The 72,089-nt window shown below is 40.0% G+C and overlaps 1 protein-coding gene and 1 long non-coding RNA gene across 2 annotated transcripts in view; one reads left to right on the top strand and one right to left on the bottom strand.

The window, feature by feature from the left end:
* The window catches only part of LOC104667895, a 2,871-nt gene extending 2,457 nt beyond the window's left edge, over window positions 1–414 (top strand). Inside the window, exon 2 of the long non-coding RNA XR_748732.1 lies at window positions 1–414. This exon is cut by the window's left edge and continues 209 nt beyond it. This is a non-coding gene — a long non-coding RNA (uncharacterized LOC104667895).
* Window positions 415–14,099: 13,685 nt separating this feature from the next.
* On the bottom strand, window positions 14,100–34,229 carry LOC104667894 (zinc finger protein 726). The gene is made up of 4 exons (XM_030943024.1): window positions 34,109–34,229; window positions 33,532–33,627; window positions 15,046–16,602; window positions 14,100–14,318 (listed from the first exon to the last, which is right to left on the bottom strand). Exons 1-4 carry the CDS (start codon window positions 34,140–34,142, stop codon window positions 14,137–14,139), a joined length of 1,869 nt encoding a protein of 622 aa, XP_030798884.1. The 5' UTR covers window positions 34,143–34,229; the 3' UTR covers window positions 14,100–14,136.
* Window positions 34,230–72,089: the final 37,860 nt, after the last annotated feature.

Raw genomic sequence — 72,089 nt, 5'->3', positions numbered from 1 at the left:
CATGAGACTAATTCCTTGACCCTGAAAATAGGACAAGGAACAGAATGTGTGATAAGGAGTGCTAAACACAGCCTCCTAAGAATGTGCTTTGAGTGCTTTTAGATGTAATAAGGCCATATGTGCCTCATGACCCGACCCCAAATAGCCACATGGTGGATGTTTCTTGTTTGTGTAAATTGTAGTTCAACTAGCCTTCTCAATGAATACTTGGCAGATGAATCTTAAAGCAGCACTCTCTTGGAGGAGCTGCTCGCCTCCCTGTTCAGCTGTAATTGTCTGAATACTTATTTCTTGGCATTCACTGCAGAGCAAGCTGCAGCATGGCTGCCGGCATTGATTCATGCAAGCTTCCAGCTTGCTTATCTTTGTCTGCAGCTCAATTTTACAGGCTGCTCTTTGTTAAAAAAAAAAAAAAGTAATAATAATTTGTGGACTTCTTTTTATTGAAAAGAAAACTTTATCAAGGACTGTTTTGCTCTATCTGCCTAAATAATTTCTTTTCAACTCCTGTAACAATAATAGTTAATATCATAGGAAACATTTGTAATGTATTTTCATGTATGAATAAGCAAGATAGCAAACTCTTAGTAGTGGCTGTTTTTTATTTATTTATACAAATGTGTTGGGTACAAGTGTAATTTAGTTCCATGCATAGATTGCAGAGTGATAAAATCAGGACTTTTAGGGTATCCATCACTCAGATAATGTACATTATAACTATCAAGTAATTTGTCATCATACACCCCCTACTACCTTCTCACCCTTTTACATCAGGAGTGCTGGCCCTCAATGAACAACACAACATAAATTGTTTTCTGAGACTTACATTTAAAAATCAACCTAAGAGAAAAGATGATTCCAAAGCCAATACAACGTTGGTTATATATATATATATACACACACACACACATATATACACACACGCACATATATATATATGCTTATACTCAAGAAACTTATACAGTCTTTCCTATGCACAAACCCAAAAGTAAAGCCAAATGGCTCCATGCAATAAACATCATGGTAATAATGTAAAAAAAAAAAAGCTTTCTCCAATGAATGTAAATTCAGAAATAAAATGAAGGAACTGTTCCTCTAGATGTATGGAAATCAACATAAAGACTCACAAAGACACAGAAAACACAGAAAAGCAAGGTTTATGACACTTTCAAAGAAACACAATAATTCTCCAGTATTCTAAGAAAAAAAATTCATTGAAATGACTTTAAAAGACCTTAAAAAGGCTTCAGACATAAAAAACAATTTCAGCCTTTTTTTTTTTTTTTTTTTTTTTTTAGATGGAGTCCCACTCTGTTGCCCAGGCTGGAGTATAGTGGTGTAATCTCTGCTCACTGCAACCTCTGCCTCCTGGGTTCAAGAAATCCTCCTGCCTCAGTCTCATGAGTAGCCAGGATTAAAGGCACCTGCTACCACGCCCAGCTAATTTTTGTATTTTTAGTAGCAACGGGGTTTCAACATGTTGACCAGAGTGGTCTTGAACTACTGACCTCAGCTGATCTACCTACCTTGGCCTCCCAAAGTGCTGAGATTACAGGTGTGAGCCACTGTGCCCAGCCCAAATTTTCAGACCTTTAAAGATGTTTTTATTTTTTTGCAGTGCAAGATTTAATAGAGTGAAAACAGAGCTTCTATAAAATGGGAGGGGACCCAAAGGGGGTTGCCATTGCCTGCTTGAATGCCTGGGTTTATATCCCGATCATTGTCCCTCCCGCTGTGCTCTCAGGTGATAGATGATTGGCTATTTCTTTACCTCCAGTTTTTGCCTAATTAGCATTTTAGTGAGCTCTCTTTACTACCTGATTGGTCGAGCGTGAGCTAAGTTGCAAGTCCCGTCTTTAAAGGTGGATGTGGCCACCTTCCCAGCTAGGCTTAGCGATTCTTAGTCGGCCTAGGAAATCCAGCTAGTCCTGTCTCTCAATCCCCACTCTCAACAGGAAAACCCAAGTGCTGTTGGGGAGGTTGGCCAATGACCACTGTAACTGCTTCCTGCTGAATTGGGGCATAGTAGGGGTTGTGCAGTTGAGATTTCCTTGGGAGCGGTGCCTTTGATGTCATTAACATTGGAGCATGGCCTAGCAGGCCGGTCCAGGGGTCCATGGTAGATCTTAGTCATGGACCGTATCTGGGGCTCCATTTGAAGAATGATTTGTAGCTTTACAGCTTCAATTCTGGAAGACACAAATTTAACAAGGATGTTAAAGATACAGAGATTGAAATGTATGGCCTGCAGTGTAGGGGATTATTTCTTTGGCACACTTTGCAGGCCCTGACTATCTACTTGATAATTTTGAAAAGGCCTGGTCCAGTAAATAATAATTTGGCCATCTGATGGGTGCTATCAATGCCTAAGGGAAAGGTTTGGTGAAGGGTTTTAAGTAATTTCCATTGGTTAGCTGCAGGCAAAATTATTTTTCCTTCTTTGGTAGCTAGCAATCCTGAGGGGAGGAAACTATGTCCTCGTGAGATTCCCCATTCTATTTCTTCTGCTGAGTACTGGGGCTTGGTTTCCCAGAGGGGATTACCCCGCACTAGGGGTCCTTCTATAAGCATTTCTAATGGAGGGTCCTGCCTTGCGGCTCTTTTTGCTTCAATATCTGCTTGGTGGTTCCCTTCTATTTCCCTTTCCTTTTTGATGATCCCAGCAGTGTAAGACTGCCACCAAAGAGGTTTTTATAAAAAATCTACTCAGACAAAAATAAGGAGAAAAGAATAAAAAAGAATAAACAAAGACTGTGAGATGTTTGTGACTATATAAAGTGACTAAACTTAAAAATTATCATTATTTCTGAGGAATAAAACACATCAAAAAGTTTAGAACATCTATTTAAGAAAATAATTGATGAAAACTTCCCAACTTTACCAATAGAATTAGACATACATATACAGGAAGCTCAGCAATCACCAGCAAAATACATTGCAAAACAGACTTCATCATGACACATGATGAATATCTAAAGTGAAAGTGAAAGAAGTAATTATGAAATAAAGAAAACCACATCAGACAAAAAGCAGACTTCTCAGCAGAAACTTTATTCATCAGGAGAGAATGGGATGGCACTTTTAGAGTGTTGCAAGAAAAGAAAAGTGCCAGCCAAAAATTTATATCAAGCTAGATTAACCTTCACAAATGAAGAATATAAAGTCTTATCCTGACAGATAAATGCTGGGGAAACCAATTACCACTAGACTGGGCCTACAAAAGATGTTCAAGGGATTTCTAGTATAAAAATAAAGTTTGATATTCACCATCATTAAAACATATAAAAGTATAAAACTAACAGGTCTTATAAAACAAAAGAGAAAAGAAATAAATCAAATTACAACATGACAGAACTTTATTAAACCACAAAGGTAGATAAAAAGAAAAAAATATAATTAACATTATGACAGTAACAAAACCTTACATATTAATATTAACCTTGAATATAAATCAATGAAATCCTTCATTGAAATGTACAGATTTATGAAATGAATAAGAAAAAATGATCCAACTATATGTTGCCTATAAGAATCTCACCTTACTTGTAAGACACATGTAGATTAAAAGTAAAGGGTGGAAGATAGTAATACAAATTAGAAACCAAAAGCAAACTGCAATATCTATACTTACATCAAGTAAAACAGACTTTAAATAAAAAGCAGTAACAAAAAGGATAAAGAAGGTCATCATCCAATAATACAGAAATCATTTCAGCAAAAGCATATAAGAATTCTAAATATCTATGCACCCAACATCAAAGCACCCAGATTTTAAAGGAAATATTATTAAACCTATAGAAAGAGATAGACAGTAATATAATAATAGCAGAAAAATTTAACATTCTACTCACAGCATTAGAGAGACCATTGAGATAGAAAAGTTGGCAAATCAACAAAGTACCCCCAGAACAAAATTATATCAACTACCTAGACCACAGAATAAAACTATAAATCAATATCAATAGAAATTTCAGAAACTATAAATTTACAAAGAATTTAAACAACATACTCATAAACAGTCACTGTGTAAATGAAGTAATTAACATGGACGGCCAGGGGTGGTAACTCACACCTGTAATCCCAGCACTTTGGGAGGCTGAGGCAGGTGGATCACCTGAGGTCAGGAGCTTAAGACTAGCCTGGGCAACATGGCAAATCCCATCTCTACAAAAAATTCAAAAAAATAGCTAGATGTGGTGGTGAGCACCAATGGTCCTAGCTACTCGGGAGGCTAAGATAAAAAGATTGCTTGAGCCTGGAAGGCAGAGGTTGCAGTGAGCCAAAATTGAGCCACTACACTTCAGCCTGGGTGACAGAGTAAAACCCATCTCAAAAAGAAAATTAAGATGAAAATTAAAAATTTGTGGGAAAAAAAGATGGAAATAGAAACACAATATAATAAAATGTGAGATGCAGTAAATATAGTACTAAGAGAGCAGTTTATAGCCTAAATGCCTGCACCAAAAAAGTAGAAAGCTTACATATTAAGGACCTGGCATCACACTTCAAGGAACTAGAATATTAATAACAAAACAAATTCCAAGTTAGAAGAAGAAAAATATAACAAAACTCAGAACAGAACCAAATGAAATAAAGACCAAAACAATAAAAATGATCAACAGAATAAAGAGTTGGTTTTTCAAAAAGACAAAATTGATAAATTGCTAGCTAGATTCATCACAAACAGAAGACAGTTCTAAATAAACAAAATCAGAAATGAAAGAATAGACATTACAATGGATACAACAGTAATACAAAAGATCACTAGAAATGATTATAAACAACTAGATACTCACAAACCTGAAAACTTAGAATAAATAAATTTATAGAAACATACAACCTCCCAAGATAGAGCCAGAAAGAAACAGAGTACCTGAACAAACTATTAATGAGTGGCATGATTGAGTCAGTAATTAAAAATGTCTTGACAAAGAAAAGCTTAGGACTAGAAAAATGCATAGCCTAATTCTACCAAATGTACAAAAAGTAATAATCCTCTTGAAACTCTTCCCAAAAATTGAGGATAATGAAATTCTTCCTAAGTCACTCTGAGGTCAGTATTACCCTGATACCAACATTAGGCAAGGACACAACAAAGAAAACTATTATTGTATTATTATTTATTATATTATTATTAAAAATAGACAAATGGGACTTTAAAAAGTTTTGGCACAGCAAAAAAAATAATCAACAGTCTAAACAGGCAACCTACAGAATAAATGAACATATTTGCAAACTATGTGCCAAAATGAAACTAATATTCAGAATTTACAAGTAATTCGAACAACTCAAAAATATCATAATAATAAAGAATCCCATTGAAAAAATGGGCAAATAACATTACTAAGCATTTTTTAATAAAGACATGCAAATAGCCAACACACATATGACAAAAATGCTCAATCTCAACTATAAATAGAGCTAGCATTTGATTTAAAAGTCTCACCATTGGGTATCTACTCAAAGAAAAATAGTTTATTATAAGAAAATGATGCCTATACTTGAATATTTACTGCATGCTCACAATAGCAAACCATATATACAAGAAAAGCTTAATATTCAAAATATATAGGAAATTCAAAGCAAAGACAAGTATAATAACAATAAAAATCCAACTGAAAAATGGTCAAAAGACTCAAAAAATATTTTGCCAGCAAATATTACACATGACCAATAGGTATATAAAAAAAAAATGGTTAATATCACCTACCAACAGGCATTTGCAAATGAAAACAATGATGACCTATCACTTGAACTGTGTTAGGATTGCTAATATCAAAAACAGAAAATAGGCCGGGCGCGGTGGCTCAAGCCTGTAATCCCAGCACTTTGGGAGGCCGAGACGGGCGGATCACGAGGTCAGGAGATCGAGACCATCCTGACTAATACAGTGAAACCCCGTCTCTACTAAAAAATACAAAAAACTAGCCGGGCGTGGCGGCGGGCGCCTGTAGTCCCAGCTACTCGGGGGGTTGAGGCAGGAGAATGGCGTAAACCCGGGAGGCGGAGCTTGCAGTGAGCTGAGATCCGGTCACTGCACTCCAGCCTGGGCGACAGAGCGGGACTCCGTCTCAAAAAAAAAAAAAAAAAAAAAAAAAAAAAAAACAGAAAATAGAGAAAGAAGTAACATCTGTCATTGTTGTTCCTGAGATTTCTGAAACAAATCTTAATATCACCACTGCTCTCACACATTTCAGACATGACGGGAAAACTTAAGAAATAACCTAACATGCAGTTCCTCAAAAATACTCAGATATATTTTTATATTCCCCCAAAGCAATGGAAGAGCAGGTATACCATGCAATACCTTATAAGCCATAAAGAGGAGTTTAGTTCTCAAGGTACCCTCAAAGGAAAACCACTAAATAGGAAGTAGAGTCCTTAGAAAGAATTTAAGGATACGGGACAAAAATGCTCCTACTTGAGAGCTAGAGAAAAAAAAATGGCTTTTTAGGAAATCTTTGCATTGAAGCAGAGCATCCCATACCACATTTTAAGGTCCGGCATTCTTTTTGACCTTTGAACCTCTCGTCTGTGTTATCTGCTTCATTCATGCTTACCTACCTGAGTTTTAGACTACTGTCTCATGTCTCTTCACATTCTAGGGCTCTTTTATTTGCTCAAGGCAGGAGATCAGACCAGAGTCAGAGACAGCAAGGCCTGTTTTGTTAGAAAAAAGTAACATGACTTGCTGGCATTCTCTAGTACCATGTTCAGTAGAGAAAATACTATGAAAGATTCTAGATATTTAATTCCAAAATATAGTTTTCTGATAGAACCTTTAGAATATTTAGAACATATTTTACATTTCTGGGTCCGTAGCTCCACTATCCAATACTAGTGAATTTAAAATTGGTCCTGGATATTAGTTTTTAATATTTGGGCAACAATATTTATTGCCATTGAATTTCTAGAGATGGGGGTGAAACCCCATCTCTACTAAATATACAAAAATTAGCTGGCCGTGGCAGTGCACGTTTGTAGTCCTAGCTACTCAGAAGGCTGAGGCAAGAGAATCACTTGAACCTGGGAGGCAGAGGTTGCAGTGAGCCAAGATCAAGCCACTGCGCTTCACCCTGGGTGACAGAGCGAGAATCGATTCCCCTCCCCAACCAAAAATAACACCAAACTATCCAGGCAACAAAGAACATGATGAATGTAATTGCACCTCACATTTCAATACTAACACTAAATGGAAATGGCCTATATGCTCCACTTAAAAGACAGAACTGCAGAATAGATAAGAACTCACCAACTATCTGCTGTCTTCAGGAAACTCACTTAACACAAGGACTCAAATAACGTATAGGGATGGAAAAAGGCATTTCATGCAAATGGACACCAAAAGCAAGCAGGGATAGCTATTCTTATATCATACAAAACAAATTTTAAAGCAACAGTGGTTAAAAGAGACAAAGAGGGACACTATATAATCATAAGTGGCCTGATCCAACAGGGAAACATCACAATCCTAAACATATACGCACCTAACACTGGAGCTCCAAAATTTGTAAAACAATTACTAATAGACCTAATAAATAAGATAGACAGCAACACCATAAGAGTGAGGGACTTCAATACTCCCAGTGACAGCACTAGACAGGTCATTAAGACAGAAAGTAAACAAAGAAACAATGGATTTAAGTCTACCCTGGAACACATGAAGTTAACAGATATATACAAAACATTTAATCCAACAACTGAAGAACACACATTCTATTCAACAGCGCATAGAAGTGTTTCCAAGATAGATCATATGATAGGCCATAAAACGAGCCTCAATAAATTTAAGAAAATTGAAATTACATCAAGCACTCTCTCAGAGCACAGTGGAATAAAACTGGAAATCAATTCCCAAAGGAACTTTCAAAACCGTGCAAATACATGGAAATTAACCTGCTCCTGAATGAGCATTGGGTCAAAAACAAAATCAATATGGAACATAAAAATTTTTCAAACTGAATGAAAATAATGACACAACCGATCAAAACCTCTGGGATACAGCTAAGGTGGTAAGAGGAAAGTTCATATCCCCAAATGCCTACATCAAAAAGTCTGAAAGAGAACAAACAGACAATCTAAGGTCACATCTCAAGGAACAAGAACAAACCAAACTCAGCAGAAAAAACGAAATAACCGTGATCAGAACAGAACTAATTGAAACTGAAAGAAAAAAATAAAAAAGGTAAATGAAACAAAGAGCTGCTCCTTAGAAAAGATAAATAAAATTGATAGGCCATTAGCAAGATTAACCAAGAAAAGAGGAGAGAAAATCCAAATAACCTCACTGAGAAATGAAACAGGAGATATTATAACTGACACCACTGAAAGGCAAAAAAATTATTCAAGGTTACTATGAACACCTTTACACATATAAACTAGAAAACTTAGAAGAAATGGATAAATTCCTGGAAAAATGCAACCCTCCTAGCTTAAATGAGGAAGAATTAGATACCCTGAATAGACCAATAACAAAGAGTGAGATTAAAATGGTAATTTAAAAATCACCAAGAAAAAAGTCCAGGGCTAGACAGATTCACAGAATTCTACCAGATAGTCAAAGAATTGGTACCAATCCTTTTGACACTGTTCCACAAGATAGGGAAAGAAGGAACCCTCCCTAATTCATTCTGTAAAGCCAGCATCACCCTAATACCAAAACCAGGAAAAGACAAAACCAGAAAAGAAAACTACAGATTAATATCCTTGATAAACATTGATGCTAAAATTCTTAACAAAATACTAGCTAACCAAATCCAACAACATGTCAAAAAGATAATCCACCATAATCAAGTTTGTTGCACACCAGGGATGCAGGGATGGTTTGACACACACAAGTCAACAAATGTGATACACCACATAAATAGAATTCAAAACGAATTTATATGACTATTTCAATAGATGCAGAGAAAGCATTTGACAAAATCCAGCATCGTTTTATGATTAAAACTGTCAGCAAAGTTGGCATACAGGGGACACAACTTAATGTAATAAAATCTATCTATGACAAACCCACAGTCAAAATAATAGTGAATGGGGAAAAGCTGAAAGCATTCCCTCTGAGAACAGAAAAAAGAAAGGATGCCCACTCTCAACACTCCTCTTCAACACAGTTCTGGAGTCCTATCCAGAGAAATAAGACAAAAAATAAACGGCATCCAAATAAGTAAACAGGAAGTCAAACTGTACCTGTTTGCTGATGATAAGATCATTTACCTTGAAAACCCTGAGGACTCCTCCAGAAAGCTCCTCAAACTCATAAAAGAAGTCAGCAGTTTCTGGATACAAGACTAATGTAAAAAAATCAGTAGCTCTTTTATTCACCAACAGCAAGCAAATGGAGAAATAATCAAGAACTCAACCCCTTTTACAATAGCTGAACAAAAATAAAATACTTAGGAACATACCTAATGAAGGAGTCGAAAGAACTCTACAAGGAAAACTATAAAACACTGCTGAAAGATATCATAGATGACACAAACAAATAGAAACACATCCCATGCTCATGGATGGGTAGAATCAAATTTGTGAAAATGACCATACTGCCAAAAGCAATCACAAATTCAACAGAATCCTCATCAAAATACTACCATCAGTCTTCACAGAGTTAGAAAAAACAATTCTAAAATTCATATAGAGCCCACATAGCCAAAGCAAGACCAAGCAAAAAGAACAAATCTGGAGGCACCACACTACCTGATTTCAAACTATAAGGCTGTAGTCACCAAAACAGCATGGTACTGGTATAGAAACAGGAACATAGACCAAAGGAAGAGAGAACCCAGAAATAAACCCAAATGTTTACAGCCAACTGATCTTCAACAAAGCAAACAAAAATATAATGTGGGGAAAGGACACCCTTTTCAACAAATGGTGCTGGGATAATTGGCTAGTCACATGTAGGAGAATGAAACTGGATATTCATTTCTCACCTTATACCAAAAATCAACTCAAGATGAATTAAGGCCTTAAACCTAAGACCTGAAACTATAACAATTTGCAAGATAGCATTGGAAAAACCCTTCTAGGCATTAGCTAGGCAAAAATTTCATGACCAAAAACCCAAAAGCAAATGCAGTAAAAACAAAGACAAATAGCTGGGACCTAATTAAACTAAAGAGATTTTGCATGGCAAATGAAACAGTCAGCAGAGTAAACAGAGAACTCACTGAGTGGGAGAAAATCTTCACAATCTATACATCTGCCAAAGGACTAATATCCAGAATCTACAGTGAACTCAAACGAATCAGTCAGAAAAGAAGGCCCAAAAAGTGGGCCAAAGACATGAATAGACAATTCTCAAAAGAAGATATACAAAGGGCTAACAAACATTTAAAAAGTTCAACATCACTAATGATAAGGGAAATGCAAATGAAAACTACAATGCCATACCACCTCATTCCTGCAAGAATGGACATAATCAAAATATCAAAAAACTGTAGATGTTGGCTTGGATGCAGCAATCAGGGAACACTTCTACACTGCTAGTGGAAAGGTAAACTAGTACAGCTGCTACGGAAAAAAGTGTGGAGATTCCTTAAAGAACTAAAAGTAGAACTACCATTTGATCCAGCAATCCCACCACTGGGTAACTACCCACAGGAAAAGAAGTCCTTATTTGAAACATAGACCAATGGAAGAGAGAACCCAGAAATAAACCCAAATACTGACTACTTGAAAAAGATACTTGAACATCCATATTTCTAGCAGCACAATTCACAATTTCAGACTCGTGGAACCAACCAAAATGCCCATCAATCAATGAGTAGATAAAGAAACTATGACAGGTACATATATGTTGGAAAACTACTCAGCCACAAAAAGAAATTAACAGCATTTGCAATGACCTGGATGATATTGTTGATTATTATCCTAAGTGAATTAACTGAGGAATGGAAAATCAAACATATGTTCTTGCTGATATGTGGGAGGTAAGCTATGAGGATGCAAAGGCATAAGAATGATAAAATAGACTTTGGAGACTTGGGGGGAAGAGTAGGAAGGGAGAGGGACAAAAGACAACATATATGGTGCAGTGTATACTGCTCAGGTGATGGGTCCATCAGGGTCTCACAAATCACCACTAAAGAACTTACTCATCTAACCAAATACCACCTGTACCCCAATAAATAATGGCACAGTGAAATTAAAAAAAAATTATTATTATACTCACAGACCAGCTCACATAATGAATATTCCATAAACTATTACACAGGCTGGGCACGGTGGCTCACACCTGTAATCCCAGCATTTTGGGAGGCCGAGGTGGGTGGATCACCTAAGGTCAGAAGTTCGAGACCAGCCTGACCAACACAGTGAAACCCTGCCTCTACTAAAAATACAAAAATTAGCTGGGTGTATTGGCGGGCACCTGTAATCCCAGCTACCTAGGAGGCTGAGGCAGGGGAACTGCTTGAACCCGAAAAGCAGAGGTTGCAATGAGCCAAGATCACACCATTGCACTCCAGTCTGGGCAACAGAGCAAGACTTCATCTAAAAAAAAAAAAAAAAAAAAAAGAAAGAAAAGGAAAAAGAAAAAAACTACTAAACAAACAAAAAATTATGGGTCTAACATGAGTAACAGTCAAGTTAAAACAGATATTTTGCATGGGGAGATTCTGAAGCATAAACCAAAAAGTCATACGGTAATAAATTTAATACAAAGCAGAGAGCATAGATTTACGTTCAGTATTTTTGAGAATTTTTGTTTTTTTTCTAGTAAATTAGACACCTTCTTAAAATGATTTATTTTGTTCCAATATTACTTTTTTTTTGGTTAAAAATAGTTTCAAACATACACTAACACAAACACACTACATAATTTATTTACACCTAAGATTTATCTTTAGACTAATAGATCTGTATATTTAATTCCATGTAAATCAATACTAAGAGCTCGTATGTGCTTGCAGCCAGAGGTCACATGTTCAAATAAAAATATATTAAAATTTTAAAAAATATTTATTCAGGACACAGAAATGTATGGATTTTACTTGGGTTTGTATATAATTTTCATTATGACCATAAAAATGACCCTGTAGTCAATAACAACTTAATTGTACATTTAAAAATAACTAAAACTGAAGAACTGAATTGCTTGTAATACAAGAATAAATGCTAGAGGTAATGGATATCTCATTTCCTCTGATGTGATTATTACATATCACATGTCTGTATCAAAATATGCCATATATGGCATAAACATATACACATATTACATATCCACAAAAATTAAGAAAAATAAATTTGAATGTAAAAATAAGAATAAAATTTAACCTATAGGAACAATATTCTTTAACTTATTGGCCATTTAAAGCCACTGGCAAAAAGATTACTAGAGATCTCAGTCCATTATCTTACCAAATAGTGTATTATTACCATCTTTTACCTACACCACTGAATAAGGTGGAATAGGTTAAAGTTAGTGGCATAATGCTTCAATGAATTCACGATAGTATTTAACATGTTAAAAATGCTGACTCAGGTCGGACGCGGTGGCTCAAGCCTGTAATCCCAGCACTTTGGGAGGCCGAGACGGGCGGATCACGAGGTCAGGAGATCGAGACCATCCTGGCTAACACAGTGAAACCCCGTCTCTACTGAAAAATACAAAAAAAACTAGCCGGGCGAGGTGGCGGGCGCCTGTAGTCCCAGCTACTCGGGAGGCTGAGGCAGGAGAATGGCGTAAACCCGGGAGGCGGAGGTTGCAGTGAGCTGAGATCCGGCCACTGCACTCCAGCCTGGGCGACAGAGCGAGACTCCGTCTCAAAAAAAAAAAAAAAAAATGCTGACTTAAAAAGTTAAGTTCACACATAATTTATAATTTTTAAATATAATGTATATTATTCCATAAAAGTACAATATTACTAACTTAATGTTAACTAAATAAGAATGCTTTTCTTTCATAATGATGCAGAAAAATATTACTCTGAACACCTACCTCATGCATAACTCAATATTATGTTAACCCAAAGAGCCTCTTTACTTAAATTTTCATCATGTATCTTATATTTTAAGGTCCTTACATCTTTCCATAGAAAAGGTAATAATGCCTACCTAATAAAAAAGATCATATCTTTTATGTAGCAACAATTAGTCACATGTTTTCACATGTGAATACACTAGGAATGGTGAAACAGCATGAAGTAATTTAAGAGTTTAACTCCATTATTATTCGCTTTTTTAAAATTCTGTATTTTCAAAAAAAAAGTATACTTTGAATGTAATTATAACTCCAAAAAATATTCTACTTCTTTTAAAGTTATACACAATTAACGTTTACACGAACTTTAGTTTGTATTATTTCCTATACTCACACTCTGATTTAGTGTAATGTCTAAAGTTTGAGTGCCCTAGATATTTCTACTGTGAATTATTCCCTGATATTTACATAGACTTAATTTTGGATTGAACTTCTTTCATATTTAATGCATCTGCAAAAATATATTTTAGCATGAACTCTTTGGTGTTCTATAATTTGTAGTTTTTGAAAAAATGTTTTTCCAAATTCAGCATATTTGCAGGGTTTTCTTCAATATAAACTCCCTGATACTGAGCAAAATTTTAATAACTGCCTCAGGGTTTTCCTCTAGTATAAAATGTGTACAATAAGCTCTGTGATACAAGTAAAGGTATATTACAACCCTCTTCATATTTGTAATGCTTTTTCAAAATAAATACTCTTCTGCACTTTAAAGACATATGTTCTTATCTTTTGATGGTAATTAGACTTTTAATGCTTTTATTTAGTATGAACTCTGATTTTGAGTAAGATGTGAGCAGGTATTAATGGTTTTTTTACTTTGTCTATATTCGTACATTTGTTTTCAAATATAAATGCCTTCCGGTGCAATAAGCTGTAAGCATTGTTTAGAAGCTTGGCCACATTGTTCACAGTGGTAGTTTTTTCCAGTATGAATTATCTTACCCACAATCAATTGCTGACAATCATTTAAAGTCTTTGTCACATTCTTCACATTTCTAGGATTTGTCAGGAGCATGATTTTCTTTGTTTAGAAAAGTTTGAGGTGCTGTCAAAAGCATTGGCACATCTTTCAGATCTGCAGAGTTTGTCTTCAGTATGAATAATCTTGTATCTATTAAGAATTGAGGACTTTTTTAGGCTTTCCATATTATTCACACTTGTAAGATTTCTCTCCAACATGGGTTATCTGTAGTAAGATGTAAGGATTGGTTAAAGGCTTTGCCAATTTTTTCCCATTTGTAGGGTTGCTGTCCAACATGAATTTTCTTATGTTTAGTTAGGGCTGAGGGCCAGAAAAACACTTTGCCACATTCTTCACATTTGTAGGGTTTTACTCCAGTATGAAATTACCTTATGTTTAATAAAGGTTGAAGATAGGTTAAAAGATTTCCCACATTTCTTCAGATTTGCAGGGTTTCTCTCCAGTTTGAATTCTCTTATGGTTACTCAGGATTGAAGACTGCTAAAAGGCTTTGCCACATTTTTCACATTTCTAGGGTTTCTCTTCAGTATGAATTATGTTTAGTAAGAGTTGAGGAACATTTAAAGGCTTTGCCACAGTCTTCACATTTGCAAGGTTTCTCTCCAATTTGCATCCTCTTAAGTCTATTTAGGGGTGAGGACTATATGCTTTGCCACATTCTTCACATCTGTAGGGTTTATTTACAGTATGAATTATCTTATGTGCAGTAAGATTTGAGAATCGATTAAAAGCTTTCCCACATTCTTCACATTTGTAAGGTTCCTCTCCAGTGTGAATTATCTAATGTTTATCAAGATTTGAGGATTAAAAGCTTTTTCACATTCTTCACATTTGTAGGGTTTCTCTCCAGTGTGCATCCTCTTATGTTTAGCGTTAAGGACCATATACATGCTTTGCCACATTCTTCACATTTGTAAGGTTTCTCTCTAGTATGAATTATCTCATGTTCAGTAAGGGTTGAGAAACTTACAAATGCTTTCCCACATTCTTTACCCTTTTTAAGATTTCTCTCAAGTATGAATTCTCTTATGCTTAAAAAGGGTTGAGGACCAGATAAATGATTTGCCACATTCGTCACACTTGTAAGGTTTCTCTCCAGTATGAATTATCTTATGCGTAGCAAGATTTGAGGATCGATTAAATGCTTTGCCACATTCTTCACACTTGTAAGGTTTCTCTCCGGTATGAATTATCTTATGTGTACTAAGATTTGAGGATTGACTGAAAGCTTTGCCACATTCTTCACATTTGTAGGGTTTCTCTCCAGTGTGAATCCTCTTATGTTTAGATAGGGTGGAGGACAGTATGAAAGCTTTGCCACATTCTTCACATTTGTAGGGTTTCTCTCCAGTATGAATTATCTTATGTGCAGTAAGGGTTGAGGATTGGCTAAAAGCTTTGCCACATTCTTCACATGTGTAGGGTTTCTCTCCAGTGTGCATTCTCTTATGTGTATTTAGGGCTGAGGATCGGCTAAATGCTTTACCACATTCTTCACATTTGTAGGCTTTCTCTCTAGTATGAATTTTCTTATGTTCAGTAAGGTTTGAGGACCATATAAATGCTTTGCCACATTCTTCACACTTGTAAGGCTTCTCTCCAGTATGAATTATCTTATGTTTAGTAAGATTTGAGGATCGATGAAAAGCTTTGCCACATTCTTCACATTTGTAGGGTTTCTCTCCAGTGTGAATTCTTTTATGTTTAGTTAGGGTTGAGGGCCATATAAATGCTTTACCACATTCTTCACATTTGTAGGGTTTCTCTCCAGCATGAATTATCCTATGTGTAGTAAGGTGTCCAAACTGGCTAAAAGCTTTGGGACATTCTTCACATTTGTAGGGTTTCTCTCCCGTGTGCAGCCTCTTATGTCTAGTTAGGGTTGAGGACCATACAAATGCTTTGCCACATTCTTCACATTTGTAGGGTTTCTCTCCAATGTGCATCCTTTTATGTATGGTTAAGGCTGAGGGTTGGCTAAATGCTTTGCCACATTCTTCACATTTGCAGGGTTTCTCTCCAGTGTGTATCCTCTTATGTATGGTTAGCATTGAGGATTGGCTAAATGCTTTGCCACATTCTTCACACTTGTAAGGTTTCTCTCCAGTATGAGTTATCTTACGTGTAGCATAATTTGAGGATCGATTAAAAGCTCTGCCATATTCTTCACATTTGTAGGGCTTTTCTTCAGTATGAGTTTTCTTATGATTAGGAAGGGTTGAGGACCAATTAAAGGTTTTTCCACATTCTTTACATTTGTATGACTTCTCTGTAGTATAAATGCTTTTATGGTGGGTTTTGTGTGAACGCATGCAAAATGATTTGACACAATTTTTACATTTGTAAGGTTTCTTTCTAGTATGTCTTATCTTGTATCTGTTTAAATTTATAAATTTATAAAAGACTTTCAAATATTTACCACATTGAGATACTTTGCCCTGGGTAGTTGTGAAACACTGGTTAAGTCCATTATAGCCTTCTTTGTGTACCTTATACTCATCCACACTTTTACAACCTTTTCTTAACTGTAAGTTCTCAGGTCCACATTTTTCAAATCTTCTTAGTATTACTTTTTGAAAAGAATCTTCCATGCCCTGCTCTGGCCAAATATCTTGAGCAAAATGAGGACATATACCTGGAAAAAGAAATTAAAATAATTTACTCCACTTACTATACTGACATAAATATAGTTTAAAAATTTTTACCTATAAAATTATACAACCTACACAAACAAGATGGTTTTGCAAAAATACCACAGACCCTAATTCTTTCACAGACATTTAAATGTAAGAAAAACATACAAACCAAAATACATCTGTGGGAAATTTATAAATCAGTTAAGTGTGTGCAGTGTTCCAGATGAGCACAATGCAAAAAACCACATAGAAGAAAAAGAAAAGTCTAAATTTACCCAACACAGCTTTTCCTGTTTCCTACTATAACATAGTGTCTTTAAAAGTAAATCGCAAACTCTTGATTTCTGTTTTGAAAGAAAGGTAAGATACTGGCACATTCATTGTCATTTCTGGCTTTTAGGGGCTTTTCCTGACACTGTTTTCTGTCTCTCATGACATAAAGTGCTGACAGAAACGGTGGTATACTTTGGAATGAGAGTTTGAGTCTGCTGAGATCAAAGAAAAATGTTCCAGCAGCAGCCAGACTGCAGTACCACAGAAAAGGAACAAGTGTAGCAAGTGATTACTGACTCCTACAAAGTAACATGAATAAACTCTAACTAAAAACTAAACACAAAATTTCAGGCAACACAAGTCCTAAGAATATGTCTGAAAAACTCCCAAAATCATGAGCCAAGATAATTGTTTTCAGACTATGCCAGGAGCTACATTATAAAAATTTTGACAGGTAGTTTTTTTAATGTAAAAAACTGAAAGCTTACAATATATACAAAATAGGGCAGTATCATCCCACCAAAAATATCATAAAATTTTCTGAAACATAAAAATTTATCTAAGATTTATACATTAATTTTAAGAATTGTTAATAAATTGAACACTGATTAAAACAAGAATAGACACAAGTATGGAAAATCAGAAAAATGAGGACGAGAACAAAAATATTTAACATTTCAAAAAAAAAAAAAAAGAAACTGTGGATGTAAAAAATACAAAAGGAAACTAAAAGATCCTAAAAGTTAGAAAAAAATGATGTAAAAATAAAGGAGCTCTGTTGAGGTTTTGGCTAGGGGGCGGTGGCTCACGCCTGTAATCCCAACACTTTGGTAGGCCAAGGCAGGCAGATCATGAGGTCAGGAGATCGAGACCATCCTGGCTAACATGGTGAAACCCCATCTCTACTAAAACAATACAAAAAAATTAGCCGGGCGTGGTGGTGGGTGCCTGTAGTCCCAGCTACTCGGGAGGCTGAGGCACGAAAATGGCGTGAACCTGGGAGGCTGAGCTTGTACTGAGCCAAGAACGCTCCACTGCCACTGCACTCCAGCCTGGGCAACACAGCCAGACTCTGTCTCAAACAAAAAAACAAAGAAAAGAAACAAACAAAAAAAAAGAAGCTCAACAAATATATATGCAAATACACAAAAGTAGAATTTCTTAGCATTATCCTAGTGGTGCAGAAAACATTTTTAATTATTCTCTGAAATTTCAAAGATAAAAGCAGAGAAATCATTATAAACATCTGTTAATGAATATACAACATAAAAGATATAAATAGCAACATAAATGACAAGTTTTAGAGATGATGTAATAAAAAAGAATTTTTTTATACAGCTTAAGTTTTTTTTTTTTTGCCAGATTAAAATATATTATTGTATTTTTTACAGGTTATATGTAATCACCAATGTACCACAAATACACAAAACAGGCTGGGTATAATTGCTCATGCCTGTAATCCCAGCACTTTGGGAGGTCGAGGTGGGTGGATCATGAGGTCAAGAGATCGAGACCACCTTGGCCAACATGGTGAAATCCCATCTATACTAAAAAAGGAAAAATTGGTCGGGTGCGGTGGCTCAAGCCTGTAATCCCAGCACTTTGGGAGGCCGAGGCAGGCGGATCACAAGGTCAGGAGATCGAGACCATCCTGGCTAACACGGTGAAACCCTGTCTCTACTAAAAAGTACAAAAAACTAGCCGGGCGAGGTGGCGGGCGCCTGTAGTCCCAGCTACTCGGGAGGCTGAGGCAGGAGAATGGTGTGAACCTGGGAAGTGGAGCTTTCAGTGAGCTGAGATCCGGCCACTGCACTCCAGCTTGGGCAACAGAGCGAGACTCAGTCTCAAAAAAAAAAAAAAAAGGAAAAATTAGCCGGGCATAGTGGCACATGCCTGTATTCCCAGCTACTCAGGAGGCTGAGGCAGAAGAATCACTTCAACCTGGGAGGCAAAGATTGTAGTAAGTCGAGATACACACTATACTCCAGCCTGGGTGAGAGAGTGAGACTCCGTCTCAAAAAAAAAAAAAAAAAAAAAAAAAAAAAAAAAAAAAAAAAAAAAAAAAAAAAAAAATTGTATGCAACTTAAGTTCATTTATTTTTTTGCCAGATTAATTTTGTATCTTTTAGAGGTTATATGTAATGCCCAAGGTACCACAAAAATATTTCTATAAATACACAAAAAAGGCTGGGTGTAGTGTCTCACACGTGTAATTATAGCACTTTGGGAGGCTGAGGTGGGTGGATCACCCAAGGTCAGGAGTTCAAGACTAGCCTGATCAACATGGAGAAACGCCGTCTCTACTAAAAATACCAAATTAGCCAGGTGTGGTGGCACATGCCTGTAATACTAGCTACTCGGGAGGCTGAGGCAAAAGAATCACTTGAATCCGGGAGGTGGAGGTTGTGGTGAGCTGAGATCATGCCACTGCACTCCATCTTGGACAACAAGAGTGAAACTCCACCTCAAAAAAAAAAAAAAAAAAAGAAAAAAAAGAGAAAAGAAAACAATGAAAGCATATAAATACAATCTTCAAAAAGACACAACAATGGAAGAAGAATAAATGAGAGACACAGACGCAAAAATCAAATAAAATGCTTAATAAAGTAACAGTGTTTCTTTCAGAAAATGATTTAAATATATAGAAAATTAACTTTTAAATTGAGACATACTTTCAATAAATAGATCAAAACATTTTAAAAAGCCAAGATACAATTTGCCTTTTTACAAGAGTCAGCTGAGATCTAATTTTAAGGCTGGGTGCGGTTGCTCACGTCTGTAATCCCAGCACTTCGGGAGGTTGAGAAAGATGGATGACAAGGTCAAGGGTTCAAGACCAGCCTGGCCAACATGGTGAAAGCCTGTCTCTATTAAAAATACAAAAATTAGCAGGGTGTGGTGGCGGGCACCTGAAATCTTAGTTATTCGAAAGGCTAAAGCAGAAAAATCACTTGAAACCAGAAGGCGGAGTCTGCAGTAAGCGGAGATTACGCCACTGCACTCCTGCCTGGGTAAAAGAGTGAAACTCTGTTTCAAAAAAACAAAATAAATAGAATAAATCTAATGATTAAAATAGATTGGAAGTGGCAGGATGGAAGTAGACATTCCATGCAAACATTAATCAAATGAGAGCAGAAACAGTCAAAATAATCATACACAAGCTACATCTTAAGTCAAAAAGCATAATATTTTATAAAATATACTTGACATCGAAACTCCAAAGAAACAAAGAAGGACATCAAAAAACAATAGATTAATTCACTGGAAATTTATGAGAAATCTGTGTGTGTGTGTGTGTGTGTGTGTGTGTGTGTGCACGCGCGTGTGTGTGTGTCTCACATTAGGGTTCCAAATATGTAACGCAAATTAGTAGAAAGGAAGAAACACAAAGAAAGCAATATAATTAGATGAAGATATTTTAATAATACACTTTCTGTAACAAAAACTAAAACAAGAAAGAATGTTAACAAGGGAACAGACTACTTAAAGGTTGTATAAAACAATTATTCCAAACAAAGCTATGGAGAACACTCCTTAACAACATCAGAATACACACCCTTCTCAATAGCTCATGTTTTCCTTGATAGACCACATCTTAGGCCAAAAAGGAAATCCTACCAAAATTTTTATTTTTATTTATTTATTTATTTTGAGGTGGAGTTTTGCTCTTGTTGCCCAGGCTGGAGTGCAATGGCATGATCTAGGCTCACCACAACCTCTGCCTCCCAGGTTCAAGCTATTCTCCTGCCTCAGCCTCCCGAGTAGCTGGGATTATAGGCATGTGCAACCACGCCTGGCTAATTTTGTATTTTTAGTAGAGACAGGGTTTCTCCATGTTGGTCAGGCTGTCTCAAACTGCCAACCTCAGGTGATCCACCTGCTTCGGCCTCCCAAAGTGCTGTGATTACAGGTGTGAGCCATGGCACCCAGCCTTCAAAATTTTAAAAGTAAAATTTTATGAACTACTTTCTATGACCAAAATGGAATGAGTGTACAACGACAAGAGAAAAAAACTGAAAAATTTACAAATACACAGAAATTAAACAACACACTACTGAGTGTGCTCTTATGCAGAGATTGAAATGGTTAAATTGTGAAGAGGTCCATCCTGCTCAATGCAATCTACATATTTAACGCAATGTTTTCCAAATTCCTCATTGCATTTTTGAAGAAACAGAAACAGCAACCCCAAAAGTATATAGAAGCTCAAGAGATAATAAAGTACCCAGGAAACTTAAAAACAAAATGCTGGAGGCATTAAAGTTCTTAATTCAAAACACACTACAAAGCTACAGAATTAAAACAATTTGGTATGAGCATAAAGGTAAATAAGTAGACTATAAACTAGAATGCAGCATGCATATAAACTTTTACATAGATTATCATATAAGCAGTCATTTATATACTCCTAATTATAGCAGCATTTTTACTGTAAGCTAATAGATGAAAGCAATGCAAATTTCTTTCACTAAATAATTCAGTAGAAAATATAAAAATTCTGAGGCCAGGCACAGCAGCTCATGCCTGTAATCCCAGCTCTTTGTGAGGCTGAGGCAAGCGGATCACCTGAGATCAGGAGATCGAGACCAGCCTGACTAACATGGAGAAATGTCATCTCTACTAAAAATACAAAATTAGCAAGGTGTGGAGGCACATGCCTGTAATCCCACGTACTTGGAGGGCTGAGGCGGTAGAATCGCTTGAACCTAGGATGCAGAGGTTGCGGTGAGCCGAGATCGTGCCATTGCACTCACTCCAGCCTGGGCAACAAGAGTGAAACTCTGTCTAAAAAAAAAAGAAAAAACAAATTCTAGAATATAACTCAGTATTCAAAAAGCAGGAAATATTCTACGAACTATAAATATAAATCTTAATGGCATTATGCAAAATGAAATGAGCCAGCCACAAAAAGACAGAGATTGTATGAGATATATGAAGGAGTTACACTCTTAGAAACAAAGAACAGAGTGGTTTTTGCAAAGTGCCATAAAACAGAAAAAATTGGGGCCAGGCATGGTGGCTCACATCTGTAATCTCAGCACTTTGGGAGGCCGAGGCAGGTGTATCACCTAAGGTCAGGGGTTTGAAACCAGCCTGGCCAACATGGCAAAACCCCAGGTGTACTAAAAATGTAAAAATTAGCCAGGCATGGCGGTGGACACCTGTAATCCCAGCTACTCAGAACGCTGAGGCACTAAAATTGCTTGAACATGGGAGGTGGAGGTTGCAGTGAGCTGAGATCGCACCACTGCACTCCAGCAAGGGTGACAGAGCAAGACTCCATCTCAAAAAAAGAAAAAAAGAAAGAAAAATTGGTAGTTGTTTAATATGTATGAAGATTTAGCTTTGCAAGAGAAAAACATTTTAGTAATATGTTGCATGACAGTCAAAGTAACTAATATGACTAAACTGAATATTTAAAATATTTTGTGGTAAATTTTGTTGTGTTTTTTGGACAAGTAAAAATAAACAATAATACCTAAAAGAGATACAGAATTATGATTGTTTTAAATTATATTCAAATCCAAGTGTTTCTACCTCACAAAAATTATATAGATTCACAAATAAATAGGATGTAGAAATTACAAGAATTGTATGACTTCTCATCTACACAGGATTAGAAAAACATTCACAACAAACTCACACAACAAATACACATGTTATTAAAAAATATATAAGGATAACATTTATACAGGCAAACAAACAGAGATAATTCTATTAGAAAAAGACATATGGCCAATTCATATATGATTTTGCTCCACAAAGTCTTACATTGTATAAAGTTAAATATTGGCATGCATAATTATAATATATACTAAAAAATCAAAACACAATTAATGGATGTGTGATGGCGTACCCTAAAATATGTAACATAAAAATATAAAATTCCAAAACAAAATTAAAACATGGAATGTAAAAGTTATTAGATACCATCAACTGTATTAATATATTAACTAAGAAAATCTCAGAAGAAGAATATGGAAAAAAAATAACACAGAGATTACTTGAAGATAAAAAAAGGTGAGAACTTCCCAAATTTTGATGTAATAAAAGGAAAAAAATATTTCTAACCAATAGTATTTGATTTAAAGTTATTTCTCTTTAAAAGATGAAAATAAAAAAAATCCAAAATAAAAGATGAGGGTGTTCATCACCAGTAGCACAGTTCTACCAAAAAAAAATGGTACATGGTGGCCAGACACCGTGGCTCATGCCAGTAATTTTACAGTTTTAGGAGGCCAAGGCTGTCAGAACACTAGAGGCCAGGAGTTTCAGGTCAGCCTGAGTAATACAGTGAGACTCTACATATAACAATAAGAATTGTTAAAATGAGTCAATTTTGGCCGGGCGCGGTGGCTCAAGCCTGTAATCCCAGCACTTTGGGAGGCCGAGACGGGCAGATCACGAGGTCAGGAGATCGAGACCATCCTGGCTAACACGGTGAAACCCCGTCTCTACTAAAAATACAAAAACTAGCCGGGCGAGGTGGCGGCGCCTGTAGTCCCAGCTACTCGGGAGGCTGAGGCAGGAGAATGGCGTGAACCCAGGAGGCGAAGCTTGCAGTGAGCTGAGATCTGGCCACTGCACTCCAGCCTGGGTGACAGAGCGAGACTCCACCTCAAAAAAAAAAAAAAAAAAAAAAAAAAGTCAATTTGGTTTAAAAATAAAACACTACTGGACAGCATCATAAAACCATATATAACATAAAGCTCTCTATTAAATGTAAATATACAGACAAATATAGAAATTTTTACTATCATAAAGACGATGCATATAACTCTTAAAGCTATTCTGTAAAATATTTAAAACAAAATAAAAACCTGCATAAATGTTAATAAATACACAATATGAAATAATTTTTAATATTAATGACAAACTGAAAAATATAGAGGTATAATCTTTATATTCAATTGAAGTTGTCATGAGAGAAATATATTATTTTAATTTTAAGATGTTTCATGTAAATTCCATTTTTAAAGATGATATGGTTTGGCCATATCCCAACCCAAGACACATCTTTAATTCCCACATGTTGTGGGAGGGATGTGGTGGAAGGTAATTGAATCATGGGGGCAGGTCTTTTCTGTGCTGGTCTCATGATAGTGAATAAGTTTCATGAAATCTGAAGGCTTTATAAGACAGAGTTTTCCTGCACAAGCTCTCTCTCGTCTGCCACCAGATGAGACATGCCTTTCACCTTCCACCATGATTGTGAAGTCTCCCCAGTCAGACAAAACTGTAAGTCCAACAAACCTCTTTGTTTTCTAAATTGCCCAATCTCAGGTATGTCTTTATCAACAGCATAAAAACTGACTAATACACAAGATGATTATGAAGATAATATTTATAGAAACTATGCAAAATGAGATGTAAAAAACAATTGAAGCACATCACTACACAATTAAAATGAAATTTAAGGCAATAAACCAACATATAAAAAACTACCACTGAGGAACACACAAAACAGTAACAATAAAAGTAGTAACTTCATTTTTAATAAATAATTTTAAATATAAATTAATTAAACTACTTAATAGAAACAAATGTAATCTCAGGACTTTGGGAGGTTAAGGTGGGCTGATCACTGGGTCTCAGAAATTTGAGACCAGCCTCGGCAATGTGGCCAAACTCCGTCTCAACCATAAATACAAAAAACCCAGCTGAGTGTGATGCTACACACTTGTAACCCAGCTACCTGAGAGGCTGAAACGAGAGAATCTTCTGAGGTTGAGGCTGCTGTAAGCCATGATCACAACACTGCAAACCAGCCTGGCTGACAGAGTGGGACCTATCTCAAAAATAAATGAATAAACAAGTAAATAAAAGAAATTATAAAAAGAAAAAATAAAATGCTTTAGTGGCTTAAGAAAAAGCAAACAATATGCCACCTACAAGGGACTCATTTTAGCATTGAGTCAAATAGGCTGAAAATTACATAGTGAAAAAAAAACCTGTATTTTATGAAAATAGTAACTACAATTAGGTATTAGACATGTTTTAAGTCAAGTGCTAACGTGAGACAAACATTGATAGTATATATTGGTAATATGGGTTGATTTATCACAAATATGTAACTATTATTTCTATCTATCTATCTATCTATCTATCTATCTATCTATCTATCTATCTATCTATGTATATCAGGGTTCCAAAATATATAAAGCAAATATTGACAAAAGTAAAGCAAGAAATACATAGCAAAATAATAATTGTAGACATCAAGACCCCATTTTCCATAATAGAAAATTCACATTAAACAAAAAATAAGAAAACAGAAAACCTAGACAACGTTATAGACTGTATCAATTATTTTGCATATAGATGAATATCGGAGAGTGGATAACTTATAAAGAAATAATATTTATTTGGCTCACAATTTAGCAGACTGTAGAAAAAGTGTGTGCCAGCATCTGCTTCTGGTGAGAATGTCACAAAGCTTAGAGTCATGGTTGAAGATGAAGAGTAACCGTACATATTACATGATGAGAGACAGAGCAAGTATGAGATGAAGGAGCCAGGTTCTTCTAATAAACCTGCTTTCATTTGAATTAATGGAGTGTAAACATTTTGATTACTGAGAGGATGGTGCCAAGCTATTTATGAGGACTTTGCCCCCATGACCCAAATACCTCCCACCAGGTCTCACATCCAACATTAAAAATTACATTTAATCATAAGGTTTGGAGGACATGAACATCAAAACCATATTATAGACCAATTAGGTTTAACAGATGAGTACAAAACTTTCCAGTCAAAAGCAAGAGAATACATGATATTCTTATTTGCACCTGGTGTATTATGTTAGGACACATAGTAAGTTTTATTAAATTTAAGAATGCCAGCTTGGTGGTGTAGCTCATGCCTATAATCCCAACACTTAGAGAGACCAAGCTGGGAGGATTACTTGGAGTCAAAAGTTTGAGGCCAGCCTGGGCAACATGGTGAGACTCTATCCCTACAAACAATCAAAGAATTACTCAGATATGGTACTTCATGTTTGTAGTCCCAACTACATGAGACACTGAGGTGGAAAGATCACTTGAACCTGGTAGGCTGAGGCTGCAGTAACCCAAAATCATGGCAGTACACTCTGGCCTGGGTGACAGAGTAAGATGCTGTCTCCTAACAAAAACCACAACAAACACAACAACAATAATAAATAAATTTAAGAAGACCAAAATTACACACTTTGTGTTGTCTGACCAAAACTGAATTAAACTAGAAATTAAAAGGAAAACTAAAAAAAATCCAAAAATATATGAAAATAAAACACACTCTTCAACATATGTTTGCTCAGGAATCAAAAAAACATTAATTTTTCAAAATGTCAATACAACCTACAGTGGTAGACACATTCAATATAATTTTTATGGCTGGGTGAATTGGCTCACGCCTGTAATCCTAGCACTTTGGGAGGCTGAGGCAGGTGGATTGCCTGAACTCAGGAATTCGAAACCAGCCTGGGCAACACAGTGAAACCCTGTCTCTACTAAAAATACAAAAAAATTAGCTGGGCGTGTAATCCCAGCTACACTGGAGGTTGAGACAGAAGAATTGCTTGAACCTGGCAGGCGGAGGTTGCAGTAAGCTGAGATCCCACCACCGCACTCCAGTCTGGGCGACAGAGTGAGACTCCATCTCAAAAAATAATAATAGTAATTTTTATATAAATCCAAATAGGAGTTTTTTAAGGAAATACTGTTTAAAATGTTAACATTTTATTGTGAACTATAGCCAAACACCCATAAAAAACAACAAAGAGACATTACATTTTCTGATTTTGAAACATATTAAAAGCAACAATAACAAAAACAATGTGGTACTGACACAAAGACAGATGAAACAACAGAATAGACAGCCCAGAAATGAACCCTTCTGTATAAGGCCAAATAATCTCCCACAAAACTGATATGAGCACACAATAGAAAAAAGATAATCTTTTCAAAAAATTATGTTGAAAGCTGAATATCCATACTGATAAAATGAAGTTCGATTACTGACCTATACCACATGTGAAAAATCTTTTAATTAGACATAGGAAGATAACATTTTTTTTTTGGAGACAGAGTCTCACTCTGTTGCCCAGGCTGGAGAGCAGCCCAGGCTGGAGTGCAGTGGTGTGGTCTCAGCTCACTGCAACCTCTGCCTCCTGGGTTCAAGTGATTCTCCCGCCTCAACCTCCCAAGTTGCTGGGATTACATGCACACCACCACGCTTGGCTAATTTTTTTGTATTTTTAGTAGAGATGGGGTTTCACCATGTTGGCCAGGATTGTTTCGAACTCCTGTCTTATGATCGGCCCACCTCAGTCTCTCAAAGCGCTGGGATTACAGGTATGAGCCACCACGCCTGACTGGATAACTTCTTAATTTCTTTAAAATATATAGGGAAAACACAACATTAGTCTTGGCGCCATTTTCTTAGATACAAAATTAAATGCGTGAGCATCAAAGAAAAAACAAAAATTTAACTACACTACACTTCAACATTTCTGCACATATAAATATTTAAAAGAGGGATAATGCCTCCTAGAAAATGGGTGAAAATATTTATAAATTACATGTGATAGGAGTCAATATTCAAAAACTACAAACAACTTTTAAAACTGAACAATAGCTGGGTGCGGTGGCTCACACCTATAATCCCAGCACATTGAAAGGCAGAAGCAGGCGGATCATGAGGTCAGGTGTTCCAGACCGTCCTGACCAACATGGTGAAACTCCATCTCTACTAAAAATATAAAAATTAGCCAGGCGTGGTGGCACGCACCTGTTATTTCAGCTACTCATGAGGCTGAGGCAGGAGAATCGCTTGAATCCGGGAGGCAGGGGTCGCAGGGAGCGGAGATGTCACCATTGCACTTCAGCCTGGGCGACAGAGCAAGACTTCGTCTCCCAAAAAAAAAAAAAAAAAACTGAACAATAAAGTTGAATAACTTTATTTAGAAATAGACAAATTGAAATAAATTTTCATCAAAACATTTGAAAGGACACTCAAAACTAATTTGTAGGGAAATGCATAAACATCATAATGAAAAACAAAATCCCCTCACACTCATTTAAATTGCCAGTAACAATTTTTTGAAAACACCAAATCTGTTGATGATGCAATAAAAATAAAACCCTTGGCTGGGCATGGTGGCTCAAGCCTGTAATCCCAGCACTTTGGGAGGCCGAGGTGGGAGAATTCCGAGGTCAGGAGTTTGAGACCAGCCTGACCAACATGATGAAACCCTGTCTCTACTAAAAATACAAAAGTTAGTTGGGTTGATTGTTGGTGGAAAACAAAGGTACACCCATTATTTTATAATACTATAAATGTACTTCAAATAATTAAAAATAAATTATTAAATCCAGTGATTCAATTTATGTTTCTATATCTAAAATACCTAACATAGGACCTTGAAGACATATTTGATACAATGGAATATTATTCAGCCTTGAAAAAGAAATCTTCTCACATTTAAAGATACACTCTGAGAATATTATGCCAACTGAAATAAACCATTAACGAAATGATGGATGTTACGATTTCACTTATATGAAATATATAAGATAGTCACACTTGTAAAAACAGAAAGTGGAAGGGTGTTTCTCAAGGGCTAAAGAGAGCACAAAATGGGTAAATGTTATTTAATGGATACTGAGTTTTAGTTTTACAAGATGTAAAATTTCAAGAAGTCTTTTGCATAACAATGTCAATATACATGACATGCCTGAAATACATATATATATATATATATATATTTTTTTTTTTTTTTTTTTAAGACAGGGTCTCAATCTGTCACCTAAGTTTGAGTACAATGGGACAGTTATGGCTCACTGCAGCCTCACGCTCCCAGGGTCAAGTAATCCTGACCCTCAAACTCTCAAGTAGCTGGGACCACAGGTGCACACCACCATGCCTTGCTATTTCTTAGAAAAAAATATTTGTAGAGAGGGTGACTCCATATTTTGTCCAGGTTGGTCTCAATCTTTTGGGCTCAAGCAATCCTCCTGTCCCGGCCTCTCAGAGTCCTGGTTTTACAGATGTGAGCCACCACCATGCCTGGCCCTGACATGTACATTTAAATAGACTGAAGAAGCTAAATTATATGTTACGTGTTTTTAAAACAATATTTTTTAAAAAAACTGGCAAGATACAGGATTACAAATCTTTTTAAAAAATTACCTTCAAATCACAAAAGAATTATTCTCACACAAAGGAAATATATATTCATCATTAAACACATGGTGAAAATAAGGCTATTTCCAAGGCTACTCACTTAGACAAGATAAAACCAACATTGAAAATGAGCTAAGAGGCCAGGCAAGGTGGCTCATGCCTGTAATCCCAGCACTTTCAGAGGTCAAGGTGGGCATTTCACCTGAGGTCAGGAGTTCGAGACCAGACTGAGCAACATGGAGAAATACGATCTCTACTAAAAAAAATATATACAAAATTGGCTGGGTGTGGTGACACATTCCTGTAATCCCAGCTACTCAGGAGACTGAGGCAGGAGAATCACTTGAACCTGGGAGGCAGAGATTACGGTGACTTGAGATCGTGCATTACACTCCTGTCTTGGCAACAAGAGTAAAACTTCCTCTCACAGAAAAAAAAAAAAAAAAGAGCTAAGAAAGAATATATAAGGTATAACCAAAATTGGGGTCATATTTGTAGATATAAATACACACACATATATATAAGTTGATTGTGATAGACATGGCTCATTTATCTTTTAATTAAACTCCACATTAAATTAAAGTATACAGAACATAATGTATAAGTAAAACCAGTAGGCACAATAAACTGATGTTAGGAAACTTATACTACACTACAAAAAACACTAATATAGAACTGCAACACAATAACAGAAATGTTTACTCATTACATCTAGTTGGCAACATTTATGTACATTAACAATTTGTCTAGATAACTGCAATGTTTGACTGTAACTGTGCATTCATGGAAGGCAGGCATTTAAAATTACTGGCATCTATTGTATGGCAATAAAATGTCAGAGAAAATGCAGTACAATCATAAATAGGAGATGATAATGAGAAACTTTTAATAGATTTAAGCATTTAAAAGAAACTAATGTCCATTTTTATGTTTTAAACATATGCTATTTTAAAACAAAATAAAACTACTGTAATCCAAGTTTAGAATCAAAGAATAGCCTCACGTTGCTAAATTATATATATATTTAGCAGAATATGGTCAGAGCTTCATATATAAAACAAATATTTGGGGAATAAATTATGTTATTATTTAGATATAGGCTGACAAAAGTGGTTGAAAATTCTATAATTCCTTTTTGCCTGCTTGCATATTAATTACCTAATTTAATTCAGGAACAACATGTAAATTCTAGTATATTGCCTTAAATGTCAGAATGTAAAATTACAGACAAATTTGAAGCAGAAAATAGAACGTAAAAATGTATATGGAGAGTGACATTAAAAAGATAAAAAAAAAAAAAGGTGACCTATTTGCTTATCCCCTGACAGCAAGAAAATGTGTCACCCATTCCTGACAAAAATATTTTTGTGAGAGAACGAGGCATCATGGTTCACACCTGTAATGAAAACTACATGGTACATTACAGTTGAAGAATTGCTTGAGGTCAAAATATTAAGATTTGCCTGGATTATGTAGCAAGATCTCATCTAAAAGAAAAAGTGCCTTTAAGAGAGCTCTGAGATCCAGGAAAGGAGTTGTGAAACTCTGCTAAAGCCCAAGATTCAAGGTAATTCTGTTTAGGAGGCAGCCCCCGTTCGGGCTTCAAAATACATGCACACTACTGTTTTTGGCTACAGACAAGAAAGTGCTCCACCTAACTTGGTTCCACTGAGAATTTTAAACTTAATTCTGGAACCATCCCAAACTCTTCACAGCCACAGTCTTGGCGGCCAGCGGTGGGGAGCAGGGCAGGGGGGGCTGCCCTCCCAGAGGCCTGGAGGAAGACCTCCATTTATAGCCATGATGGCAGGCCTCAGACCTTGGCCTTTACTGTGGCCCCTGAAGCAGTTCCATGACTCCAGTTCCAGCTCCCTTAGCCACAGTTCGTGACCAGTTCTGCCTATGTAGAAATCCAAAGTGACCTGGGAAAATCCTCTCTTGTACTGGGTGAAAGCCATGCTCATCCACATCCTGATATAAAAAACACCATATACAGACCTGACTGCAGAAACCTGCCCTTGGGTCTGCCCAGCAGAGCAAAGTCCTGAAGGATATTCACTCTGTCTAAAATTTAAATGAGAATTACAACTATCCAAACCCCATTTAAGAAGACAACTAAAAGTGAACCCTTGTGCAAACCCAGCAGACTTAAAACCAAGCTACAATCCCTCTTCACTACAAACCCAGAGGGCATTCTATCACCCTGGGGGTACAACAAAAACAGATTTTTAGTTTCTGAAACCAGTTTATAAAATCGTGAAGAGGTATTTGCTCCTTCAAATTTACAGACACCAATGCAAAACTATTGTTTCTTACTGTCAGTGCTTCTATTTTAACATAGCACTGAAAGTATGAGAAAGAAGAAATAGTCAAAAGGAAAATTTAATCACTGAAATTGAAAACCAGTAAGTAAAACGTCGCTGTTTGTAATTATGTAATCTTATATATAAAAAAATACATTAAAACCTGTTTAAACTAATGAATACACTCAGTTGATTAGCAAAATATGAAATTAACATACAATTATGTTATCATTCCATACACTTAAAACCATCTCTGATAAAATAGAGGAAAAACATTCTTATTTACAATAGCAATAATCAATTTTAGAACAAATATAACCAAGGAGTTCATAAGTCTTTTAAGTGAAAGATATCTCAAGAAAAAAAGAGAGGACACAAATAAATTTAAAACTATTTTATTTCTATTGAAAGAATAAGGATTGTGAAACTGCCATATTATCTAAGGTGATCTCTAGATTCAATAAACTCCGTATCAAAATTCCAGTTTTTTTTTACAGTAATGAAAAATATAATCCTAAAATGTACATGAAACTACAATAAATTTTGAATAGCCAAAGCAATCTTAAGGAAAAATAACAAAGCAAAGGACATTATACTTTATAATTTTAAACTATACATATAGAGAGAGAGAGAGAGAGTCTTACTCTGTTGCCCAGGCTAGAGTGCACTGGCACGATCTCGCCTCACTGCAACCCCCACCTCCCGGGTTCAAGCGATTCTCCTGCCTCTGCCTCCAGAGTAGCTGGGATTACAGGCGCCCACCACTGCGCCCAGCTAATTTTTTTATTTTTAGTATAGATGGGATTTCACCATGTTGGCCAGGCTGGTCTCAAATTCGTGACCTCGTGATTCACCTGCCTTGGCCTCCCAAAATGCTGGGATTACAGGCGTGAGCCACCACGCCCAGCCCAAACTATATTTCAAGACTATAGTAATGAAAACAGGATGCCTGTTCCAGCCAATGGAAACTGGACACAGCCGTAAAGTGAACATGTCAGGTTATAAATGACCCTGTCGGCCGGGCGCGGTGGCTCAAGCCTGTAATCCCAGCACTTTGGGAGGCCGAGACGGGCGGATCACAAGGTCAGGAGATCGAGACCATCCTGGCTAACACGGTGAAACCCTGTCTCTACTAAAAATGCAAAAAAATTAGCCGGGCGTGGCGGCGAGCGCTTGTAGTCCCAGCTGCTTGGGAGGCTGAGGCAGGAGAATGGCGTAAACCCGGGAGGCGGAGCTTGCAGTGAGCTGAGATCCAGCCACTGCACTCCAGCCTGGGCGACAGAGCGAGACTCTGCCTCAAAAAAAAAAAAAAAAAAAAAAAAAAAAAAATAAATGACCCTGTCTCCTTTGTTCAGTGTACTCTCGTGGCAAAACTGCTGGCGAGTGTACCCTTTCTGCAGGAAGTAAAATTGGTCATATTAAATAAACAAAAAAGAAACAAAGAAAGAAAAAAAACAGGATGAAATGAGCAGAAAAACAAACAAACAAACAAAAAACCCAATGAAACAGAAACCACTACTCTCATGCAAAAAGAGAATTTAAAAAATAGTTTAGGCCGGGCACGGTGGCTCCCGCCTGTAATCCCAGCACTTTGGGAGGCTGAAGTGGGTGGATCACCTGAGGTCAGGAGTTTGAGACCAGCCTGGCCAACATGATGAAACTCTGTCTCTAATAGAAATACAAAAAATTAGCCAGGTGTGGTGGCGTGCACCTGCAACCCCAGCTACTCAGGAGCCTGAGGCAGGAGAATCACTTGAACCCGGGAGGCAGAGGTTGCACTGAGCCGAGATCACACCATTGCACTCCAGCTTGGGCCACAAAAGCAAAACTCCATTAAAAAAAAAAAAAAAAAATTAACATAGAATGTCTCAAAATTATGCAAATATCTATCTGTCCACAAAAACAAGAAAAAGTCAGATTGCATGCTCTTTTATATGCCATGAACAGTACTTTGGCTGTCACTGTAAATGTTAAGGAAGATCACTGAAGGGAAAGTAGAATTCTTTGAGATTTTATAAGCATAAGCAGAAGATGCCCCTATGTGAGAGTATAATTTTTTTAAAATTCCAGACTTCCCAGAAACTTATTTCCTTTGGAATGCAGCTTTCCAAATCACTTTAAAGACTGGCTTTCTTCTTGATGTTGGACCTCTCATCCATGTCATCTGTTGTATTTACTCTCACCTACCTGGGGGTTCATCCACCATCTCATGTCGCTTCATATTCCAGGGCTCTTTTTCTTTCTCCAGACAGATGATGAGGTCTGGCTTAGAGACAGCAATACCTGTTTTATTAAAAATAATTAATATGAATCTGGCTCATATTCTCCAATTACCAAGTAATGTGCAAAGTAAAAGTGATATAATAGAATATTCTAATAAATTTATACCATATACTAATTTATAACAGAAATTTTTAAATATTTAGAGAATATTTTAATTGTGTAGGTACTTAATTTCACTGCCTGGTACTACTGAATCAGAAATTGGTAATGGCGCTTAGATTTTCAACTGTGAATAACAATACTTTATGCCACTAAGCTTCTGAAATTACCACTAATCTAAAGTGAAGGACACAGACCAGCACAGGAATGAGGAATGTTCAGGTCAAGATGAAACATCTTGAAGAAATTTTTTCTAAACAGACAAATCCCCAGGATTTTCTTGAAAACAGAAATATGAAAGCATAAATTACCAGAAAACACTATGAAAGAAAAATAAAAGCTTTAGCTTATATTAAAAATTTTGTATTAAAGTTATCCTCACCCAGGAAAGCCAGGTTTCTGTAGTTCTCTAACATCACATTCCTATATAAATTCTTCTGTGCAATGTCCAGGCACTGCCACTCCTCCAGAGAGAATTCTATGGCCACATCCCTAAATGTCAACAGTCCCTGGAAAACACACACAAACACACATATTTACAAAGTGGCTATGGGCAGAATTTTTCATTTGACTCAAGGTAAAATCAGAAAGTGAATAGAACTGATTCTAACTTACAAGAGGCACTGAAATTATCCAATAAAATAATTGTCAAAACACAAACATTTTCTAATGTATTCTCTAATTCTGAGAGAGTGGCATAATATCCGCATCAGTGTATATATGATACTTGTCTGAATGATAAGGTGTAAAAATGTACTAACATATACATTTTTTAGTGCTGTATTTACATAATACAGAATGAGTTGTGTATATTTTTCAGATGAAAAAGACATAGCTGTTTATATTTTTCAGACAAAATAAACATGTTGAGTTAGAAGGTACCACTCAAATTTAAATGTGTACAATAAACTGGACATCTCGTTAATACAGATTATTTTTTCAGGAGGTCTGAAATAAAGTCTGAGTTACTGAATCTCTATCAAGCTCGCTAGTAATGCAAATGTTTTGGCCCCAAAAGACTATTTTGTCAAACATCCAGTAAGCGGAAGAGCCTGTGTTTTTTCAGTTTTTCTGGTCTGTAAACAAAGATGAGAGCTTTCATTTACCAACAAAAGATAAATACAAAGAATACCTAAAAAAACTGGCAGCTGCCAATTAAATGTGATGGTTTATGCACATTGGCTGCAAAAAGATACTTAATGATGAAGAGAAAAATAATTCCATACAGAAAAAATCTGTAAGAGCTTATTGAGTGAGTTATTAACATCAACTGCACCAGGACAAGTTTCTATAGTGTGCTGATGCACCCAGGACACAGCATCACTACTGAGATATTGGCCCCATGAAAGTAAATTACAGTCTGAATTTAACCATAAGAAAACATTATTTTTATGGAAAGTCCAAGATATAGATATCTTCCATGTTCTACAATTTTTAATAGTGATTTTAAGTAGTCTTTCTTTAGCACCCTAATAAGCAGGTATCTCCTGATAGTTTTTTCATAACTTCCTGGGTAATAAATGCCATCTTGTTTAAATGAGCATTTTCTTAATCGTGTAATGAATGTATAGATGTTGAATACTGTAAGAAATTCTTCTTCAAAAGTTTAGCTTGCTTAAGTTTCTTGCCCTTTTTTCCCTTGCTTTCAAGATGACTTCTTTACTCTCCGTTTCCCCTTCCCTGGTAAACAACCTTTTCCCCAGTTCTTATCTATGGGGTTCACATCCCACATCTGCTACACACTCTGTGAATTACTTCTCCCATCGCAAGGGCTACTTCCGCTGAAACTGATCTTCCTGCCTTCCTACCGATATAACCGCATTCCTGCACTTTTCAAGTTAGCCAGCTGGGTTTAGCCAATCAGATGGTGCCGTCCAACTCCAGCCAATGGAGGCAGGCCACAGTAAGAAGGAGAAGCTGCTTTAGAGGTAATAAAACCCCCCTACTTTCCTTTGTTCCTCATGGTAACCAGACCTATGACCTACAAGGGGCAGCCCTCCTGCAGCTTAAGCTTTAATTTCCATGTTAGAGTTATTTATTTCGTTTTTGAAACTAAAACTGTTAGAAAAACTCAGCAAAATTACTCAAGCACAGTGTTCATATAACGAAAGAACATTTTAAGGTGCTTACATTTTATACCTCAGTAAAAAAAGCAAAAGTATGTATTCCTTTCAGGCAGTAAATGTATTATTATTTGTATTAAAAATCATGTAGTAGACAAAAAAAAGATATAGAATAAAGATATGCACTGTCAAAATTTTATCCTGCTAACAAAAGGAACTGAAGTTTTCAGTAATATACATAACTCACGAATTATCTACCACATTCTTTTGGGAAATGTATTCATTGTCTACAGTGAAATTGAAGAGAGATTTTTCTTTTTTTCCTTGGTAGCTACCGTTCTAAAAGCGAGATGGAAATCTGTATTAAATCACTCAGCCATAAAAACACATGCCTGAGAAAACTTCTAAACTCACTGAGAAAGATAAAGTAGGTGGAGCAAGATGGCCGAATAGGAACAGCTCCAGTCTCCAACTCCCAGCGCGAGTGACACAGAAGACCAGTGATTTCTGCATTTTCAACTGAGGTACTGGGGTCATCTCACTAGGGAGTGCCAGACAATCGGTAATGGTCAGCTGCTGCAGCCTGACCAGCGAGAGCTGAAGCAGGGCGAGGCATCGCCTCACCTGGGAAGCGCAAGGGGGAAGGGGATCCGTTTTCCTAGCCAGGGGAACTGAGACACACAACACCTGGAAAATCGGGTAACTCCCACCCCAATACTGCGCTTTAAGCAGACAGGCACACCAGGAGAATATATCCCACACCTGGCCGGGAGGGTCCCACGCCCACGGAGCCTCCCTCACTGCTAACACAGCAGTCTGCGGCGATCTATCCGCAAGGCAGCAGCGAGGCTGGGGGAGGGGCGCCCGCCATTGCTGAGGCTTAAGTAGGTAAACAAAGCCCCTGGGAAGCTCGAACTGGGTGGAGCTCACAGCAGCTCAAGGAAGCCTGCCTGTCTCTGTAGTCTCCACCTCTGGGGACAGCGCACAGCTGAAGACCAACAGTGGAAGCAGTGGGGGCCCGTGCAGATGCGAACGACTCTGTCTGACAGCTTTGGGGAGAGCCGTGGATCTCCCAACGCGGAGGTTGAGATCTGAGAACGGACAGACTGCCTGCTCAGGTGGGTCCCTGACCCCTGAGTAGCCTAGCTGGGAGACATCCCCCACTAGGGGCAGTCTGACACCCCACACCTCACAGGGTGGAGTACACCCCTGAGAGGAAACTTCCAAAGGAAGAATCAGACAGGTACACTCGCTGTTCAGCAATATTCTATCTTTGGCAACCTCTGCTGCCGATACCCAGGCAAACTGGGTCTGGAGTGGACCTCAAGCAATCTCCAACAGACCAACAGACAGTCCTTCTGACTGTCAGAAGGAAAACTATCAAACAGGAAGGACACCTATACCAAAACCCCATCAGTACCTCACCATCATCAAAGACCAGAGACAGATAAAACCACAAAGATGGGGAAGAAGCAGGGCAGAAAAGCTGGAAATTCAAAAAATAAGAGCGCATCTCCCCCTGCAAAGGAGCGCAGCCCATCGCCAGCAACGGATCAAAGCTGGTCAGAGAATGACTTTCACGAGATGAGAGAAGGCTTCAGTCCATCAAACTTCACAGAGCTAAAGGAGGAATTACGTACCCAGCGCAAAGAAACTAAAAATCTTGAAAAAAGAGTGGAAGAATTGACAGCTAGACTAATCAATGCAGAGAAGATCATAAACGAAATGACAGAGATGAAAACCATGACACGAGAAATACGTGACAAATGCACAAGCTTCAGTAACCGACTCGATCAACTGGAAGAAAGAGTATCAGCGATTGAGGATCAAATGAATGAAATGAAGCGAGAAGAGAAACCAAAAGAAAAAAGAAGAAAAATAAATGAACAAAGCCTGCAAGAAGTATGGGATTACGTAAAAAGACCAAATCTACGTCTCATTGGGGTGCCTGAAAGTGAGGGGGAAAATGGAACCAAGTTGGAAAACACTCTTCAGGATATCATCCAGGAGAACTTCCCCAACCTAGTAGGGCAGGCCAACATTCAAATTCAGGAAATACAGAAAACGCCACAAAGATACTCCTCCAGAAGAGCAACTCCAAGACACATAATTGCCAGATTCACCAAAGTTGAAATGAAGGAAAAAATCTTAAGGGCAGCCAGAGAGAAAGGTCGGATTACCCACAAAGGGAAGCCCATCAGACTAACAGCAGATCTCTCAGCAGAAACTCTACAAGCCAGAAGAGAGTGGGGGCCAATATTCAACATTCTTAAAGAAAAGAATTTTCAACCCAGAATTTCATATCTAGCCAAACTAAGTTTCATAAGTGAAGGAGAAATAAAATCCTTTACAGATAAGCAAATGCTTAGAGATTTTGTCACCACCAGGCCTGCCTTACAAGAGACCCTGAAGGAAGCCCTAAACATGGAAAGGAACAACCGGTACCAGCCATTGGAAAAACATGCCAAAATGTAAAGACCATCGAGGCTAGGAAGAAACTGCATCAACTAACGAGCAAAATAACCAGTTAATATCATAATGGCAGGATCAAGTTCACACATAACAATATTAACCTTAAATGTAAATGGACTAAATGGTCCAATTAAAAGACACAGACTGGCAAACTGGATAAAGAGTCAAGACCCATCAGTCTGCTGTATTCAGGAGACCCATCTCACATGCAGAGACATACATAGGCTCAAAATAAAGGGATGGAGGAAGATCTACCAAGTAAATGGAGAACAAAAAAAAGCAGGGGTTGCAATCCTAGTCTCTGATAAAACAGACTTTAAACCATCAAAGATGGCCGGGCGCGGTAGCTCAAGCCTGTAATCCCAGCACTTTGGGAGGCCGAGACGGGCGGATCACGAGGTCAGGAGATCGAGACCATCCTGGCTAACACGGTGAAACCCCGTCTCTACTAAAAAATACAAAAAAATTAGCCGGGCGAGGTGGCGGGCGCCTGTAGTCCCAGCTACTCGGGAGGCTGAGGCAGGAGAATGGCGTGAACCCGGGAGGCGGAGCTTGCAGTGAGCTGAGATCTGGCCACAGCACTCCAGCCTGGGCGGCAGAGCGAGACTCTGTCTCAAAAAAAAAAATAAAATAAAATAAAATAAAATAAAATAAATAAATAAATAAAAAATAAACCATCAAAGATCAAAAGAGACAAAGAAGGCCATTACATAATGGTAAAGGGATCAATTCAACAGGAAGAGCTAACTATCCTAAATATATATGCACCCAATACAGGAGCACCCAGATTCATAAAGCAAGTCCTTAGAGACTTACAAAGAGACTTAGACTCCCATACAATAATAATGGGAGACTTCAACACTTCACTGTCAACATTAGACAGATCAACGAGACAGAAAGTTAACAAGGATATCCAGGAATTGAACTCATCTCTGCACCAAGCAGACCTAATAGACATCTATAGAACTCTCCACCCCAAATCAACAGAATATACATTCTTCTCAGCACCACATCGCACTTATTCCAAAATTGACCACATAGTTGGAAGTAAAGCACTCCTCAGCAAATGTAAAAGAACAGAAATTATAACAAACTGACTCTCAGACCACAGTGCAATCAAACTAGAACTCAGGACTAAGAAACTCAATCAAAACTGCTCATCTACATGGAAACTGAACAACCTGCTCCTGAATGACTACTGGGTACATAACGAAATGAAAGCAGAAATAAAGATGTTCTTTGAAACCAATGACAACAAAGATACAACATACCAGAATCTCTGGGACACATTTAAAGCAGCGTGTAGAGGGAAATTTATAGCACTAAATGCCCACAAGAGAAAGCAGGAAAGATCTAAAATTGACACTCTAACATCACAATTAAAAGAACTAGAGAGGCAAGAGCAAACACATTCAAAAGCTAGCAGAAGGCAAGAAATAACTAAGATCAGAGCCGAACTGAAGGAGATAGAGACACAAAAAACCCTCCAAAAAATCAATGAATCCAGGAGTTGATTTTTTGAAAAGATCAACAAAATTGACAAACCACTAGCAAGGCTAATAAAGAAGAAGAGAGGAATCAAATAGACACAATAAAAAATGATAAAGGGGATATCACAATCGACCCCACAGAAATACAAACAACCATCAGAGAATACTATAAACGCCTCTACGCAAATCAACTAGAAAATCTAGAAGAAATGGATAATTTCCTGGACACTTACACTCTCCCAAGGCTAAACCAGGAAGAAGTGGAATCCCTGAATAGACCAATAGCAGGCTCTGAAATTGAGGCAACAATTAATAGCCTACCCACCAAAAAAAGTCCAGGACCAGATGGATTCACAGCTGAATTCTACCAGAGGTACAAGGAGGAGCTGGTACCATTCCTTCTGAAACTATTCCAATCAATAGAAAAAGAGGGAATCCTCCCTAACTCATTTTATGAGGCCAACATCATCCTGATACCAAAGCCTGGCAGAGACACAACAAAAAAAGAGAATTTTAGACCAATATCCCTGATGAACATCGATGCAAAAATTCTCAATAAAATACTGGCAAACCAGATTCAGCAGCACATCAAAAAGCTTATCCACCATGATCAAGTGGGCTTCATCCCTGGGATGCAAGGCTGGTTCAACATTCGCAAATCAATAAACGTAATCCAGCATATAAACAGAACCAAAGACAAGAACCACATGATTATCTCAATAGATGCAGAAAAGGCTTTTGACAAAATTCAACAGCCCTTCATGATAAAAACGCTCAATAAATTCGGTATTGATGGAACGTACCTCAAAATAATAAGAGCTATTTATGACAAACCCACAGCTAATATCATACTGAATGGGCAAAAACTGGAAAAATTCCCTTTGAAAACTGGTACAAGACAGGGATGCCCTCTCTCACCACTCCTATTCAACATAGTGTTGGAAGTTCTGGCTAGGGCAATCAGGCAAGAGAAAGAAATCAAGGGTATCCAGTTAGGAAAAGAAGAAGTCAAATTGTCCCTGTTTGCAGATGACATGATTGTATATTTAGAAAATCCCATCGTCTCAGCCCAAAATCTCCTTAAGCTGATAAGCAACTTCAGCAAAGTCTCAGGATACAAAATTAATGTGCAAAAATCACAAGCATTCTTATACACCAGTAACAGACAAGCAGAGAGCCAAATCAGGAATGAACTTCCATTCACAATTGCTTCAAAGAGAAGAAAATACCTAGGAATCCAGCTTACAACGGATGTAAAGGACCTCTTCAAGGAGAACTACAGACCACTGCTCAGTGAAATCAAAGAGGACACAAACAAATGGAAGAACATACCATGCTCATGGATAGGAAGAATCAATATCGTGAAAATGGCCATACTGCCCAAGGTTATTTATAGATTCAATGCCATCCCCATCAAGCTACCAATGAGTTTCTTCACAGAATTGGAAAAAAACTGCTTTAAAGTTCATATGGAACCAAAAAAGAGCTCGCATTGCCAAGACAATCCTAAGTTAGAAGGACAAAGCTGGAGGCGTCACGCTACCTGACTTCAAACTATACTACAAGGCTACAGTAACCAAAACAGCATGGTACTGCTACCAAAACAGAGCTATAGACCAATGGAACAGAACAGAGTCCTCAGAAATAATACCACACATCTACAGCCATCTGATCTTTGACAAACCTGAGAGAAACAAGAAATGGGGAAAGGATTCCCTATTTAATAAATGGTGCTGGGAAAATTGGCTAGCCATAAGTAGAAAGCTGAAACTGGATCCTTTCCTTACCCCTTATACGAAGATTAATTCAAGATGGATTAGAGACTTAAATGTTAGACCTAATACCATAAAAACCCTAGAAGAAAATCTAGGTAGTACCATTCAGGACATAGGCATGGGCAAGGACTTCATGTCTAAAACACCAAAAGCAACAGCAGCAAAAGCCAAAATTGACAAATGGGATCTAATTAAACTAAAGAGCTTTTGCACAGCAAAAGAAACTACCATCAGAGTGAACAGGCAACCTACAGAATGGGAGAAAATTTTTGCAATCTACTCATCTGACAAAGGGCTAATATCCAGAATCTACAAAGAACTCAAACAAATATACAAGAAAAAAACAAACAACCCCATCAAAAAGTGGGCAAAGGATATGAACAGACATTTCTCAAAAGAAGACATTCATACAGCCAACAGACACATGAAAAAATGCTCATCATCACTCGCCATCAGAGAAATGCAAATCAAAACCACAATGAGATACCATCTCACACCAGTTAGAATGGCAATCATTAAGAAGTCAGGAAACAACAGGTGTTGGAGAGGATGTGGAGAAATAGGAACACTTTTACACTGTTGGTGGGATTGTAAACTAGTTCAACCATTATGGAAAACAGTATGGCAATTCCTCAAGGATCTAGAACTAGATGTACCATATGACCCAGCCATCCCACTACTGGGTATATACCCAAAGGATTATAAATTATTCTACTACAAAGACACATGTACACGTATGTTTATTGCGGCACTATTCACAATAGCAAAGACTTGGAATCAACCCAAATGTCCATCTGTGACAGACTGGATTAAGAAAATGTGGCACATATACACCATGGAATACTATGCAGCCATCAAAAAGGATGAGTTTGCGTCCTTTGTAGGGACATGGATGCAGCTGGAAACCATCATTCTTAGCAAACTATCACAAGAACAGAAAACCAAACAGCGCATGTTCTCACTCATAGGTGGGAACTGAACAATGAGATCACTTGGACTCGGGAAGGGGAACATCACACACTGGGGCCTATCATGGGGAGGGGTGAGGAGGGAGGGATTGCATTGGGGAGTTATACATGATATAAATGATGAATTGATGGGTGCTGACGAGTTGATGGGTGCAGCACACCAACATGGCATAAGTATACATATGTAACAAACCTGCACGTTATGCACATGTACCCTAGAACTTAAAGTATAATAAAAAAAAAAAAAAGAAAGATAAAGTAACAGTTTTCAACAAATAAATTATTAATTTTTTTTGAAACTCACCTTTTATGCCCTTTGTAAATCTTTTCTTACCTTTCAAGCTCTATTAATAAACTGCAATATGCAGTTAAAAAACTGAGGTCAGCTGAGCACAGTGGCTCATGCCTGTAGTCACAGCACTTCAGGAGGCCAAGAAAGGTGAGTCACTTGAGGCCAGAAGTTTGACACCAGCCTGGCTAGCGTGGTGAAACTCCATCTCTACTAAAAATAGAAAAACTAGCTGGATATGGTGGTCCACACCTGTAATCTCAGCTACTTGGGAGACTGAAGCATGAGAATCACTTGAAGTGGGGAATTGGAGGTTGCAGTGAGCAGAGATGGCACCACTTTGCTCCAGCCTGTGTGACAGAGGGAAACTCTGCCTTAAAAAAATACATAAATAAACCTTAGGTCAAAATAAGTGAACAAATCCTTTCAAGGCACTTCTTACTCAAGTCAGGCCATTCGATTAGTTTATTGTCCCATCCCATCCTTCTCACTTACGTGCTCAATAACCCCTCTCAGGAGACTCTGAACTATGCCCCAGTGAGTGCCTCAGGCGCGTTTTACACCGCAAGTTCTTACACCACCACAATGGAGTCAGTTTTTTGGTTTTTGGTGGTTTTTTGGTCTTTTGGAATGCTGATTTTTTTTTTCTATAACTTTTTTACTATTTTTCTTGCACTATTTTTCTGACCCCTAAAGGAATCCGGGATGCAGAAATTATTTTTCTCCTCAATGCTTGTATCTATTGGCTGACCAGCAATGTGTCTCCAAGAAACAAAAGTTGGGTTGGGTGAAGACAATATTAATGTCTCAAGGAATTAAGTTTTTTTTAAAAAAACAAAAGTGCACCAGGAAATGCCTCTTAGCCTCAAGGCATCCACCTGCACACTTGAGAAGCTACACTCAATACCTCAGGTTGTCCTATGAGAGAATATGACCCAGTAGCTGATATTCACTAGACACTCTAGCAGACATAGCCACAGTGGGTATCGCTGTTTATCCCCATGCAGTACTGAAACCCAGGTCCAAGCAAAAACTGAAGGGTGACTGAAGACATATCACCCTATAAACTTTCCAAAAAAAAAATCTGGACCCAAAAACATTCTGATAAGATATATGTGACTAGGGAAAATAAAAGAAAAAAACACACAGAGATATTTTACAATAGTATCAGATTATTCTTTGCTTTATTTTCATAGGAAATATTTACCAAAAAAAATAAAATCTCTTTAAATGTGCCATCAAATGCTTTGTCAAAAAATAATTCACCAGGCACGGTAGCTCACATGGATAATCTCAGCTCTTTGGGAGGCTAAGGAGGATGGATCACTTGAGCCAGAAGTTCAAGACCAGCCTGGCCAGCATAGTGAAACCCCGTATCTACTAAAAACACAAAAATTAGCCAGGCATGGTGCCAGGCATCTATAATTCCAGCTACTTGGGAGACTGAGACAAGAGAACCATTTGAGCCCAGGAGGCGGAGGCTGCAGTGAGCCTAGATCATGCCACTGCACTCCAGCCTGGGTAACAGAGCAAGGCTGTCTCAAATATTAAAAAAAAAATTATTCATTAAAATAGGTATCAATATGTACACTAAAGGACAAATAGTTGATAAAGTTATTTAGGGAGGAGAAACTGGCATTTGGCAATGTCACGAAACTGAAAATTTAGTATCTTACTGCAAGCCAGTCAGGCTGGAGGAATAGGGGATGAGGGGCAGACTTGAGACCCTGCTTGGGACACTAGTGAAAAATTCAGGGAAAAATCAGTCCCCTGTGGAGTGTGAAAATCATTAATTGGCAGGAAATTGGATTTAGGTGGCCCTATTTCCTGGGTTTCTACTTCTAAAAAAAAGAATCTAAACTGAAGAGCACTTTTTGGTAAATTATCACATTGGCAGAAACAAAATCCAGGCTTAACCAACTATAAACTGCCAATTAAGCGGATTGCACAACCAGGATATTTCCACCTTGATTGTAAAAATTAAGAAACTAGGACGGGTACAGTGGCTCATGCCTGTAATCCCAAAACTTTGGAAGGCCGAGGTGGGTGGATCACCTGAGGTCAGGAGTTCGAGACCAGCCTGACCAACACGGTGAAACCCCCATCTCTGCTAAAAAAAAAAAAAAAAAAAAAAAAAAAAAAATTGCCAAATGTGGTGGCGGGCCCCTGTAGTCCCAACTACTAGGGAGGCTGAGGCAGAAAAATCTCTTGAACCCGGGATGCGGAGGTTACAGTGAGCCGAGATCACACAACTGCACTTCGGCCTGGGCAACAGAGAGGGACTCTCTTAAAAAAAAGAAAATGAAAACAACAACAACAACAACAAAATCTACATAACGGTACCTAGCCAATTATGTATTTTGGTTTTCTTTAACACGAAACTTTTAAAAACCTTTCCTTCCATGGATTACAAATTACAAACCACAGCAAGGTGCTCTAAAATTTTTGAATCACACTTTGATTAAATTATTTAATGTTTTTGCAATGACGCCCATAAATTTTTAATAGGAAAAAAATGGCCTGAAAACCCCACGGACCAAAGCTCTTCCCATTCATGAACCCGCACCCCGAGTCAGGATTCTGCCCTGACCTTTCTCCCGTGGTCCCTGCACAATCTGAGACAGACGCAGGGCTACTGGTGCAGAGCTGCCCAGAGAGGGCTCCAGGTCGGGTCACAGTCACTGCGCAGGGAAGAGACAGGACGCCCGGAGTCCGGCTGTCAGCGCAGCCGCCATCTTACGGCTGAAGGGGGCTGAGGCCGAGCTCAGCAAGGAGAACTCGGGGCGCAGATTGTAAAGCTGATTGCAGGGAGGCCTGAGTCCCGCCACAGCCGCTTCCCACTGGTTCCAGCCAGCCCCGTTCCCTCTCTCGGGATGTCGTACCCGGCACTCTCACCATTTCTAGGCTCCCAGGGGGCAGGTCACAGGGCCACAGAGGCTGCGCCCCTAAAAGCAGAAGACACAAAGCAGTGAGGACAAGACCTGGAGCTCCCGCTTCAGTTAGAGACAAAGGCCCCGCCAAATCCCGGAAGCCGCCCTGTTCGCTCCAGCTGTGTGCCTGATTGGACAGTTCCTAGGACAGCGTCTCTGTTTGGATAACGTTTAAGACCCCGCCTTCTAAGGCCCCGAGTGACAGACGATGTCATCAGATGTTGGGCTGAGTGAAGAAAGATTGACAGCCTAAGCTTCAGCCTTTTCAGGCGGGGCTTCCTCCCTGAGCTTAACCAGGCCCATCCCAGAGCACGGAAAAACTCTGTCTCTTCTTTGCTGTCTCTTTTTTTCAATGTATTGCATGTGTGAATAATTTTTTTTTTTTTTTTTTTTGAGACAAAGTTTCGCTCTTGTTGCCCAGGCTGGAGTGCAATGGGACGATCTCGGCTCACTGCAACCTTCGCCTTCAGGGATCAAGCGATTCTTCTGCCTCAGCCTCCAGAGTAGCTGGTACTACAGGTGCATACCATGGCACCCGGCTAATTTTTGTTTTTTTTTTTTGGTAGAGATGGAGTTTCACCACGTTAACCAGGCTGGTTTCGAACTTCTGACCTCAGGAGATCCACCCGCCTTGACCTCCCAAAATGCTGGGATTACAGGCGTGAGCCACCACGCCTGGCCAACTCGATATTATCTTTAAAGCAAAATTAGGAATGCCTTTATTCCCCAGAGGTTGGAATATCTGGGCATTCCTCCGTCTGGTTCTGCTTAGTCAACATTATTAATTCGTTTCTTTAACCATAAACATCTATAGGCTAGGAATGCCTAATTTGCTGAGAATGCAGCCCAGCAAGTCTCAGCGTCATTTTCCTAGCTCTCTCTCAAAATGGAGTTGCTCTGGTTCAAATGATTCTGACATATTTTTCCCCTTCTTTTACAAGTGGACCCTTAATCCTAAGTGTTGCAGAGAGATTAAGATTCATCTTCCGTAACTTTTTCAGGCTGATTAGGGGCGATATTCCTGCCTAACCATGGGGCTCTCTTGCATTCAGGGTAGAGAGAAACTCAGTCAGACAGTGTTGGTATGGTGAAGGTCGTTCATAACTTTGAGTTCCAAAAAAAGGTGATATCTGGAAGACTACTAAGTATCCAATTTAAGAAAGCATTTAGGCCGGGCGCTGTGGCTTAAGCCTGTAATCCCAGCACTTTGGGAGGCCGAGATGGGTGGATCACGAGGTCAGGAGATCGAGACCATCCTGGCCTACACAGTGAAACCCCGTCTCTATTAAAAAAATACAAAAAACTAGCCGGGGAGATGGTGGGCACCTGTAGTCCTAGCTACTCGGGAGGCTGAGGCAGGAGAATGGCGTAAACCAGGGAGGCGGAGCTTGCAGTGAGCTGAGATAGCGCCACTGCACTTCAGCCTGGGCGACAGAGCGAGACTCCATCTCAAAAAAAAAAAAAAAAAAAAAAAAAAAGAAAGCATTTAGTGAGCTTGTCTTGCATTCCTACACAGAGTATAACCACAATATATTCCAGAACAGCAAAGCAAAATTAGTAAAATTATTCCAAGTAAACTAAACAGGAAGGCCTTTCAAGAAGTGGGCAGTTGTTGGAAACTGTGGGGAAAAGAACGAGAGATCAGCTTGTTACCATGTCTATATAGAAGGAAGTAGATGTTAAAGACTCCATTTAGTTCTGTATTTGAGATGCTGTTAATCTGTGACCTTACCTTCAACTTTGTCCTTGCAAGAGACATGTGCGAAGGTGATTTAAGGTTAAAAGGATTTTGAGCTGTGCAGAATGTGCTTTGTTAAACAAGTGCCTAAAGGCTGCTTGTGGCTAAAAGTCATCACCATTCTCTTAAATCTCAAGAAAGAGAAAAACATTTGCCACCTGCCCCTCCCTGGGCAATGGAACATCTCCGGGTAATACCCATTGTGTGCCTTGTTTACTGAGTGAGGAGAAACCGCCTTTAGGAATAAGGTGGGACTTGCTGGAGCAATACTGCTAAAAGGTTTATGGAGATGTCGCATATACATCTCAAGGCACAGCGTTTTCCTTTAAACTTGTTCATATTACAAGGATTTTTTCATATGTCTTACTGCCGATTTCCTCCCTACAATAATCCTATTGTCCAGCCACTCCCTTATCCTTTTAATGACTAAGATAATTCTCAATAAATACTAAGGGAACTCAGAGGCTGGTGCCGGTGTGGGTCCTCTGTAAGCTGAGCACCGGTCCCCTGGGCCCCGCTTTTCTTTCTCTACACTTTGTCTCTGTGTTTTATTCCTTTTCTCAAGTCTTTCGTTTCCACCTAACGAGAAACACCCACAAGTGTGGAGGGGCAGGCCACCCCTTCAGAACCAAACTGATATATGGTTGACTGATAGCACGTAAATGGCAGAGATATATGAGTGCCTAAAACTTTTATGGCCTGGGTAATGTTATGTAAATAGTCTGGAGCATACACAAAACATTTGGTTTTGATCAAAGGACAGGTTTCCTTTTGGGTCTCTGTTAAAATATCTACATACCCAACAGTTTGTTTAATTATGTAGAGAGGATGAAGTCTGTGCCCACTCAGTAAATAAGTTACTCTCTGCATGATTCCAACTAATACCCAAGAGTAGAATGCCAATCCATATCTTTATGTTACCCATCCCTTTCATTTCTTCTGAACAAGAGTTGGAGGTCACTGGCTCATGGGGATAGACAGGATCAGTCTCTTGTGTTCAGCTGGCCTGTAGGACTTCATAAAAGGCAGGTTTAATTCGAGTTAAGTGGACCCAGCTATTTATTCCCAGAATTTTAACTGCAGTTGGGGTACTATAGAGAACTTGATAGGGTCCCTTCCACTTTGGGGAAAGTTGATCTGCTGGGGATCCTTCTTTCCAAGTTTTTAATAGGACCCAATTTCCTAGTTGGGTTGTAACAAGATTATATTCCTTAGTTGGGGAAGGGAGTCTTTGATTTCCATATTCAGAGTGTGTTTTGTACTTGTCACATAATTCTGTAGCTTGAAAGTATCTGTGTCTATTAGAAGGTATGTAGCTAAAAAAGGCCTTCCATACATTATTTCAAAAGAGCTGAGCTGCAGATTTCCCTTAGAGGCCACTGGAATCTGTAGCAAGGCTACAGATAGTAAAGACAGCCAGGTCTTTGATGTTTCTTGGCATAGCATAGCAAGAGTCCTTTTTTGAGTTTGATTAGCAATTTTTACTTTCACTGAAGACTGTGGCCTTCACACTGAGTGAAGGCAGTACTAAATTTCTAGGGCTCAAGATATGTTTTGTGTATTCATCACTGTGAAAGATAGGCCATTATCTCTATGTAAGCTCTTCAACAGCCCAAATATAGGAATTATTTTTCTTTTCTTTTCTTTTCTTTTCTTTTTTCTTTTCTTTTTTCTCTCTCCCTCTGTCTCTCTCTGTAGAGGACTACGTGCTCACAAACCAGACGTTCCCGATAAGTCCTGCTCTTGCAAATGAAGCAGGGCATTCCTTCCCTGCAAAGAGGGAGGACAAAGGAGCCAGCTGCAAACAGCAGACCCTGGGGGCTGGTTTATGTATAAACATCTTGAAAATCCAGAAAGTCAGGGAAAGGTCAGAAAAACAACAATATGTCTTGTGACTTGGCAACATTCCACAAATGACTGTATAAAATAAAGCAGAGCGCACCATTCGGGGTGGCCACCATGTTTGTCTTGTCTTGTGTTGTCTTGTGTGTTCATTCCTTTGTTTAGGAAACATGCGGACCCCAACATCTCTCTTTCTTTCTTTCTGGCAAAGGAGTTTCAGTCTTGTCGCCCAGGCTGGAGTGAAGTGACATGCTCTAAGCTCAGTGCAACCTCTGCCTCTCAGGTTCAAGTGATTCCCCTGCTTCAGCCTCCCAAGTAGCTGGGATTAGACGTGCCCACCAGCACATCTGGCTAATTTTTTGTATTTTTAGCAGAGATGGGGGTTTCATCATGTTAGACAGGCTGGTCTTGAACTCCTGACCTCAGGTGATCCACCCAACTCGGGCTCCCAAAGTGCAGGGATTACAGGCATGAGCCACTTCACCCAGGGGCGTAATTATTTCTTTTAGTAGGAGTTTGGGAATCTCAATTGCCTTTTCAGATTGGTTAGGAAAAGCCTCAATCTAAACAGTAAGGTGTCAATGAATACTAATAAATATTTAAACCCTTTACATGGGAGCATCTAAGTATAGTCTATTTGCCAGTCTTCACCAGGGTACGTTCCTCTATGCTGAACAGGCCTTACTAAAGGAGGAGATAAACATTGGTCATTTGGGTTATTTCAGGCACAGGGTTCACAGGCTCGGGTAACCTGGTTTACTGTTTTAAGTAATCCTTTTTCTATAAAAAGCCAAGACATTATTTGAAACAGGAAATCTCTTCCCAGATGAGTAGAGTCATGCAAATGTTTAAATATTTTTCATTGATTAGCACCTCATGTCAACAGTTTATCAGGAGTGTCTAGGAAAATGCCTGCTATTTCAATAAGCCTCCCCCTGTCATCCACTGGTGTCCTTTAGCTTCTATGACTCCTTGTACTTGGTGTGGTTTAAACTTCCAGGTGTTATTGTAAAGCCAGCTTATTGGATTCATCTACAAAAGAGAAGTTGGTGCAACTGCCTGGAGTCATCCAGGCATGATTAGAAAGTTGTGTAAGAAAACCAAGGTCTCTGAAAAACAGCATAGAGAATAGATAAAATGGCATCTATGGGCTTGTCAGTCTACCCCTGTGGCCATACAGTTTTGGGGCAACAGAGACCCATTATAATGGGTCAAAACAGAGTAAGCTGTCCAGAAGAAAGTTTTTTTTTTTTTTCTTTTTTGAGACATAGTCTCGCTCTGTTGCCCAGGCTGGAGTGCAGCAGCACAATCTCAGCTTACTGCAACCTCTGTCTCTCAGATTCAAGTAATTTCCGGACTTTTTTTTATTACTATTTTTTATTTTTAGTAGAGATGGGGTTTCACCATGTTGGCCAGGCTACTCTCGAACTCCGGACCTCAAGTGATCCTCCCACCTTGGCCTCCCAAAGTGCTAGGATTACAGGCATGAGTCACTGTGCCTGGCAAAAGTTAATATTCTTACCTGCCATGGCAAAGGTTACCAAGTCTTCTCCAGATATACGGCTAGTTGTCTGATGGAAGCTGTAGCGGAAGGTCTCAGGCCCCATCACTCTTGGGCACTTGCCTGACTGTTTCACCCATCATTAGTTTGGGTGCCAACAGCTCTCTTCAGAACACTGGATTAGGGCTGGGTGCGGTGGCTTATGCCTGTAATCCCAGCACTTTGGGAGGCCGAGGCAGGTGGATCACAAGGTCAGGAGATCAAGACCATCCTGGCTAACATGGCGAAACCCCGTCTCCACTAAAAATACAAAAAATTAGCCGGGCATGGTGGCGGGCGCCTGTAGTCCCAGCTACTCGGGAGGCTGAAGCAGGAGAATGGCATAAGCCCGGGAGGCAGAGCTTGCAGTGAGCCAAGATCTCATCACTGCACTCCAGCCTGGGTGACAGAGTGAGACTCTGTCTCTAAAAAAAAGAACACTGGATTATCCCTCTTCCAATGGCCTGTTTTCTTACAGTGTGCACACTGATTTATGCCCAAAGCACAATGACTCAGATGCCCAGCTTTGGGCTTTTCACGTTTCAGCTTCCCTTGTTCAAGCCAAGACCTAGGAGGGCAACCCCACATGGGAGGTTAGCTTAACGTTGCAACCAACAGCTGCACCTTGTGGACGTCCTTCTCCCTCTTTCTCCTTCCTCCACTTTGTCCCTGTTATTAAAAACTAAAAATGCCATATCCAAAGCTGTTCATAGAAGTTTTGGGACCCATAGCTACTTTTACTAGTTTTCTATGGATATCAGGGGTAGACTGGGTTATAAAATGGACTCCCAGAAGGATTTATCTTTACTTTGAGGCAGGATCAGTGTTAGTATATTTCCTGATCACCTCAACTAAACGCTATTGAAACAAAGCTGGATTCTCAACTTTGCCTTGAGAAACTTCCTTAACCTTTTCATTATTAACAAGATTTTTCGGCCGGGCGCGGTGGCTCAAGCCTGTAATCCCAGCACTTTGGGAGGCCGAGACGGGCGGATCACGAGGTCAGGAGATTGAGACCATCCTGGCTAACACGGTGAAACCCCGTCTCTACTAAAAATACAAAAAAAAAAAAAAAAAAAAAAAAAAAAAACTAGCCAGGCGAGCTGGCGGGCGCCTGTAGTCCCAGCTACTCGGGAGGCTGAGGCAGGAGAATGGCATAAACCCGGGAGGCGGAGCTTGCAGTGAGCTGAGATCTGGCCACTGCACTCCAGCCTGGGCAACAGAGCGAGACTCTGTCTCAACAACAAAAAAAAAAAAAAAAAAAAAAAAACAAGATTTTTCTTACATTTCTTCATCTCTTCCAATAAACAAGTGACCATATGATCTCTTCTCCCAAGTCCTCACTACCCTTTGATATTCCACTCCAGATCTTGATCTGGAACTGCTATACCCCCTGTCTGATATATATTATGGTTCAGGCTGCAAGCCAATAACGCATCTGCATGGATCCTAGCTGTCCCCAAAATGCATTGTTTCTCTTCTACTGTACAACAGAGACAACAAAACATACAGATACTGCCAAGGTAAAGTATAGGTCAGAGTTAACTTTTCAAACTCATCTATGAATTTTTCTTGATCTTCAGAGAAATGATCAAACTTGTCTATTATAGAGCCAAACCAGACATAGAAAAGGGTACATGTCCTCTCACAATGCCTTCTTCCCCATTTGCAACCTAATTGGACAGAGATTTCCCTTTGGAGGTTGATAGGCAGCTCTATTATGAATAGTACCTGCTGGGCTACATTCTTCAGGGTGTGATGGGTGTAGAGAGGGACTAGAAGGGTAAGGAGGAGGGACAAAATGTTCTCAATAGAACTTTCAGGTGGACTTGGGGCAGAAAGAACCGACACATCTGAACCTTCAGACCTGACAGAAAGAGGTTCCGCTTCACCTAAAAATGCTCACTGAACCAAGTGGCAGGGAGCTTGAAATAAAGGATCATCTTGTATGTCCAACTCTTTTTCTTCTATTTCCCTCATGAAACATGCCCATACCTGCTGCAGGGTTTCATTCTGACTGAGCAGCAAAAATGCCTGAATTTACAATATTTTATCCCATTTTCCCTACCACGTACAGAACAAATCGAGTTGAATTGCTGTATAAGTACTCATTAGGGGCATTTTTTCTTGTATCATTCTTTTTTTTTTTTTTTTTTTTTTTTTTTTTTTTTTTTTTTTTTTTGAGACGGAGTCTAGCTCTGTCGCCCAGGCTGGAGTGCAGTGGCGCAATCTCGGCTCACTGCAAGCTCCGCCTCCCGGGTTTACGCCATTCTCCTGCCTCAGCCTCCCGAGTAGCTGGGACTACAGGCGCCCGCCATCTCGCCCGGCTAGTTTTTTTGTATTTTTTTTTTAGTAGAGACGGGGTTTCACCGTGTAGACCAGGATGGTCTCGATCTCCTGACCTCGTGATCCACCCGTCTCGGCCTCCCAAAGTGCTGGGATTACAGGCTTGAGCCACCGCGCCCGGCCTCTTTCTTGTATCATTCTGAAGTTATTTGCTGATTTTCCATGCTTATCATCCTTAAGAAAGCGCACACTCTTAACCCAATCTGTAATCCCTGATCCTGGGGTTTTGGTAACCTGATGTTTCTGTTTTGTTGTAGACAGTCCTGAAGATGAGTTTTCACCCCAGAGAACAGAATGACAAAAGGCCAAGATGTGGTTGATACAGCTGGTGAGAGACATTGGGTGAGGAAAGACCAGGCTCTCCAAGCATTCAGACACACCTGTGCAACTGTCCTTGCAATTAGGAGCCAGGCCCCAATGAGCTTCTCACCACATGTCTTTGAACTTTGCTAGGTCATGCTGTTGATTAGTTTCCTCTACTGAGCAGGTAGCTTATAGTCAGAGTATTTACAACCAGGAGAATGTTCCAGGCCAGCCCTGAGTCAACTTAAAATAATCAAAAGATTAAAATGTAATCTGAAATATATTTACTCAAGGTCAGATATTGAGGATGGCCACCAGTCGGACAGATTTAAGTTGCCCTGAACGTATGTTTCAATTAACAGTCATTGAAAGTGAGTCTTCTCAAAAAAGTGAGAAGGCAGTCCCTAAGTTGTTTACCAAGAATTCATATTTAAATGCATAAGCTATTGATTGGCTACATATATTCTTTTGTTTTAGAAATTTCAGAATAAAGAGATAATGGGTGAGACTGCTAGTCAGAAACAAAATGTCTTTAAACAACCGTCCCTAATCCCAGCACTTTGGGAGGCCAAAGTGGGTGGATCACCTGAGGTCAACACTTCAAGACCAGTCTGACCAACATGGTGAAACCCCATCTCTACTAAAACTACAAAAAAAAAAGAAAAAAATTAGCCGGGCCTAGTGGCGTGCACCTATAATCCCACTTACTCTGGAGACTGAAGAAGGAGAATCGATTGAACCCAGGAGGTGTAGGTTGCAGTGGGCTGAGACTGTGCCATTGCACTCCAGCCTAGGCAACAGTGCAAGATTCCATCTCAAAAAAAAAGAAAGAAAAGAAAAAGAAAAAGAAAGAAAGAACAGAAAAGAAAAGAAAGAAAAGGAAAGAAAAGAAAAGAAGAGTCACTATGTTGACTCTGGGGTCATGAACATATATGACAGTCAGAATTTTTACTGTGGACTGCACTCACCTGTGAAATCAGTATCTCTCTAGTGGGCACTGTCCATGTGTCAGGGTAACAGTGCTAACATTTGGTAGGTTGTGCATATGGAAACATAGTCTCACTTGTGTGCTTCGTCCTGTGGACACTCTCTATGCCATCCAAAGACTTTATACAAATGTGAAAGAAAAGTAATCCTTTATGATGTTATTATCTAGAGAAGACCCAGGAATATACCCATTTCTCTAAGTTTAGTTACAAGTGCCAGCATCTCTCTTTTTGGCTGATTCAAGGTATTAGTGTCATTATCACAACTGTGAGCTTGGGTAAGGTATATGTCACAACCCAAACTTTGAGTAGAAAGAAAGCAAAAGACTAACTTCACCTGGGTGCTGGGTCAGAAATATGTCACAATTTTTCCAGGGCAGAGAGTCATACCACCTGGTTGGCTGGCCAGGGTTACAATTTTCTCCAGAAAGCAGGGCACAAACAGCAAAGACACATTACTTGGGTAATGGGCCCAGCTATATGTCACAATTTTTTCCGCAGTTAAGACCTGGGTACAAGAAAAACACCACCTTGTTGCTCAACCCAGGGGTATATCACAATCTTCTGTGTGGGCATGATGCAGATGCAAGAGGAAAGTCACACCTCAAAATAATGGATGCAGAGATATGTCACAAGGCCTCTTGTGGGCAGGGCCCAGGCTGGAGGCTCTCACCCACCTGATTTGACCCAGCAAAATGTCTTAATACCTAAAACATACGGAGCCAATTTGAAAGAGGAGAGTGATAAGGGTTGGCACAGTGGCTCACGCCTATAATCCCAGCACTTTGGGAGGCTGAGGCTGACAGATCACTTGAGGTCAGAAGTTGGAGACCAGCCTGGCAAACATGGCAAAACCCCATCTCTACTAAAAATACAAAAATTAGGTGGGTATGGTAGCACACACCTGCAATCCCAGCTACTCGGGAGGCTGAGGCAGGAGAATCACTTGAACCTGGGAGATGGAGGTTGCAGTGAGCCATGATCACACCACTGCACTCCAACCTGGGATACAAAGTGAGACATCTCAAAAAAATAAATAAATAAACAAATAAAATTTAAAAAAAGAAAGAAAGAAGAGAAAAGAAAAAAGAAAAAAGAGAGTGATACAACCAGATACTGGGTCCAGTGATAGGTCACAATGCTGCCTGTATACAGGGCTCAGCTAGAAAAAGAGAGTTACATCACTTAGGTGATAAACAAAATATGTCATAATTCCCCTATTGGAATGGCTCATGTGGGAGAGTTTGATCACCTAGGTGTTGGACCCAGCCATACACAGTTTTTAATATACACCATATACAATTTGTATATTGAAATGTGGCTGGGCCCAACACCATGTGCCTCTTGAAATATGCCCTTTTTGGACAGAGCCCAAGCACTAGAAGAGAGTAACATCACCTTATTGCTAGGTCAAAAAAATATGGGACCATACTTCCTGAAAAATGAAGAGCCCATGCAGCAGTCTACCTAAATTAGAGCTTCAGGGATATGTCAAAACACCCTATGTGGGCGAGGCTCATGTAGAAGAGAAAAGTCATAACCTAGGGCCTTCACCTAGTTATATGTCATAATCACCCCAGTGGGCAGCACCCAGGCATGGGAAAAATATTATGTAAATGCTTAGATGAGTGATCTGTCATAATCCTCACTGTTGACATGTCTGAGACAAAAATAAAAAGGCATATAATCTAGTTTAGTGGGCCAAGGACATTCACTATGTCCTCTGTGGACAGGTATGAGACAGAAAAATTACATCACCTGTGAAATGTCACTAGGGATTAGTCACTCTCGCTTCTGTGGTCTGGGCCCAGATAGGAGAAAAGAGAAACATTACATAGGTGCTTGGCCCAGATATGTTAGTGTCTCCTAGGGAAAAGCCCGTGTAAAAGTAGAGAGTAACATCAAATAGATGGGTCCAGGAATATGGCAAAATGCCTCCTGTAGCCAGGGTCTGGGTAGGAGATTCATATCTCCTGGGTGTTAGACCCAGCAATATGTTACAGTAGCCAATGTGGGCAGGGCACAGAAAGGACAAGCACATTACCTGGGTGCGGGGACAAGTGATATGTCACAATGCCCTCTTTGACAGCACCAAGGCATGAGTATAGGGTCACATCATCTACATACTGGTTCCAACAATATGTCCCAATCCCATCTCTGTGCTGGGCCCAGGCAGGAGAGTCAAATCACTCAAGTTATGAACAGAGACATGTGTCACAATCACACATGCAGAAAGGCTCAGGGATAACATGAATAATTTTTCACATATTCCCATTCTAGGTATGAGAGTCAAGACCATTTGGAAGTTTGGTCTAAGTACACAAACCACAATCTCAATGTGCATGGATTCATGAATAAGAGCCTCATTCTCTCCTTCAGACTGTGTCTTCTCAGTAAACTCCATTGTTTCACAGGTGTGCTGAATCTTGATCTGAGTCACTCGCTGTGGACCAGATCCACATATGAGAGTCAATTTTGCAACTTTCCACTGCCTCCAGGGATGAGATTCAGAACTTCAGAAGTAGACTGTGTTTATCTAAAAGGATGACATATTTATGGTTGACTGGTTGTGAATACCAGAATCACAATGTCACCTGTGTGCTGGACCATGTAAAGGTCTTTACTGAGGGTATGTGAGAGCTTTACTGCTGGGTCTGTCCCACAGTTGATGGATGAAATGAGTACTCAGACACAAGTACGCAGTGTAAGAGCAGCTAGGTGACTGCCTGGCTGTATTGGACAGAGTGCAGCCCCGAGAAGCTGGAGCTGCTTTCTTTTATTCAGTGCAGGCACAATGCTGAAAACCTGGAGCCAATACAACCTGCAGGTAATTAACATTTATTGTTTCCCCTTTCAAGGAATGTCATGTGTGCAAATGATCAAAGGTCAGTTCCTGGTCAATGTAAATAAACAAGCCTGTTTAAGCAAATTTCCCCACACTCCCTTGTGTTTACTTCTCACCCCCTGACTCAAGGTTATAGAACAGTTTGCCTTCAGCTATTCTCCCCCAGGGCTCTGCAGGACCTTCCAAACTTTCAGGAGGTTTGCATTCTTTCCCTATAGATTTTTCACCACTCTGACTGATCCCCCCACCTCTCCCCCCCCTTTTTTTTTTTGCATCAAGTTTTGATGATTGAAGCATACAGATGTGAGCAGTGACAGGTTTGACTGGCATAGTGGTTACAGCTTGTGTTCCAGCTTTGCATCCTAGAACCAGTAAATAATATAAAACAAGCATGAGTATAATCAATTCTTTTCTTTTGCAATCAAGGAGTGATATGTAGTGGTACTTGCCGCATCAGGTTATGAGCAGAGATGTGTGTCACAATCACACCTGCAGAAAGACTCAGGGATAACATGAATAATTTTTCACATATACCCATTCTAGGTATGAGAGTCAAGACCATTTGGAGGTTGGGTCTAAGTACACAAATCATAATCTCAATGTGGATGGATTCATGAATAAGAGCCTCATTCTCTCCTTCAGAGTGTGTCTTCTCAGTAAACGCCATAGTCTCACAGGTGTGCTGAATCTTGATCTGAGTCACCAGCCTAGCTGTGGACCAGATCCACATATGAGAGTCAATTTTGCAACTTTCCATTGCCTCCAGGGATGAGATTCAGGACTTCAGAAGTAGATTGTGTTTATCTAAAAGGATGACATATTTACTGTTGACTGGTTGCAAATACCAGAATCACAATGTTACGTGTGTGCTGGCCCATGTAAGGGCATTCAATGTATTACCTGAGGGCTTTATTGCTGGGTCTGTCCCACAGACCCTGGTTGATGGATGAAATGAGTACTCAGACATAGGTATGCAGTGTAAGAGCAGCTAAGCAACTGCCTGGCTGTATTGGTCAGAGTGCAGCACCAAGAAGCTGGAGCTGCTTTCTTTTATTCAGTGCAGGCACAATGCTGAAAACCTGAAGCCAATACAACCTGCAGGTAATTAACATTTATTGTTTCCCTTTCAAGGAAAGTCACGTGTGCAAATGATCAAAGGTCAGTTCCTGGTCAACGTAAATAAACAAGCCTGTTTAAGACAAATTTCCCCATACTCCCTTGTATTTACTCCTCACCCCCTAACTCAAAGTTATAGAACAGTTTGCCTTCAGCTATTCTCCCCCAGGGCTCTGCAGGACCTTCCAAACTTTCAGGAGGTTTGCATTCTTTCCCTATAGATTTTTCACCACTCTGACCGATCCCCCCACTTCTCCCCCTTTTTTTTGCATCAAGTTTTGATGATTGAAGCATACAGATGTGAGCAGTGACAGGTTTGACTGGCATAGTGGTTACAGCCTGTGTCCCAGCTTTGCATCCTAGAACCAGTAAACAATATAAAACAAACATGAGTATAATCAATATTATTATTTTGCAATCAAGGAGTGATATATAGTGGTACTTGCCACCTCAGTCCAATGTATGCCATTACTGAGGGACCCCACCAGAGCTATGTCAATCCCTCCCAGTCAATCAGTCACATTTTTAGAGGCTAGAAAGGGAGTCTCTGCTCAAGTAACAGTGTGAAAGAAAGGCGGTTCTAGAAGATGGGCCCAATAGAATATAGCAGGTACAGGTTGCAGGCAAAGTGAGAGAATAAGAAGAATCAATACCCTACAAGAGTTGCAATGTACAACAGAAAGCATAGAAAGGAACACATTATCTGAGTGAATGGTTTCTTTTTCTGCAGCAGAATTCACTTAACCTCCTGAGTTGTCTTCTTCAGCATCTCCCAGGTAATGTCTGCGGCCTGTGATGTCCAAGGAAGTGGCATTGTCCAGGGTTGCAGGTTCTGCAGGATCATTTCCTTCATTTTTGGTACTGGGTTGGGTCCTGGCCATGCTGTGGTAAGGTTTGGTGTGTCGCGCTGGAATTCAAAGAGGACGTGAGAGGACGTGAACACAAGCATATCCTCTTCCCCATGTTAACAAGTAATTTGGACCACACTATACATTACTATTTGCTGAGCCCAGCTCAGTCATGGAGACCCTAACCCAGTGGTGCTAGAGGAATTAAAGACACACACACAGAAATATAGCATGTGGAGTGTGAAATCAGGGGTCTCACAGCCTTCAGAACTCAGAGACCCGAACAGAGATTTACCCACATATTTATTGACAGCAAGCCAGTGATGAGCATTGCTTCTATAGATTATAGATTTACTAAAAGTATTGCTTGTGAGAAACAAAGGGATGGGTTCTGGCTAGTAATCTGCAGCAGGAACAGGTCTTTAAGGCACGAATTACTCATGCTATTGTTTGTGGTTCAGGAATGCCTTTAAGAGGTTTTCCCACCCTGGGTGGACCAGGTGTTCTTTGCCCTCATTCCAGTAAACCCATAACCTTCAGCGTTGGCGTCATAGCCATCACGAGCATGTCACAGTGCTGCAGAGATTTTGTTTAGCCAGTTTTGGGGCCAGTTTATGGCCAGATTTGGGGGCCTGTTCCCAAAAACTATTTACATCTTTCCATAACACTTAAGGTCTTATATTTTGAGAGGTTTTTGCAAAGTGCTTTTCTATGTCTGATTGAAATTTATTATCTAAATTTAAGAAATTAAGGGTAAATAAGATTCATGCTAGTAATGTTGTAGGGTTCTTACTCATATTCCCCATTTCTATTTTTTTAAGCATACTCTTAAGGGTGGATGGGTACATCCCACTGTTATCTGGGTTAAATAACTGATAAATTCAACAAATGATTCCTGAGGCCCTTGTCGTACATTTACAAAAGATCCCTGTTGAATTCTACCTTTGGGAATTCATTCCCAGGCCCTGTGAGTACACAAAGACATATGTACATAAGCTTGGGGGAAAAATTTTAATTGTTTTTATACATTAACATAGGGACCCCTCCCCTGGAGCATAGCAGCTGTTATGTTTTGCCTGGCCAACTGATTCTGGTTAACTTACTGTTCACATAACTCATCATATTCTGCCCTCCAGAGGAGGTATTGACTGGCTTCTAAAGTTGTTTTAGCTAGTATTGACCAGTCCCATGGGGTCATATGGTATTTTTCTGCTATGGCCTCAAGTAATCCTCTCCTAAATGGGCTAGTGATTTCATTTTCATTAATGCTTTTTCTTATTTCTTTATAAGTCTTGAAAGTAATGGGTTCATGTACCTGACTGCCTTGTTGATCTTCCCTCATTGGGCAGACCAAGAGCTCCCCTTCTAATGCCACTTACCTAAGACAGGGTCCCATAACTGTAATGTATCCCTTGTCTTTTCCCCAGTTTATTGGGAGAGGGCTCAGGGAAAATCTCTGTCTCCTCTGTGGCACCTTTACCCGGTAATGGTGGGGCTGAGGGGGGAGGAGGGGGAGGGGGAGGGGGAGGAGGAGGAGGAGGAGGGGGAGGAGGGGGAGGGGAGGAGGGGGAGGGGGAGGGGGAGGAGGAGGAGGGGGAGGGGGAGGGGAGGGGGAGGAGGGGGAGGAGGGGAGGAGGAGGAGGCAGCAGTAAGGTAGATGATGTTTCCTCCCTTCCTTTTTAGGCTCTTCTGTATAGAGCAGGGCAAAAGCAGTCCTAACTAAGGACTATAACATTAAAGAACATTAAAGATGTTAGTTGGATTTGTTGCCTGTGTGCATAATGTCTAAGATTTCTTCTCACTTGTTCCCAGAGCTCTAGGTCTAGTGTGCCTTCTTCTGGGAACCATGGGCTATGGAAAACAACAGTTTGCATTAGGTCTCTTAATTGAGCCTTCGAAACCAAGGCTCCACTAGCTCTTAACAGTTGTTTCAATATTTTTATATACTATTGCTGTTGAACTGATGATTGTTGTCCCATGATAAAATTAGCTTTAGTCTGGGCATAGTGGCTCATGTGTGTAATCCCAGCACTTTGGGAGACCTAGGTGAGTGAATCACCTGAGGTCAGGAGTTCAAGACCAGCCTGGCCAATGAGGAGAGACCCCGTTTCTATTAAAAAATGCAAAATTAGCCAGGCGTGGTGGTGCATGTCTGTAATCTCAGCTACTCAGGAAGCTGAGGCAGGAGATTCACTTAAACCTAGGAGGTTTTCATGAGCCAAGATTGAGCCATTGCACTCCAGCCTAGGAAACAAAAGTGAAACTCCATCTCAAAATAATAATAATAATAATAATAATAATAATAATAATAAATAAAACCCTGGCTTGAAAAATCCCTCTGAACTTGGAAATCCCCAGCAGGCACAAATTCCTTACTGTGCAGTCACTTCCCTTTCATTTTGGAGGGTTCTGTCATGATCCGTTGTGTCGCTCCCCACATGGGGCACCACCTGCCAGTCCTGTCCCACAGATCCTGGCTGACAGATGAAATAAGTACTCAGACATAGATATGCAGTGTTAAAGAAGCTAGGGAACTGCCCAGCTCTAGTGGCCAGATTGCAGCACCAAGAAGCTTGAGCTGCTTGCTTTTATTCATTGCAGGCACAATGTCAAATACTTGGAGCCAACACAACCTGTAGGTAGTTAACATTTATAGTTCCCCTTTCAGGGAACATCAAGGGCAGTTGGTCAAAGGTTAGTTCCTGGTCAACATAAGTAAACAAGTCTGTTTAAGATAAATTCCCTTAAATTCCCTTATACCCACTCATTGCCCTCTGCCTCAGGGTTATAGAGCAGCTGCCTTCAGCTATTCTCCCCCAGGGATCTGCAGAACCTTTTGGCCTTTCAGAAGGTTAGCATCCTTTCCCGATAGTTTTTCCACCACTCTGACTGATCCCCCATACTTTATTCAATATGCATGTGAGTTGCAATCTACTCCAAGACATTTGTGATGGTATGGACCCATGATTCTACATGTGGCTTTAAGCCCAGGAATGACAGTCAACATCTTTCCAATTGGCTGATCCATTTAGGAAAGTCCTCATCTGCCTATGAGCTACATTTAGAAGTGAGTCACCATTTGTAGCTTTAGAAATGAGCCATTCCTGGCTGGATGTTTGCATATCTCAGTCAAAATCCCAACTGTGGACTGCATCTGCATATGAGATTTAGGAACTCACCAGTGGACTCTGTCCATGTTGAGGTTACAATTATAACAGGCGACAGGATGTTCTTTTAAGAAACACAACCTGGCCGGGCGCGGTGTCTCAAGCCTGTAATCCCAGCACTTTGGGAGGCCGAGACGGGTGGATCACGAGGTCAGGAGATCGAGACCATCCTGGCTAACACGGTGAAACCCCGTCTCTACTAAAAAATACAAAAATCTAGCCGGGCGAGGTGGCGGGCGCCTGTAGTCCCAGCTACTGGGGAGGCTGAGGCAGGAGAATGACGTAAACCCGGGAGGCGGAGCTTGCAGTGAGCTGAGATCTGGCCACTGCACTCCAGCCTGGGTGACAGAATGAGACTCTGTCTCAAAAAAAAAAAAAAAAAAAAAAAAAAAGAAGTGAGTCACCATTTGTAGCTTTAGAAATGAGCCATTCCTGGCTGGATGTTTGCATATCTCAGTCACAATCCCAACTGTGGACTGCATCTGCATATGAGATTTAGGACCTCACCAGTGGACTCTGTCCATGTTGAGGTTACAATTATAACAGGCGACAGGATGTTCTTTTAAGAAACACAACCTGGCCGGGCGCGGTGTCTCAAGCCTGTAATCCCAGCACTTTGGGAGGCCGAGACGGGCGGATCACGAGGTCAGGAGATCGAGACCATCCTGGCAAACACGGTGAAACCTCGTCTCTACTAAAAAATACAAAAAACTAGCCTGGCGAGGTGGCGGGCGCCCGTAGTCCCAGCTACTCGGGAGGCTGAGGCGGGAGAACGGCGTAAACCCGGGAGGCGGAGCTTGCAGTGAGCTGAGATCGGGCCACTGCACTCCAGCCTGGGCGACAGAGCGAGACTCCGTCTCAAAAAAAAGAAAAAACACACAACCTTTGGCTGGGTGCAGTGTCTCACACCTGTAATCCCAACACTTTGGGAGGCAGAGGTGGCAGATCACCTAAGGTGAGGAGTTCGAGAACAGCCTGGCCAACTTGGTAAAACCCCTACAAATATTAGCTCAGCTCGGTGGCACATGCCTGTAGTCCCAGCTACTCAGGAGGATAGGCAGGAGAATCACTTGAACTCAAGAGGCAGAGGTTGCAGTGAGCCAAGATGGTGCCAGCCTGGGTGATAGAGTGAGATTCTGTCAAAAAAAAAATAAAAGAAAGAAAGAAAGAAAAAAAGGAAGGAAGGAAGGAAAGAAGAAAGAAAGAAAGAAAGAAAGAAAGAAAGAAAGAAAGAAAGAAAGAAAGAAAGAAAGAAAGAAAGAAAGAAAGAAAGAAAGAAAGAAAGAAAGAAAAAGGAAGGAAGGAAGGAAGGAAGGAAGGAAGGAAGGAAGGAAGGAAAGAAGGAAGGAAAGAAAGAAAAGATGGGCATGGGCCACAAGTCGCATCACCTAGGTGCTGGGCCCAGTGATATATTACAACACTCTCTTTGAGAAACACCCTGAGCGGTTAGACACACACCTGGTGGCTGATCCCAGTGATATGTTACCATCTTTTCTTTGTGCATGGTGCATGTAGGTGAGGAGAGTCATATTTCATAGGTGATGGATGCCAAAATATGTCACAAGACCATCTGTTGGCAGGTCCAGGCAGGAACCTCTCATCCTGTAATGTCAGACCCAGTAAAAGTAACAATTTGCAAAATATGCAAGGTCCAGTCAAAAGATGTGATACATCATCTAGATGCTGGGTCCAGTGATACATCACAATTCCTTTGTGGCAGTATAGAGGCTGAAGAAGAGTCACATCACTACCTAGGTGATGATTGAAAAGATATTCCAGAATACTCTTGTGGCCAGGGCTTATGTAGAAGATTCACATCACCTGGGTGGCAGACCCAGCTATATGTCACGATGCAAAATGTTTGTAGGGTCTAGACAAGAAAAAAGAGTCCCATCACATAGGTGCTGGGCCAAGTGATACATCACAGTCCCCTTTTGGCCAGACCAAGCAGTAGAAGAAGTCACATCACCTAAATGTCGCACCCAGCAACGTGTCACAATAACCCTTCAGAGGACATACCAGAAAGAAAAGTCACATCACCTAGGTAAAAGGCCCAGAAATATCATATAATGCTATTGTTTTGTAGGACTCTAGAAAAAAATGGAGTCAGCTAATGCAGCAGCTGGGCCCAGCTATATGGCACAATTACATTAGGCAAGGCCTTGGCTTGAGAGGAGACTCATATCACATCGGTGCTTGGCCCAGTGATATGTCACATTTCCTACTGTGGACAGATCCAGAAAGATAAGAAGAGACCTATCATTTAGGTGAGTGGCTCAGAGATATGTCACAGTGACCAGTTGGGCAGGAACCAAGAAGAAGAATCACATCCCCTGTGTGCTGGACCCAGCAGTAAGTCACCCTCGCTTCTGTTAGCGTGACCCAGGCCCAAAGATGTATTACAGTCTAACCTATGGACAAGGTGAAGATGAGAGAGGAGAGTCACATAAAATAGTTGATGGGCAGAAAACTCACATCATCTTCGTGTAGGGCCCAGGAACATGACAAAATGTCTTACGTGGGCAGGACTAAGAAAAATAAAAGTAATATCTTTTTGGTGCCTAGTTCAGTAACATTGCCCAATCTTTCCTGCAGGAAAAGCTAAAAACTAAAAAATAAATCAGCTACATCCTGTAAAATGTCTCAGTTCTTCCTGTGAGCAGAGACATGGTAACACAAGAGAGTCACATTGTCTGTGGGATTGGTACAAAGACATTTCTTTCTTTCTTTCTTTGTTTTTCTTCATTTTTTTTTTTTTTTTTTTTTTTTTTTTTTTTTTTTTTTTTTTTGAGATGGAGCCTCACTCTGTTACCCAGGCTGGAGTGCAGTGGCATGATCTTTGCAAACTCTGCCTCCTGAATTCAAGTGATTCTCCTGCCTCAGTCTCCCAAGTAACTGGGACTACAGGTGCCCATCACTATGCCCAGCTGTTTTTTGTAATTATTACTTTTTTTTTTAGTAAAGACAGGGTTTCACCATATTAACCAGGCTGGTCTCGAATCCTGACCTTGTAATCCACTTGCCTCATCCCCCCAAAGTGCTGGGATTACAGGTTTGAGCCACCACGTCCTGCCACAAAGACATTTCAAAATGTCCCTGTAGGCAAGACCCAGACATAAAAGTTACATCTCCTGAGTGTTGAACCCAGCAACATGTCACAATGGCCCAAGTGGGCAAATCACAGGCAGAAGAGTCACAAATTTTCAGGGCAGGGCCCAGCAATATGACACAGTGTGCTTGAAGGCAAAACCTAAATGAATAGAAGAGTCACATAAGCTAGGAGCTAGGTGTAGCAATATGCTACAATTTCCCTGTAAGCAGGGACCAGCAGAAGAAGAGATTCACATCACCTGGATGCTGGGCTCAGTAATATGTCAATCATCTTTCCTGTAATAAAGACCCAGGCAGGAGAAATACATCATCCGGTTGCTGACAACAGCAATGTGCCACAAATTTCCACGTAGGCAGAGTGCAGGCAGAAAAGGAAAGTCACATCTGCTGGGTGAGAAATGCAGATATATGTCACAGTGCCCCTGTAGGAAGGTCCCAAGTAGGAGACTCCCATCCTTTAGGTGTTGAGCACCTAAGCAATATGTCACAATACCCAAATGTGTGGAGCCTGAGAAAAAGAGGAGAGTCACATCACCTAGCTGCTAGGCCAGTAATGTGGCACAATTTCTCTGTGGTCAGAGACCAGGCAGGAGAAGAGAGTACATTACCATGGTGATGGGCATTGAGTTATGTCACAAGGTCCCCTGAAGGCAGGCCTGGAAAAAAAAAAAAAAAACAAAAAAAACAGTTATATCACCTGGGTGTTAAATCCAGCAATATGTAATAATGTCTAATGTGATATATTGAGCCCCAGTATGGCACAACATGTAAGGCACATTTGGAAGAGTCACAAAACATGGCTGCAGAATTCATCAATAATTGACAATACACAAAATGTGTGGGGTCCCCCCAGAAAAAGGAGAGTCAAAGCACCGAGGTGCTGGATCCAGTGATATATCACAACCTTACCTTCGGACTGAGACCAGGCAGCAAAATCAAATCACTCAGGTGCTGAACATAGGCATATGTAACAATCACTCCCGCAGGAACATCCGGTAATGAATTAACAATCCCACACAGGTCCCAGTTCTAGGTATGAGAGTCACCACATTTTCTATGTTGGGTCTAAGTAAGGTAGTGATGAACTCACCAATGAACTGGATTATGGATTTGGAGCCTGAGACTCTTCATTCCTCCTGTAAACTGTGTTCACTCTAGCCCTAAGCCCAGGTAGAATTTTCATGGGTTCAGATAGAATTCTCACCTGCCAATGTACTGGGTTTATAAATAAGTCATCATTTCAACTCTGGCTGGATGTTCACATATGAGGGTTCACAATTTCTACTGTGGACTGTGTCTGTGTGAAATTCAGGGCCTCACCAGTGGGCTCTATCCAAGTGTGAGGGTGACAATCCTAACAGTTGGTGGGTTATGCACATTGCACATAAGAACCACAATCTCACCTGTGTGCTGAACCCTGGAATGTCACTCTCTGTACCACAAGAGATTTATACAGTATGCAAGAAAGTGGTAATTCCCTGTGACTTTGTACAAAAAGGAGACCCAAGATTATAGTCATTACCGTAGGCCTAGCTATAAAAGACAGCATCTCTCCTGTTAGATGGATGGAGGTATGAGAGTCACCATTGTACCTGTGAGCTAAGCCAAAATATATTTTACAATCCCACCTGTGAATAGGCAGAGAGGAGAAGAGTCACATCACCTGGGTTTTTGGCCAGGAATACATCACAATCTTTACTGAGGGCAGGGATCAGACAGGAGTGTCACATAACTTTAATACTCAGCCAGGAATATGTTACAACCTTCTCATGAAAGCAAAACACAGAGAGCAGAGTCACATCACCTGGGTGCCTAGCCCAGGATAGCTAATAACACTTTCTATAGTCAAGGCCCATGCAAGAGAGACACATCACCTGGTACCTGGGCCTAGTGATAATTCGTAATTTTTCTTGTGAGCAGAGTGCGGGCAATAATGGAGAGTCACATCTCCTAGGTGATTGATGCAGAGATATGTCACAAGGCCCTCTGTAGAAAGGGCCCAGGAAGAAGCATCCCATTTTATAGGTTTTGGGCCAAGTAATATGTTATATTATGCAAAATGTTCAGGTCTTAGGCAAAAAAAAAAAAGGAGTCATGTAACCTAAGTGCAGAATTTAGGAATATGTCAGAATTCACCCTGTGGGCAGTGCCAAGCAAGAAAAAAGACTCACATTACCTAGGTGGAAAGCCTAGTCATATGTCACCATGACACCTGTGGGCAGCACCAAGCCTGGAAAAGAGAGTCACTTCTTTGAGGTGCAGAGTACAGAGATATGTCACAGTCTCATCTGTGGGCTCAGCCACGGCAGGAGAGTCAAATCACTAAAATGCTTAGCAGGCACAATCACGCCTGAAGGAAAGTCCAGGAATGAGATTAGAAATTCCACACATGTCCGTGTTCTAGATATGAGAGTCAATACCTCCTGTATGTTGGGTCTAAGTTCATGAATAACAATCTCAATAACTGATAGAATTTTTGCAAAAGAGATACCATTTCTTCTGCAGACTGTGTTCTGTTAGTGCAGTCACAGCCTCATATGTGTGCTGAATTCTTGGTCTGAGGGTCACCAGCCCACCTGTGGACTGGGCCACATATGAGAGTCAATTCTCCAACTTTCACAGTCTCCATGTCTGAGATTCAGAACCTTAACAGTGGGATATATTTATGTGGGAGAATGACAACCTTTATTGTCTCCTGGGCATGCATTCAAGAGACACTATCTCACCTGTGTGCTGCACACTCCTATGACACTCACCATGTTACCTGAGGGCTTTATACAATATACAAGAGTGGTGATCCTCTGTGACCTTCATTCAAGAAGGGAATCCAGAATCTTTTCTGTGGTTCTAAGCCCAGAGTCAACATCTCTCTAATTGGCTGAGTCTAGATGAGAGAGTCCTCACCTTCCTATGAGGTGGGTTTAGAAATGAGTCACCATCTCAACTGTGGCCAGATGTTCACATATGACAAAGTTTCAACTGTGGAGTGCATTCATGTGAGATTCAGGACCTCACCAGTGGGCTCTGTCCATATGTGATGGTGACAATTCTAAAGGTTGCTTGGCTGTGCATAGGACAAACACAATCTCATATGCATGGTGAACCCTTTTATGACATTCTCTGTAACACACTGGGGCCTTATATATGTGAAAGAGTGGTAATTCTCTATGATTTTCATACAGAAAGAAGACTCAGGATTTTTTGTTTTCCTAAACGTAGCTATGAGCAACATTATCTCTCCTACTGGCTCTTTGACGTATGAAAGTCATCATTACATCTGTGTGCTTGACCAAATTATATGTCACAATTCCACCTGTGAGTAGAGAACAAGCACAAGAGTCACATCAACCGTGTGCTGGGCCAGGGTTATGTCACAATCTTCCCTGAGAGCATGCACCAGCCAGGAGAGTCACATCACAAGGTCTTCAACCAGAGATGTTACAATCCTCTCCTGGAAGCAGGGCACAGACAGAAGAATAAGATCACCTGGGTGCTGGTTTCAGATACAAGGCTCACCATGGGCAAAGCCCAGACAGGACAGATGAAACACCTGGTTGATGGGCCCAGCAATATGTCACAATCTCTTCTATGGCAGATAAAGTGACAATTCTAAAGGTTGGTGGACTATGCAGATTGCAGGCAGAAGCAGAGAGTTTCATCTCCCAAGTAATAGATAAAAAAATACATCCCAAGGCCCTCCATGGGAAGGGCTCAGGCAGAAGCCTTCCAACCCCTGGGTGTTTGTTGTTTCAGTGGTGTGTCACAATAACAAAAATACACAGGTCTCAGGCAAGTGAAGAGACTCACATCACCTAGGTGCTGGGTCCAGTGATTGGTTACAATCTTTTCTTTTGGCAGTGCTCAAGCAGAATAGAAAAGTCACATCACCAAGATAATAAAAAAACATGTGTTAGAATATTTCTGTGTGACAGCCCATGCAGGAAAGTCACATCACCATGTTGTTAGACCCACAGATATACTGAAATACATGATGCATGCAGGTCTCAGGAAGGAGAGGAGAGTAACATCACTTAGGGCGCTGGATGTACCTAAATGTGCATCACAATTTCTTCTTTTTTGTTGTTGTTTTGGTTTGGTTTTTTGAGACAGAGTCTTGCTCTGTTGCCCAGGCTGGAGTGCAGTGGCTTGATCTCAGCTCACTGCAAGCCCCACCTCCCAAGTTCATGCTATTATCCTGCCTCAGCCTCCTGAGTAGCTAGGATTACAGGTGCATGCCACCATGCCTGGCTAATTTTTTATATTTTTAGTAGAGATGGGGTTTCACCGTGTTAGCCAGGATGGTCTCAATCTCCTGACCTCCTGATCCACCTGCCTCAGCCTCCCAAAGTGCTGGGATTACAGGTGTGAGCCACTGGCCCGGCCCACAATTTCTTCTTAAGCACACTCCAAGCAGTAGCAGAGGGTCACTTCACCTAGGTTCTTAGTCCAGCACTATTTCACAATACCCCTGAAGGGAGGGCCTAGGCACAAAGTCACATTACCTAGGTGAGAAGCCTAGAGATATGTCACAATGCCCCTCATGGGTAGGGCTTATAAACAAGAGAAGATATATAGCCTAGGTGCTGGGCTCAGCTTTATGTTCCAGTCACCCCAGTGGAAAGAAGCCAAGAATGAGGAAGAGTCACATCACATAGGAGCTATGTCAAGTGGCATATCACAATTCCCACTGTGGACAAACTCCAGAAGAAAAGAGGCACATCAGAGTCACATCACATAGGAGCTACATCATGTGGCATATCACAATTCCCACTGTGGACAAACCCCAGAAGAAAAGAGTCACATCGTCTAGGTGGGAGGCCCAAACAAATATCACAGTGACTCCTGTGTGCAGGGACCAGGCAGAATAATTGCATCACTGTTTTGCTTGTTTCAGCAATAAGTCACTCTCTAATCTGTGGACATGGACAAGGCAGAAGAGAAATGTCACTTCATGTAGGTAAAAGTGCATTTACCTGAGCTTTGCTCATAGGAGAGATTGTAATGGGTCAAGAAATATGTCACAATGCTCCCTGTGGTCAGGGTTTAGGCAGAGAACTCACATCATGTTAGTGGTGGGCTCAGCCATATGTCTCAATGCCTTCTAAGGGCACAGCCCAAGCAAAAAAGGCAACATTACCTGCTGAGCAGGTGGTTCACACCTGTAATCCCAGGATTTTGGGAGGCCGAGGTGGGTGAATCACGATGTCAGGAGTTCAAGACTAGCCTGGCCAAAATGGTGAAACTCTGTATCTATTAAAAATACCAACAATTAGCTGGGTGTTGTGGCACATGCCTGCAATCCCAGCTACTCAGGAGGCCAAGTCAGAAGAATCACTTGAACCCAGAAGGTGGAGGTTGCAGTGAGCCGAGGTCGTGTTATTGCACTCAAGCCTGGGTGATAAGGCAAGTACCGGCTCTGTCCCACAGACCCTGGCTGATGGATAAAATGAGTACTCAGCTAGTTGTAAGATCAGCTAGTGGACTACCTGGCTCAAGTGGCCAGAGTTCAGTCACGAGAAGCTCAAGCTGCTTGCTTTTAGTCAGTGAAGGCAAAATGCCAAAGCCTGCAGCAAACACAATCTGTAGGTAATTAACATTTATTGTTTCCCTTTCAGGGATGATCAAAGGTCAGTTCCTGGACAACTTCAAACAAGCCTGATCAAGATAACTTCCCCTTCGCTCCCTTGCAGATATTCCTCACCCTCTGCCTCAGGGTTAGAGAACAACTGCTTTTAGATATTAGACCCCAAAGCTATGCAGAGCCTTCCAACTTTTCAGAAGGCCTGCTCCTTTCCCTATAGTTTCTCACACCACTATGACTGATCTCCCACATTTCCCCCTTTTCTATTTTTTGCCTCAGGTTTTGTTGATTGAAGAGTACAGATATGTACGGGCACAGGTTTGACAGGTGCAGCGGTTACAGCTCATGTTGAGGCTTTGCATCCTAGAATTACTAAATAACATGAGACAAATATGTATACAATCAGTATTATTCTTTTCCAATCAAGGAGTGACCCCCAGGAGAGGGGGTCTATTTAGGAGACATGTTCTTGCACATACTTCCATATGACTGCTTGTTGGGTGTATAGATTTATGGTGTTTAGGGATTCTTGAACTGTTGTTTTAAGTTGCTTTATGTCTGCTGTTACATTATCACATAAGGTTCCCCAGAGTTGTTGTTTCACCTCATCCCAACTATGTCTTGATCGATTCCATGGTAGAGAGGTGACACAAATATGCTTACGTTCCCAGTGTTATTGCTGTCAGAATGCCAGTGCATCTTGTCGTTTTCCTACATACACCAAGGGAGCCTCAAGGGGTTGCAGATGTACAACAATTTTTTTATCTATTCCCTGCTATAGGAGAAATTCATTACACACATTTCTGGCCAAGCTATCCAAAAAAAAAAAAAAAAAAAAACTGTTTTTACTGATTCAGTAATAGATGCAACAGCAACACTAGCAGTGGCTAGGATGACTATGGCTGAGACTATAAAGGCTATTGGTGGTGTCCCATGTGAGGAACATGGCAATG

The sequence above is a fragment of the Rhinopithecus roxellana genome, chromosome 12 (assembly GCF_007565055.1).
Source record: "Rhinopithecus roxellana isolate Shanxi Qingling chromosome 12, ASM756505v1, whole genome shotgun sequence".
Classification (NCBI taxonomy): Eukaryota; Metazoa; Chordata; class Mammalia; order Primates; family Cercopithecidae; genus Rhinopithecus; species Rhinopithecus roxellana.
This window is presented reverse-complemented; position numbering and strand designations above follow the sequence as displayed.

Coding starts and splice junctions, on each gene's coding strand:
- LOC104667894 (XM_030943024.1), bottom strand. CDS start 34,142: ATGTTAGAGAACTACAGAAACCTGGCTTTCCTGG. Junction 33,628..34,108: donor CAGAAACCTGGCTTTCCTGG/GTGAGGATAACT, acceptor TTAATAAAACAG/GTATTGCTGTCTCTAAGCCA. Junction 16,603..33,531: donor GATGGTGGATGAACCCCCAG/GTAGGTGAGAGT, acceptor TTCTTTTTCCAG/GTATATGTCCTCATTTTGCT.